Source organism: Aythya marila, assembly GCF_965140915.1.
Source record: "Aythya marila genome assembly, chromosome: 14".
Taxonomy (NCBI): Eukaryota; Metazoa; Chordata; class Aves; order Anseriformes; family Anatidae; genus Aythya; species Aythya marila.
In genome coordinates, this window is record NC_139055.1 from 9,279,102 (window position 1) to 9,350,659 (window position 71,558).

Genomic DNA, 71,558 nt, shown 5'->3' on the forward strand with positions numbered 1-71,558 from the left:
TGGTGCATCACCAACCTGATGTTTGGCCACAGAAGGAGCACCTGGAAGCACACTGCCACATGCAAGGGACTCTCCAGATTCCTTTATCATCATCCTGAGAAACCCTTGGGAGTCTCAGCATCCTCCCTCATCTTTTTGTCTCCTCGGTTTCCTTGACCTCCCATCCTCCTGCCCCACACCACAGCAGCTGCAGGCCCAGCACCACCCCAGACTGCCTTGTGTCACTCAGCTCCCTCCTGCCCGGTCCCACAGCCCCATCCCCAGCAGATGCTGCACCCCGGCTGCCTCAGCAAACTCCCTGGAAGTTCCCTACTCCTGTGCCCTTTGCATTTGCTTTCCTGGCTGCTCTGCCTGCATTTGACCCCTCCCCAGGTGACCCCTGGCACCTCCCCACGAGTTGTCCTGGTGTCCCCAGGAGCGCAGCAACTTCTGCTCCTCCCACCCTGGTGCTGTCCCTTCCTGCAGCACCGCTTGATGAATAGTGTAAAAAAGACGAGTGGGAAGAGGAGGGCTTTTCATTCTTTATTTGTAGGAACAATTTGTTCAGTGAGGAGAGAACAGAGCTCTTACGATCACAATAGTGCTCCGGCTGAGCACGGCACGCGAGGCTGCCCCAGCACGTGCTCCACGTGCGTTGGTGCTCAGCACCCTTCTGCTGAGCAGGATGTGGAGTGCCCTCGGTGCTGAGCTCATGGACCTGATTTCCAGGCAGCACAGCACAGACAGTGGCTATGGTGCCCAGGTGCTCCCTTCCCCATCACTCAGCCTGCGTTTTGCAGAGATGGAGAGGTGGTTGTGCACTCTCCCTAGCAGGCATTTGCTCTCTGTGGGACATGAGCTGCTCACTGCTGACTTGGACACATCTCTGCATCTGCCCTGCTTCTGTACCACGCGTGCTGTGCAAGGAGGTGGAGAGCAGCTCCAAGCAGCTGGGGAGACTGGGCTCTGCTATGGGTCCTGGCTGCTCTGCTCCTGGGTGCAGATCCCTGACAAAAACCCCCAAACTCTGATTTAACAGCAAACAGGCTCGTTCTGTGCCAAACTATGGGAAGGACAGAGCAGCAGAAACCAGGGAGCCAGAGAGGTTCGTGGGGGAGGCAGGAGGAGTGCAGTTCAAGTGGCAGAGCTTGCCCAGGGCATAACGAGCAGCGGGTATTTGAAGGAATAACTGGGAATTAGATTATTCCCATCACTAGGAATAATGGAATGAAATTTTCAGGAGGAAATGCAGGTGCAATGCTAATAGCAGCTCATAACTTGGACTACGGAGCAGCCTCCCAAAGGACAGCACATTAACCCTAGTGTCAGTGCATTTAAAAATAGACTGAGCATACCACCAGTAAATGGAATACATGGAACAAGCCTGAAGGTTCATAGGCAGATGGATTTGTAATACATCTCTTCCATATCCAACTCTTACGACTCTGCAAGGAAGCAATCAGCAATAAGCAGGTCACTGCTTTGGGGCCGCTCTGGTGAATTATTGGAGAAAGTGCGTCCATCTCATGTATTGCAAACTGCCCTCGAGCATGAGAGGATTTGTGAGAAAAAGATCTACAAAGATCCCATGCATGTCTCTAACCTGAACACTAATCCCAAGGGCAGTGTTTCCAGTACATAATACGTGACTGGAGCCAGCCAGGAATCTTCTGAGGGAACAGGTTTTTGGTTGAGAAATATTTCCATTTAGCAGCGACACAGGTTTGGACAAAGCCCCTCGCCCAGAGACACGGCTCCTCCAAGGCAGGGGACGTCTGCTTCGTTGCAGCTGGGAGGGCAGGATCTGCGCATGAAGCAGGAAAAAGTGATTTGTGCATAAGCACTGCACAAACTCAGCTGCACACAGAGCACGAGGCTGGAAGGGCTCCGCAGAGCTTATGCAGCACACATCTGTCCCACTGTCCTTCCCATCCCTCTGTCCTTCCCAACAAGGGTTTGTCCAACCTGTTCTTAATTCTCCAAAGACCAAAATTTGTGCTGCCCAGGCAACACATTCCTGTTTTACAGGCAGCCTTTTCCTCCTGCCTCACACTCAGGTACTCCCACACTCCGTGTGCGTGCCCGGATCCGGCGTGATGGAGGCGTTTACACCTGCTGCACATCACCCCCAGAAGCCTGCTTGTGCCTGCATGTGCATGACCCACTGTGTGCCCTTGTCACCGGCCTGGTAACTCTGTGCTTCATGCAGACAGCACCGAGGGTAGGGCAGGCATCTGTCTGTCCGTCTGTCCACTCTCATCTCACAGACAGACGTACAGCACACGCTTCCTCTCTGCGTCCTCGCCCAGCATGGGAGGTGCTTGGGGAGGGTGCCCTGTTAGCAGCGTTGCATCAAGCAGCAAGGTAATAAATAAATAAATACGATTGCACACAAGGGAAGGGTTTTGCAGCTGGAAGCCCAACAGAGAAGGTCCCAGCACAGGTCAGTACCAGCTCGTTTTGCCCAGGCATCAGGCCCGCTGAGCAGAGACCTGCAGCCTCCCAGCTGGATGTGTCAGTCTGCTGCTGGGACGCCATCTACAATTAAGAAGTGCAAGATTCCCTGTGGTTTTGAACCATTTTTTTTCCTAAAAATTCCTGCCTGAGCCTTTGTCACTCCCTATGTCTCTGTCTCTTTCTCCGCTGAATGAATTTTCAAAAATCCGCGATGCAGGAGCTGAGTGTGCAGCCTGCCAGCATGCTCGTTTCAACAGCTACAGCAGAGAGGTGGATCCTCTGTGTGGTTTTGGGGCTCTGGTATTAAACTTGGCTCCCAAGAGTGGCTCGTTGTGCTAGCATATGACTGCTTGTGAGTAGGATTGCCAGGCTTGAGCCTTTCTCCCAGCTGAAGTCCAGGCATTGCAGCTGCAGATCTGTTGGCATATGGAGCAAATGAAGGCCAGGCTGTGTTTGCACTGTGCAACGTCAGCCCCATCTGGCAACAGCAAACTGCACTGGGCAGGATTTGCCCTGTGCTAATCCCCCTGCTTGTTTGCGTGGGTCTGTGCCCCATATGCAGTACATTTAGGGCTAAAGAGAAAAAGAGGTAGACAGAGAAGATACCAGAAGGAGAAACAAGCACAGAATAAACCAAAGCAATCTTCCATGCTCCTTCTCTCTCAGTCTTGGTCAGATTCCTGTTTGTCTGGAGCCCCAGTCAACATGTGGACGGGGGCTGTGGGCACATCCTGCCACTCTTCTGACCTGGCCGTAAGGCAGGGACCTTGCTGTGGCTCTTCTGAACCAGCCACTGGAGACAGCCACGTGGTCCTGCTCCCCCCTGCCCTTTTGAAAGTGCTTTCCAAGGATGCTGTGCCAGGAAAACCCTGAAGCACCTTTTGTGCTGACTCGGACCTTCACCTCCATCAGTTCACAGGGCTCTTGTAGCTTCTTTCCAGAGCTGGTTTCTCTGCAGTGACTCCTGCAAAGTGCCTCTCTTAGTGCTGGTTCCCCATCTGCGTCCTCTGATGCTTGAAGTGCTGCTGGTAGAGCCTTTCCTGGTCCTCTGGTAATCCTTCATCAGCTTCTCCTTCAGGCAATGCGTGATGGGCTAGGGGTTGAGATGAAGACATTTGCCAAGGCGATCACTTCCCGCAGCATCCCCAGGCTCAGAGAAGCAAGGCTGTGCTCCCACTCGATCCCTTCAGAGCCCTCAGGAGCTCAGGGTGGTGAGGAAAAGAGGTCGGCCCATTCAGCTCTCAACCATTCCTGGACACCCAGGGATCTCTGTGTGAGAAAGAAAAGGAAAAAAATGCATCAGATTTGCATAGTAGGGGTTGGAATAGAGGAGGGATTCAGATGCTGAAGCCAGGGGAGAGGTTACACTTCCCTGGGACTCTGCTGCCTGCTGTACCCCGTGCCCACTGGCTCTACCTTAGCCTACAGACACTCATTTGATACATCCCCCGAGGTAGCCAGTGGATGCATGGGCACCAGGAGCAGCCTCTCTTCATACCCCCTGCCCACACACAGCACCACATACCCGTGCTGCTCCTCCTCGAGGCAGGTGAGCCTCAGCCCCATGGGCTGCAGCGCTGTTTCTACAGTGCCCTTGTAATCCTGGGCTGTGCGAGCCATTCTGCAAGGACAGCTGGGTGCGTTAGCACCCGGGCAATAGTTTTCCTGCAGTGCCTACCAAAAAGCACTTCTTTTCATGAAATAATTGGAATAAACAGATGCGGCTCTACGCATGCGCTCAGGTCTGCTGACCAGAAGATGAGAACATATTTCCTTCTGGTTTTAATATCTGTGAATCTACAAAAGGGAAGGAACAGGGCTTTCTCTTGATTGTGGAGATACCTGAATGACTGACATGTTAGATGGAAAAATGGGAAATTAATCTTGAGAGAGAGAAAGGAACAAGTACTAGATATGCCTGTGCTTTTGTTTATTTGAAAGCAACATTTTAATAAGTATGTGGCAAAGATTACAGTTGGGGGGGGCAGCATTTGTGAATAGAATAAATCTGAAGAAATGAAGAAAAAAAAAATCTTGTTCTTTGGGAATACAACACCTCTCTTTGAAGAATTCTGGGTACAAAAGATGAAGCTGCATTTCTTGCGCAAATGGAAGCTGAAGTTTCAATATGAGAGGGCTGATATGAAACACTATCAGTTGCCAGCACCACTTCTAAAAAACATTTCACTCTCCATCTGCCCTGCAATTTGTCCATCCCTCCACCCTTCCTTCCTTCCTACCTTCCATTTCAGAGTAACCCTGGCTCCTGTGATGTCAAACCACTGATCTCGCCTGCAAAACCTGGGTTTTATTCTGTACTCTGATTTAAGCAAATATGAGGAAGGACTGTGAGTTCTCCAGGGTGAGCAGAGGACTTTGCAGGGTGCTGTTGGAGAAGGTGGCAGAGCAGGAATGCAGAGAAAGGGGTTCCCAGTGGGAACGACAGCCCCATGGAAAAAGCCCAGCCATGGCCAAGCTCTGCACCTCAGAGCAGCTCCGGCCATGGCTGGGGTGTGCAGGTGGCACTGGGGGGGAGATGTGTGCATGGGGCTGGTTGGGGATGCACAACCAGAAATGTTGGGGTGGAGTACTTAAGAAAGTACAATTACACCCTGAGCATAAAATCAAGCATGCTGTGGAGAATTTTATATTGCCAAGAAGGCTTCTACTTTGCACAAAAGAAGGAAAAAAGAGTTTTTCACCTCTTACGTTTCTTACTCTAAAAAACCTCTGTGATCTGCAATTACTTCTGCTGGTGCAGCTGGTGCAGTGAAGTGTGGGCTGGGGCTGGCAATGATTAAAAACCAAGGTGAGGAAAACTGATTCGCTAAATCAACTGGATTTAGATGATTTGTATATGTTAATTGTTACCATTTAGTTTTATATATGGGACACTGCAGTCTATCAGAACTGTCGCATGGAAATCTTACAAATCAGGAGCTCTTTAGAAAATCCCTGAGATTTCCCATGTGGAGTGATAACATCGCCACAACTCCAAGTGATTTCCGCAGGCAACAGCCCCACAGTCATGCAGTATGAGAGCAAGGGCTGACAGTTTAACTAGGGAAGAAAACTATACCCAAATATGAAGTAACAACGAGGAAATCGGTGACATTCCGCAACACGGTATGCAGAGCATGCTGGAATTTCTCCAGAAGAAAACTGGAATTTCTGAACGATGCTTCTCTGCCCTTTTTCATCAGCTTGAAGCCAAAGGGCTCTTCTTCTACTATCCTATAGATGGAGCCTGTAAGCTTACAAGGACACTTGAACCATGCTGCAGCTCCAAGGGCAAAGCCACTGCTTTAGAGTTCATCCGGAAAGGAGGAGGGAATTTCAGGAAAGACACCCATGAGGCAGAGCAAGGTTAAGTTTCCTACATTCCTCCGCCGCTGTGATTTAATTGCCCCTGCTCTTCACGGGAAGAGCTCTGGGACTGGTGATGGTGCTACTGACTGCCCTCACAGGCCAGCCCCAAGGTCCTGACTTCACTCTTGCCAAGAATGCCAAAGAAGTCTGTGTTTTTTGATATCCAGATATTTTATGACATTATTATTATAATAGTGACTGTCTGGTATTCCGAATCCCAGCCGTGCAGATTAGCTTTGATAGGACACAGAAGTCCAATGTCCTCTCTTGCTCCCGCATTGGATGAGCTTCACTTTCAAGCCCAGATCCCTATGGCAACAATCAGTTTTGTTTCATGACTGGCAAAGTCCACAGCTTGCTGCTGGTGAACACATCGGCTAAGTTATTCACTGCTGGTGAGAACAGAAAGGGTGGGAAGACCTGGGCCGTGCTCCCCTGGCTCTGGTTTCATCTTCACCTTGCAGCAGGGGGGGACACGTTGGGGGCAGCGGGCTCCAGGTGTCTCCGAGCAGCACCAGGCGATGGCTGGGCCTCCTTGGGGCCAGGAGCATGGAGAATAGTGTTTGTTCTCCTGCCTGCAGCCAGCCTTGTGGATAGCAAGTGGAGAGGGAATGACTGCAGTTCCTGGCAGGTTTCTGGGGTTCTCCTGGGCCTCTCACCTCTGGCAGCACAGGGGAGGCTCTTTGGGAAGAGCACTGAGGAAAGTGCAACCTCAGTTGAAGTAAAACAGGAAGAAAATGGAGGGCTTTCCACTTTCCAGCAAGAGTAGGAGCTACCTGGCACACTCACAGCCATGTCCTGCTCTGTGGCACCTCCAGGCTACCCGGTGGGTCAAGCAAGCCTCACATCGATGTGTTGCCATTGCAGCAGTCACACCATGCAGGGTTGCATTTCACCCCGTGCCACTCACAGCACACCCGTGCCATTACAGGTCACTTAAGAACAATTAAGGGACTGGCCACATGCCAACAGAAGATCGCAGGCCAGCGGGTGTAAATCTGTTTGTCTCCACTGGCTTTAATGGAGCAAGGCTGACAGACACCGAGGTAACCACTGAGCTCTCTGACTTCCCAGAGGAAAACCAGCAGAAATCCAGAGCCAAAGTCTCTTTCATACAGCAAGACGGTGTGGAAAACCCTGCAGTTTCAAGAGGAAATTTCCATTTCTTGTCTCCTGCTTAAATCTGCAGTCCGCCGGCTGAAGCCACTGGAGATCAGAGGAGGGGCCAGCACCCCTTTTACAGCCAGGCTTTCACCTCTAGCCCTTTACAGACAAGGTGGGAAAATCCAGAGAAACAAGTGTATAAGGATTAACACCCTGACCGCTGCCAGCACAGAATGCCTGCAACAACTGCGGGTGCCCTCTCAGAGGAGAAAAGTGCAGCCAGCTCTCCCACCCTCCCTCCTGGCCCTCAGCAGTTTGAGCTACTGCTAATGCAGCATGCCTGCAGTTTGCAGCCCCTGATCCTTCCTGACACCCACCTGGGAGCAGTCTGTCAAGACAAATGGACAGATTTACCCCTAGGTAACTCTCCTGGGGTAGTGACCAGCGATAGGAGAAATCACTTTGCATGGGAGTGTTGGCTTATTTTTTTTTTCACTCACCACCTGCTAGATGAAGCTCACCTAGCCCCAATCTGTAGTGAAGCTACTAGTAATTTTCATCAGCATAATGCCTGTGAAATCAGCGGAGTTGTTCTCCATCGTCACCACTGTATCCCACATGTCCCGCTGTTCAGTTACGTAGTGCTAGGACATGCTGAGCCCCGCTACTTTTGCTCTTGTTCTGGCGTAAATCAGCAGCAATGCTGTGAAGCCAAGACGGCCCAGTGTTCCTTTACACTGCTATTACAGTGCTGACGTCAGTGGAGTGACTTCAGATTTATGCTAGTGTCACTGAGGAAGGAATTAGACCTAGATGATTTACACCACTGTAACACTGATGCACAAGGGGAACTGGGTTTGCAGCACACAGACCTGTCCGAGCACTGACAGAAGACAGTGCTATCTACCCAAATAACGGCATAACCTGAACAATCCTTATTTATGGTCTCCAAATGTGTGTGCGAACACAGAAAAGAGGTTTAGAAGATGGCAATTAAAATAAACAGCAGATCACTTCTCCTAAACATATGCCTCGTAAAAGCAGAAAATTAGATGTTGTTCTGGAACGCTCGCTATTTGCTGCTCTGGGTAACGCAGAGCTCGCCTGACCTCTTCCAACATTTCCTCTGCCCTGAATTCCTCCGGGTTCACAAGTCAAAACATAATTTTCAAAACAGAAGTCGTCTGAAGAAGCCTTGTGGTCTCTGTTATTGACTGGTGCCTGTTGGGAAGCCTGGTTTCGTGCACAGGCCAGCCAAGATGAGAGGATGGACCACGTGCATCCCACAAAGCAACGGATGTGTGTAGAACAGGCCAGGTGAGTGCATCTTGCTAACTACGTAGCCAGCTCGATATCAGTAATGTGCATGCCCTTATGTAGTACCAGTACAGTCCTAGAAGAGATGGAAGACTAATGATGAAACCACTTCTGTCCATTACTTGTAATACATGTCAGGCTTCAGAGCAATCATTCTGTAGAGTAAAACTCTGATGAGAAAATAAATATTACCTTTTAAATCAAAGGGAATTGACTATTACCTACACTGTTACAGTGGGACTTCAAAGTGCCCCTGAGGGACATTTTCCAAGGGCTCAAGGGAAGGATGAAGAGAGGAAAAATCCTTCACTGGCCCCAGGTTGTAGAGTTATCTCATGTGGTCTCTCCTGTTTCCTGGAGATCATGGAAAGCCCCAACACACTCACCTTTTTGGGGTCCAATGTGATGGATTACTCCCACAGGGACGCTTTCAGCCCTTCTTGCTCAGCTTGCCCCAACTCCCAGTCCACACTGAGAACTCCTACAGAGTCAAAATCCAGATATCCCCAGGGCAGATACTGCACAGGTAGGCTCTCTGACAGCCTGGAGAACTCAAAAAGCCCATGTTTTTTCTTGCTGTGGAGCTCCCCACCTGAGCTAGTCATCCAGGCTGTCTTCACAGCCAGAGGAGAGAAATGGGCTCCTCTAGGACTCAGTCCTCAGCTCAGTGTCGCTATCTGAAAGGCAGCCAAACAACTTTTCCAAGCATCAGCTGGATTTAGGGTGAAGTGAGGGTACAGCAAAAGCCTTCGGGCATCCCAGGCAAACAAGATAGTCTGTCAACCTTGTACTGCACAGCCTGTGCATCTGAACAGAGGTCTTCCAACTGAATAAAGTCTGGTGCAGACTGTCTACAGATTGTCCCCTCCTTCCCTTCATGCTTTTTCAATGTCTCACTGGAAACTTTTTCTATTTTATGTTTCAGCAGACTGTCACCTACCATTTGTCAACAATTCTTCCTATAATCTTTAAATAGCATACGTTAAAAGTGCAGGGTGTAAGAAGGATCCTAGGGTGCAACAACATGAAACAAACCATCAGCTGCTTCTTCACAGATCAAAGTAAAAGAGGAACTAGTTAATACATGATAAGAAGCTGAGGTGTAACATAGGTCAGAAGGAACCACAGAGCGCATCAGTCCCAGAGTTAGGCTACTTTATGACCAGACTTATTTGAACGGAAACAAAACAAAACAAAACAAAACAAAACTTTCCATTTGCTGTAACCCAAACCTGTGCTTCAGGGCCTGTCTGTACTTGCCTGTACAGGGTGACACATGGTGATACTACTTGTTTTCATTTTGTTGCAGGGCTCTGATAGAGGATCAGAGAATCATCCCTCCACAGAGCCCATCCATGACTCCAGATACAACTTGCAGCTTTGGGAATGTCTGGCAGTGCCTCTGAACATTTTATAATGAATCTGTCAGCTCAGGATTCATTATTACTCAGTAGTATTTTTCCTCTGTCACTCTCATCAGTTTGTGCTCATTTTGTACTCCTTCCCTGTGAGCTCTCCGAGGGAAGAGGCATCCAGCAGCCAGTGCAACCAAGACAAACCTTGACACAACTTCCCAGTTAGTGTCAGTCCTTAGCACATCTCCAGTGTGCTTGCTACTAGCCAAGCACTGACTCAACTTCACATTTCCACTTTTTGGTTGTTATCAAACTTCTCTGAGTCCTCGTTGTCCTTTATTACCAGTTGGAGAACACAGATCTCTCACCACAAGGATACACTCAGATCTGCCAGGGGCTCTGTGAAAATTACTGGTTCTTCAATTGATGCAGGTGACACCACTAAAACCCCTACCTGGATCCTCATTTACTTTAGTGAGAAACTTTAGAAAATGTCCTGATCAAATTCTACATTTGAAGGACTTCTTTTTCCTGGCAGTCAATCATCAGAGTAACTCTGGAAAGTAGCCAGAATGTGGAACAGCTGCAAAGCAACAAGATTTTAAAAGCAATGTTATCTTATTTCTCTCTCTTGTTTGCTTGCCCCGGATTTTCTGAGGGGGTTGTTTGCTTCCTTTTTGATTTTTGGGGAAGTCGGAAGGAGATTGTTTACTTTGCTTTTTTTTTATTTTTATTTTTTTAAATCATTTAATAGATTGAAGGTGGTTCCCAGCAGAATAGCAATTTTCTTTGAAACTATTAAGTCAAACTGCAAAATCTTGTAGTCCCCCAGCAGAAACTCTTGACTGTCAGAGAGCTGGGAGCCCTGTGCAAAGTTTTTTCTGGGGATTTATGTGTGTGGTTTTTTTTGGCAAATAATTATTTTCCTCCCTGTGTTTTCCTGACAATACTGCAAAGTGCTGCTCTTGTGCATTCAGTCTGTGCAGCTGATAGACTTCACTTAAATGTTGCAATTGTGATGTTAACTGTATCATCAGGGCAAGAAGAAGGACTACAGAAAGAGAAGACACTTTCTGAAGCCTTAATGGGAGAGGTTGACTGTGAAACATGAGCTACTGCATACACACATGATGTAAGGCAAATGACTTTCTCCACTGTTGGAAACACTGGGACAGGGCTCCGTGGAAAAGCTGCAACGCAGCCAGTGGCAGCAGGCACTCAGCCCACACTGATCTGATAACGCTCACACCAGGCACCTCGCTGCTGGCTAGAGCTGCGTGCATTCCCCCAGGGCTGCATGCATTCCCATGGAGCTGCATGCATTCCTGCAGAGCTGGATGCATTCCTATAGGTCTGCACATTCCCATATAGCTGCATACATTCCCACAGAGCTGCACGCATCCCCGTTCTAGCCGCGTGTGAATACCACGTATATGGGATCTCCCTATGCTCTCAAGGTGCAGAAACATGATTTCACAACCATATAAAAAACACATCCTTTTGATGCTCCACAAGCCTGCAATCATGACAGAGATAAATGTGCTGTTATAACCAAAGCCCTGAATGCCAGATAATGCAGGCAGTGCTTTTGTCTTGGGTTGTGGCAAGACACAAGCTTCCTCTCCTTGGTGTGATGCCAATATACACTTCTCCTTAAGCCAGGCTTACACCCAGTTTCCTCTGATCTTGTTTCAACTAATACAGACTTAAAAACAAATCAAACAAGTTACAATGAACAGAAAGTCCTTCTTCCCGTAGGAACAACAGACGACTCAAACATCATGCACACTCCTCCGCCTGCTCTGCGTTCAGTGCCCTAGTGAAGGAAGGTGCTGGGACGGGACCTCAGCTCCTCTCCTGCCCCAGTCGAAGGCACAGCAGTGAGCAGCCTGCTCTCACTGACCCTGCTTTGGGCAGGGGGCTCGGACTGGGTGATCTCCAGAGGTCCCTGCCAGCCCCAGCCATTCTGTGAAGCTGTGAAACACAGCAGGTAGCACTGCTGAGGGCCAGGCTCAGATTATGTAGCATGAAAAAGGGTATACATGGAGACACTGACATCTCTTCTTTCCTGCCAGCCAGCTGTGAAGTTGCAAAGACCTAATGTTCCTCTGAAATGCCTAGATGCTGCCCTCTGGGCAGCACACTGAGCTTGCAAGGCTGTCAAACACATTAGGTGCTATGCTGGCACCAAGGGGCACTCCAGTGGCAGTTTCCCTAAGGACTCTTGAGGCTCCCAGTGAATTACAGCAGCAAGAACCCTTCACTTAAGTGCCATTCTGTTATTTAAGTAACAAGATGGTCACAACCAGCTGAAATAGAACCTCCCGATGACTTTACAGCAGTGTTTTTTCCCACTAACTCAGAAGTTCTCCATTTTCCTGCTACGCTGGGATTTGTTGCTAGGTAGGCTACATCCAGCCCCAGGACACAGAGGTGGACCACCATCAAGACAACCAAACCTAAGGGCTGTTAAGGCAGAGATTAAGCCCAGGTGCCTTCCCTGCCATGCTTTTAGATGCAAATTTATAAGTATGAATAACAAACAAGGGCCCTCTGGGTGAGAAAGGGCCTGGAATGGGAACAGAGGTGACAGAGGCACATCAGCACGTGCTTGCCTGTGAGTGCCTGGCAGAGCTTTCACACTAGAACAAGTTCGAAGTATTAAGAAAGAAGCATTTGTGAGCAGCTGTCCCGTGGTCACTCAGAGCACAGAATCTCTCCTTCTGCAGGAATCTGACCATCACTGCTAGATTGTTGTAACCTACATTCTGCCTCATTGAACCAAACATTTCCAGGATGGTTTCCAGCCCTGGACAAGGGACTGGGACACTGGTGGAACTCAGGGCAGGTGACATTGGGCATTGCCATGTCCCCCTTCAGAAACACAGAGACTGAACATCCCCACTAGTGCTTCGCAGTGAGCTTTTGTGATGCTGTTGCAGTTCCCTGGGCCTCCTCCTCGGTGAAGAGGCAGGAGGAGAGTGCGAGACAGGAGGACATCCTCCCCTTCCTCTCACACACAGCTTTGCGGCCGTCCCTTTCGCGGGCGCCGTTCCTATGCGAGGCTCAGGTGGAATGGCCTCAGATGTGGGAAATGGTTTGCAACCTCAAAGCCAAGTCCTTTATCCTCAGGCAGCCTGTGAACCCTGCGCTCACCCCAGGGCTAGGCAGAGGCACGGGGCGGCTGGACGTGACACTTCCATCACTTGTTGCTGGGCCCTGCTGAGCCGCAGAGGTTTGTTTGGTGTGCTGGGAGCTTGTGGCCACTGGGGTTTCCTCTCCTGCTGGGAGAAGCTGAGAAGGAGACAGCTGGCTTGTCTGCATCCAGCTCTGACACTCCTGCCCGCCCCATGCTGCTCACCTCCTTCCTCAGCAAAGCCCAGCCTGAGACGTGCATGGAGCACTGACCCCGTGTGATGCCAGAAATGATCCGGAGCGGGGCCGGATGGAGGAAATGGCCCCCGGGGCCGTCCCCCAGAAGGAAGGAGCTGCTGCTGCCTGTAGCTGCAGGCGCCGTGCTGCGTGGCTGGCGGTGCTGCCGCGGCGTGGTCCCACCACTGGGAGCGAGGAGGAAGGCGTCTGCCTGCTTGCATCATCTCACAAGTATTTCCCTTGCTTTCAGAATGCTGTGTGTCACCTGCCTTTAGTCAGAAAGACGTGCTCTCTCCCACCCAGCAAGGAGGGGCTGGGACCTGACCGAGGGCACTCAGCGAGCCAGGGCTACTCGCGATAGAAGCCTGGTTGCCAAATCCCTGATCTTCAGCCAGCTCTCTGCACAGCTTTGGCATCTCCTGGTGCTCCCTGATCTAACACAAGCGCTAGTTTATGACTAACATGACTAATGAGGTAATGCGAAAGCTAGTTTAGACTCAGAGATGTAGCAAATGCCGTTTCACTTACAAATAAAATTCTTTATTCAAAGAAATCCCCTCCTTCTCCTTAGAAGATCACATTCTCCAAAGCTGGGCATTATCAACCTGTTAATTTCTTGGCGTTGGGATACGGCGGAGAGGACAAGGGACCAGGCAGGGGCTACCCATGAGAGGTGACTATGGGGGAAATCCAGTTCCTGGGGTTTAAATTAGTCAATCGCTTACACAAAAGTGAATTTGGTGAGAGTATCCAGGCACAGATCGAAAGCAGCAGTTCCTAGATATGATTTTAGTGATCTAATTTCAATCAGCCCCGCTCAGGAAGGAAGGAGGGAGTCACCAGGTTCTGTTCCGTTCCTGTTCTGCAGCCACGTGGCTGCACTGACCGCAGAGGGACGTGGCCGCCTTGCAAAGACAACTGGGGCATTTCAGGGGTTTCCCGGGGTTGTTCAAGGGCTCAGGTTTTTTGGTCAGGCTAAAGGTGTGGAAGGCAACTTACCCTAATGAATGGAAATCAAAATGGAAAGAGAAAGTGGTGAAACCTTAATGCTACAGCGGGGCAGGAGGTGCCCTCTGTTCTCAGGTGTGACTACAGGGCTCAGAAATGTCAGGGCTTCTTTTTCAGAGCTGTAAGAGTTGACATGGCAAGGTGTTGGTGCTGCCACTGTACGTAAGGGACGTGCTGCTGCCCCTTGGGACAGCCCCAGCAGCTGGAAAGCTCGGCGCTGCCACAGCTGGGGGGGTTCTGCAGGGAGCAGGCGGTGGCAACAGGGGAAAGCAAAGAAAGGGGAAGAAAAAAGAGTCATAAGGTTTTGAGGTTTTCTTAAGGCAGATACTGGAGGACTTACATGGTTTCCTAATGCTTGGGGAGAAGGCGTTTACGTAACTGTACATGATTCAGCACAAAGAAACCATCTGGAGACAGCAAGTCCTTCTCCTCTGTGTCAGTGGCGGCACTAAGGGAGCAAGTAGATAACACAACGGGAATGCAAACAGCGTCACCATCCCCGTCACAGCTTTCCTGCACGGCCACGCTGCGCAGCAACCCTCCTGCAGGACACACAGGGCTCCAGGGAGCGTGGAGGTGGCATTAACCCCCTGGGAGCTGGCATCCTCCCCGCACACATCCCCATACTGCATGGAGCAGCACGGAGCAGCTCTCCCCCGAGCTGGGGCTCGCAGGGTGCTTCCTCTGCAGCAGTAGTTTCTCACTTCTGTTTCTTAAGACCTAAGCAAGCCTGGAGGCTCCTGAATAGCAATGGAAGCAGCCTGCTCTCATCCAGCCAAAGAGGCAGCAGGAGAGAAGGCTGGGCAGAGCAGAGCCTGCAGAGCCCAGGAACTGCAGCCATACCTGAGGCTGTTGGGTCTCCTCGTGGTGCCGTCTCCCACACAGAGCACATGGGAAGCTTTATTTTGAAGATCAAATGACATGTTAGGTCTCTGGGAGATCCTCTCAGTAAACTATTCCTGAGAGGCTTCAGTATGGCATTAGTGTACCACATCTAATGGCACTATTCCCCTTCCCATGATATGTGACCTAATAAAAAAGAACCTATTTTTCACCTCATACAAGAGTAACCTAAGAGCAAACACGTGCATTTCATTCTGTGTGTGCTGAGGTCACAGGAACAACTTGCAATGGCAGTTTTCTGCAGTCATGGTTATATACTGGTGCTTGGAGGATATCACTCCCAGGAAGCCCAGTGGCTCCATCATCCCGTTAAATCGGGGAGGAACACATGAGAATTACCTAAGTGTGTGGGCAGGCAGAGAGATGGAGCGCTGCCTGTCCTTTATTCCTCTCTTGTGCAGTAACTTTTTCAAAAGTAGCTCTGGAGCTTAAGCCCCATTTTCAAAATTACCTTGGGAATCACTCACATTTACTCCCCACATGAGTAACTTCATGAGAAGAAGCCGAATTCCTTTTCCCTTATCCTGCTCATCCACATCAAAGGGTGGAGCACAGAGGCCTGTGCCAGGGCTGATAAACACTCCCAGGTTTTCCAGAGCTAAACCTGTGCAGAAAATGCCAGGCTTCACCACAGCAGAGCTCCCTCTGCACATTTTTTTCCTTCAAAGCAAAGCTGCAGCCGCCCAAGCAGGGGCTGGTGCTCCGAGGTGCTGGACACAGCTGATGGTATCGCAGGCAGACAAAACACCACCCTGCAGCAAGCTGCTGTTTGCAGCACAAACAGCACAAAGGCGACTGCCAGGAATCCATGGGTGGAGCGGGCATCACACCTGGGCAAATACAGCCCCAGCAAGAAGGCCTTTTTTTCCCAGAGCCCGGCTTCGAGCTGGTGATTGCACCACATCAGCCCTCGGGGGCTTTTCTGCATTACTCTCTGGCAAGCAGCTTTGTGAGTGAGTGAGCAAATGGTTGGCATCTGCCACGGAGCTATAAGGAGACTTCCCTGTGAGGTGGAGCTTGGCTTGCAGATGATCTCATGGTTTCAGTCACGGTGACCTGCTGCACTTGATGGATGCACCCCTTCCTCCAGTGCCCCCGCTCCTGCCCTCCTGTCATTCCTGTCTACAGATGGGTTTCCAGCCAGTGAGGCTGCAGGCTCAAACCTGTGGCTTTCCATTGCAAATGGAAAAAAAAAAAAACCCTGAAGAAGTTAACGAAAGGAGAGGAAGAGCCCAGCAACCCCCTTCCATAAACATGCAGAAATGGCAGGGGCAGAATGCGAAAGGGACACCAGGTTCTAATTTCAGCAGTTTATTTATTGCAATTTCCCTGCTCTTTAGGAAGGGCCAAATCTTACCTCACGGCATCATGACCCTGAAGCAAGTGCAGGCTGCGAAGCCCAGCTGTAACCCAAAACCCCATTTAAAGCATGGATGGTCCCAAGGCTTCTGCAGGATGACTGTCCTGCTATTTATTTACGAGGTATTCAGGCAGCTCAGCTACAGCCCTCTGATGGTCTGGTTTGGAAGGGATTTCAGGTTTATTGTATTTTCAATCAGTTGCACAGTTATGACTACGCTGACATCTGAAGCCCTCTGGCTTGCCTACTGGAGACTCACCAGCAGGTGAATATCAATAATCAGCTGTCTGATCCCTCCACACCTGAGCCTGAGATACAAGAGCTCACTGTGATGGTGAGAGGAAAGAGTGGTCTTCAGGACCACTGGAGTTTCCAGCTGTGTGCTAAAATGGCCAATATAGAACCAGTGGCATGCAAAGGAACAGTGTTTCCTGTGGCACGGGAATCTACCCAGAGGGAGTCCTCATGGAAATCATTCAACTTTTCATAAATTACTGGAAGTCGGACGTTAACAACCTCCTTGTAAGGAGATACAAGGTGGAGCAGGTGAGACGCGTACATAGATTCAGCTTTATTCACCTCACCTCACAAACCAGTCCAGCCAGCCCTTTAATCGCTCAGCAGCTCATCCCCAACTTGTCTCTATTTTTAACAGTCCTGTGCTCGTGGGAGCTGCGGGTGGGGATGAGGACACCTGCGGTGACAGGCACCCCGCTGGCACAGGGCAGAGCCCCAGTATCCCTCTGCTGCCCTCCTCGAACAGCCAGAGGGACTGAAACACGGCGATGTGAGCAAGGGCATGAAGTTCAAGGGACACAGGAATAGGAAAACGTGTGCTTCTGGGGAATCCCAGACTTCTGTCTGAGGGAGAGGTGGGCACCCTGTTGTCCTGTGTAGGACAAACAGCATGAAGAGCTTATGGGTGACTTCTGAGCACAACATGCTCACACATGTCTACGTTACAGCAGAGGAATCCTCCAGAAATGCACCAGATGAGCTAATAGGTCTAGTTTCTGTTAGTCATCTGCTTGTAACAAACAGTAATTGGAACTTCTGGCTAAAATCACCAGGGGTTTCCTCAGGCAAAGCCATAGCTTGGACCTGGCTTTGCTGATGCTATAATTAGCAGGAGTACAGAGAGGTACCCATTAGCATCCGCCGACTCCTTTGGCCCTATTTGCACTGATGGCTGTGATGCGCTGGCTTCTTGTATCACCCACGGAGGAACGCGGCATCCCTGGATGAATCATGCAAGAAGCAGCGGGGAAGGAAGAAAGCTCTCTGCAAACACAGCTTTTTTCTTAGGCAGCTGAAGGAAGGAAATGGGGGGAGAAAAATGTAGCCACTGTTTGGGGTTAATTAAAATGAAACGCTTTTGCAGGACGCTGATGTTGCTTTTAGATTAGGTGGAATCGCTCAAAACTCTCTGCAAAATCTAACAGTTAATGACTTTCTACTGCAACTCGGAAGTTTCCTTCTTGGTGCAAAGGGTTTATCTTATCCACTGGGGATCTCGCCCCGGTCTCTCAGCCTGCTTGTGGTGAGACGTAATGCTGTAACAGCTCTTGTCTCACAGACAACCTCGCAGCACTCTAGGTAAGCTCTGGCAAAGTCACAAACAGTTTAATCATCAAATGAAACCGGACCGGGCTGAGGTTGAGATTCCTGCCGTGGCAGCCAAGAGATGACAATACCTGGCAGCTGTGAAGCATCTCTCCTCTCCAAACTCCCTGACACCGCTTGCAGAGGCACTGCCCTCCGTGGCTCCGCGCGCCCAGCAGGCTCCATCTCGCATCACGCGCGGCACCGCGATGTGCAGTGAGTCACGGCACCGGAGCGCAGCCCTCGGCGCTCTCAGCTTCTAATCTGGTGCCTGCATCGCAGATGTTTGTCACCACGGAACATGCTGATATTTTTGTGCTGTATTTCTTCCTGTAACTCAACAAGAACCTCACATAAAAGTCTTTGTGCTTTAGAGAGGGTTGAGGTCTAGAGGAATTACGAATATTTCGGCACTACTGACTCGCCTCTGTTTCTGTAACACCACAACAGAATATCATGTAACAAAATGCTTTTCAGGGATGGCAAGGGACACTGAAGGCTGAGAGCATCTCAATGTTACTCCAAGAGCACCTTGCACATCAGGACATCTCCAGTCCAGATGCAGATAGGTTTACACCCCTCATATGGCCAGGGTCATGCCCAGGTTCCAGTCCGGCTGGGCTCCCTGCATGAGGCCCGATGTCCCTTCAGGCGTGGGGCAGCTGCAGGACCCTCTGTACATCCTCCTGAGCTAACAGCAAAACCATCTCAGCAAGCCGGGTCTGACGCTAGCCACGCAGTATGCACCCATGTTACCACAAATAGTGTGGCTGGAGCAGTGCAAGGGAGCAGTGGGGGCACACCAGGAGAGATGAGCTATGGTGACCTGTCCATTCCCAGCTACAGCTGCCGGCTGGCACATCTTGTTTCACGGCAACACCCCCAGCCGACACATAAAATGCAACCAACGAGCAGCAAAACTTCGGGGAGCGATGCTGGTGCCAGTGCCCAAGCAGCATCCCTGCTCCCACCCCGCTGCCCATCCCCTTCCTGCGCCTCTCCTGCAGGGAAATCCCGGCTGTCCCCACCTGCACCTCGCAGCTGCATCTCCCACTTATCACCAGGGCCATCGCCGGGCCAGGCAGGAGACGGCTGTCCCCATTTGTCTCCGTACCTGGCAGGCACGCTGGCTGCAGAGGCTCGCAGGCTTGCAGAACACCAGGACCGCCTGCTCCACGCCCTCCCTAATCGCGCCTTGGCAGGCGGCAGAGCAGCTCCGAGGAGGAAGCAAGCTCACGTTAGAGGAAATTGCTGCTCCACACAAAGCTTCAGCAATGCGGGAAGGAACCTGGTTACTGAGAGGAAGTCAGGAATGCGTTGCTTTAAATACTCCTGCCTTGCGCCAAGGATTAGGAGGGGGCTTTCCAAAGGCACGGCCTTGTCCTTGTGTCTTCTAGAAGACACGAGAGGAGGAAAAAGATGCTTTAGGAAACAACTAGGTTGCAGAACTCAAGGGACCCAGCTCCAGAAGGAGAGGGGTGGAAAATAAAGGACACACAGATGGTTTATTAGGGCAGACAACTTATTTTTGGAAATGGATAACAGGTTGCCTTCATCTGCTGGCCATCACTGGTTTTCTCTGGGCATCTTTATCAACAGGTGGTATCAAAAGCATTTAAAAAATGCTTTTTTAAAGGCACCTTCTAATTCTTTCAGCACTCACAGACATCAGAAGTTAAAAACCCCAGCTAATGCCAGCCAGAGCACAAGCAGGTACTACACAAGCATTTGTCTACCCCCATTTTAAACCAAAACAGTGCTGTCCCCAGCTGAGGCTGTCCCCCCCCCCCCCCCCAAAAAAAAAAATGCTTTCAGCAGGAACTCCTTCCTTGGCCGTTTGACCTGTGGTCCTAGGATTCAACCCACCCCTTCCACAGGGTCACTTTCTTAAAAAAAAAACCTGCTGTGCAGGACACATTTTTCACATGACTCCAGCAGAAGTGTGCTGGAACACTCCTAGTTGCTGGGACACCCGTAGTTGTGAAACCCTTCTTCCCTCAGCCACCCTTCCTTTGGGCTGAGAGCTGCAGCAGGCTGCAGGAGATGGCTCTGTGCCCTGGCTGCGTGGCTGTACCTGGGTCTGTCCCCTTTGCACTGTCTGAGCATGTGCTTGGATCCAAGAAAAGCCTCCCTGACACATCGGGAAAGTTAGGAGAGCATTTCACCAGCAGCAAAGAGCATTTCGACGTTCGGAGATTTTACTCTTCGGTTTACTCATTGCTAGCACAGCACAGGTAATGTATTCTGGTCCATCAGCCAGGCAGGCTCCTACGTAAGCATCGTGTTGGCAAAGCACGGCATCTATGCCAATATTTCCCCCTGCAGTGTGGACCAGCAGCTGCTGGCTCCTGGCTTCCACTGACGGCTCTGTGCGAGCTCTGGTGCTGGTCCCAGAAGACAGAGGCAGTGCAGGATGGAGGAGAGGAAGGGGTGAATGGTTTTCATCCCCTCTCAGCCAGGTTCCCCAGCATTTCTCTTCCACCCAGAAGCTGTCCCCTCTCCCTGCCTCCTGCCTTCCTCCTCCTTCCTCCTCCTGCCAGCTCCAGCCAGCACCAGCAGAAAAAAGATGAGAATGAAACACTAACGCAGGAGGGAAGAGGCACCAGTCAGGCTGCCTACAATGAAATGCAGATCCTGCTCTCGTGGCATTTTCCAGCCCTGTCTCTTCTCCTTCTGCAATCCCTTTCCAGCTTCTCTCTCCGTTTCCACAAGGGACTCAGCCTCTTGCTTTCCACCCCAAGTTTCCTGCTGGTGTTTGAGTCATTTTCTCCCCTAGGGCCCATTTCTCATCTCTGTTTGTTTCTTTGTCACCATTTTATGCTCTCTTTGGGCAATATTTCATTTTGCCTTTGTTCTTTGGTTGCCTCCATCTGTCTCTTCAGCCATTCTCCTAAATGTCCTTCTGTTTCCCTCCAGTTTTCTTCAGTAGTCTATATTGTATTTATGAATCTGTTGGGAGATGAAAGCTTCCTTACAGACACAGGCCCTCAGTAAGCTGCAGTTGTCCAAATCTATGCTAAAAGGTTGGCTTTTCCAAACAGATTTATCATTATTTTTCATCTCCGGAGACTTGCAGTGTAAAGGGAACCTTTAGGCAGAAAATGTCTCCAAAAATCACTCTGATTTCGATACAAGCCTTTGGCTTTGTATATCAAATCACACAGGAAAATCCCCAAAGCTTTGCCACCTGGCTTTAGCCCTCTGAAATCCAACAGTGGCTTGTCTCCGGCACAGGTTGAAAGGAGCCTGTCCAGCCTGAGACCAAACACGAGTAGATGCAATATCTGCACCCCTCTGGTCCCTGGGGTTCAGGGGGGGCACTGCAGACTGGATGGGGATGCACGTGAGCTTGTTGTGCCTCTCAGCAGCACTTTGTAGGAGCCCCACGCTTCACTGGGATGGCAGGAGGACCAGCCTGCACATCACTGGGATGGGGAGATGTGCATTCAGGGCTGTGTGGCTCTCCTGCAAGGGTTTCCATGCTATAAATAGGTCCTGCGAGGATCCCCTTTTAACAAGGGTCTTCCTCTGCAGCAGGAAGCCCGGAAGGGATCGGGAACTAACTGCACAGCCAGGCTCTAAGTGGGCTGAACAAATCATACCATGCAGTTACAAGGAACTTCTCCCCGTGAGTCACAAAATATCTTTCAGGGGTTCTGCTCTCTCTTTTTCTTGCCGTGCTTCTCCTCCCTGCAGCTCTGCTTTGTCTCAGCTGCTGTGCTGAAGGGATATGAATTAACTCCTGCAGCTGTGCATTGTGCCCCAGCTCAGTGCCTTCCTCTCTGCCACATCTGCATCCGTGTGCATTTCAGCCTTGTCTCTGGATTTGTTTCTCAGCAGGACACAGCAGGACCTCCAGGTCTGGGTGGGACTTGCCCTCACTGCTCCCCCCTGTGAACTGCTCCCCGGGCAGGGAGGCTGCTAACAGCTCCGTTGTGCAAAAGCCTGGCTAGCTCACAAGTGACTCCACTTTCCAGAAGCAGCGAAGAAGAGGACAGCCTGTGCCTGCGAGGAGAAGACGAGGGGAGGGGAGAGCTGAGCCACAGCACGTCACAGAGAAACGCAGGTCCCTACCAGCGCTTGCTGCAACCCAAACCAGGCTGTGATGCAATGTAAGACACTGCTCTGACGTCTGTGCTAGAAAACCAGTCCTGCTGCGTCACACCGACCCCTCCAGCCCATCCGTGCCAGCATCTCCCTTCCCCTCCCACCTACCACAGCAAAGATCTCTACAGGCATGCCCTCCAGACCATGCAGAGCATCGACCGAGTCCCTCTCACAACCGGTTGCACCGATTCTGGTAACACAGTCCAGCTCAACAAGGGCACAGAGCATTACACGTCTGCTTGGAAAATCTGTGACCTAATGGCTTACAGCACAGTTGTCTTTCATGTATAGAAAGCTGGCTACAAAGAGGTCCTGCTCGAATCAGGCTGGTTTACATAGAACCATGCAAGGGAAGGCACCGGGTAAGAAGGGTCCAGCACTGCAAACCACTGGGGAGAGCATCCTACAACCATCCCACATCAACACCTCTCTGTATCGAACTGCTGGGGTGCTACCAGGGTTTTTCCCATCCCAGCACGAGGGAGCTATTGCTCTTTCTCATCTTTAGCTACAAAGCAGTTTGTCCAGCCCTTCCTGCTCAGCAGCTCTGCGCTCCAGCTGTTGAGCCCGACTTGTCTCTACGAAGAAGAGCCCAGACTCGCGTGGAGGCATGATATCACTGTAGGATCTGGGTTACCGGGACATGTCACCACAGCCTACAGCCAAGACTGATAGGGATATATCTCAGCATCACTCTGGTGCAGGGCTGCCCGCAGTGCTGGCATGCATCCTACCACAGCCCAGCGGCTGGCAGCAATGCCCTCATCTGGGTGAGACACTGACCTCGAGCGAGGTCCTAGGCTGGAGGGGAGTGGTGACAGCCTATGCCCAGGCCCACCTGAGCAGGACAGCCAGATAAAACAAATGGAGAGTGAGAAAACATCTGAACAGCAATGACACATTTCCCAGGGCATAGATTTCTACACAGCTCCTCCATCCCCCTCTGCACAGACGCGTTGGGTGCCCCCATCTCTGCTGCATACACAAATACTTCCTTTCTCACCCAGCTTCTATCAGAAAGCGGGGAGTATTTCTCCCTGGGCAGTTTGCTTTCAGGGTGCTGCCATCACTGACCCACTGCTGTCCACACCATGGGACCTCCACCCAGGTGACACCGAGCAGTGTCACATCCCGGTCCTGCTGCGCACCCAGTGGGGCTGGCACCATTCACTCCAGCACCAGCATGCTTCAGAGGCAGGATGAGCAATAGGGATTTGGGGGCGATAAGAAATGCTGTTGGCAGCATGGATTTTGCTTGGTTACAAAACACGAAATATCAAAACGCGGGCTGTCCCTGCCCAGGGATGAACAAACATTTCTTTCCGCCAGAAAGAGAAAAGATTAAGGAGGGATATTTCACACTCGCATACACTTAAGAGGAAAAAATATTTATATGAAGGAGAAAGGACTTGGCAGGGTTTTCCCAGAGGCCCCGTTTGCTGTTTATGCGTTTCTCAGGACGGGGTTGATGTTGCAGAGCCCAGCGGAGGAGCCCGAGCTCCCCCCTGCTGCCGAGGCGGGGGCGCAAACGGGGGCTGCACACAGGCTGCCTGCAGGGCTGCTGAGAGATCTCGCCGAGGCTGCTGTTGCCCACGCCTGCAATGAAGTGATGTCTGCGAGGCTGCAGGTAGCTCTGGCAGCAGCTGCCGTGGTTTCCTGATGGCACTCGTTTGGCACGGCTGGGGACCAGAGCCAGGAGGGGGTGAGCACCAACAGTGCTGGGAAATGGGCACTGGGCTCTAAGCTCTTAGGACCAAGCCCAAGGTGGGACGTGGTGAGAAATGTTCTCCACTCTGAACGTCTTGTTTTAAAAGGGTGCATGGCAGCTCAGGCTCCCACCGAGATACTGAAGGGCTGAGCCCCTTTTCCAAAGCCCTGCAGTTGGCACTGGCTCCTGTTCCTAGCTGGAGCTCTCTATCCCTTGAAAGCACAAAGTTACAAAACCATAAACAATTATAATTTGGGCACCTGCCGTGCTTTGGAAGTGCCTGGTGCAATCCCTCCCTGTCCAAGCTGCACTACGACTCCTGTTCTTGTTTCTGGAAAGGAGAAGCCTTGAAACGTGCAGGGCTTGCACTGGCCTTTGCTGCCAACGCTTTCATCATGGTCTTAAGTGGCATAAAGAACGCAAATACTTGTCATTGCAACACGCGGGGCTGGGATCTTGCTTAACATAAAGCATGCTTTCCTCACCCCACCTGAGGCAGTGAGAGCAGCAGCACGATAGGGCTGGGCAGCAGGTACCAGAGGAACAGGCTGGGGCTAGGATGTTTTTCCAAAGACCTCTCCAGAAGGATTTTCTGATCCTAATTAGGAGATAAAGCAACCTGAGACAGGCAGGAGACAGCCACCACACTGTGCTACTGTCCCCCCACTCCTGCAGGTCAGAGCATCATTGCTGCTTCACCCCAAGCTCCAAACCAGCACAGCTGGAGGTGCTGCAGGGAAGCTTGCTGAGCCAGGACAAAGAAGCCCCAAGAGGTGTGCAGCTCCCATCGTGGGCACAGTGAGACCTCACCCAGGCAGCTCAGAGGGAGTTTTACGGTCGATCCCTGTATGCACTGCCCATATTTCACATTTCCCATCCCTGGGCTCTGTGCTGGACATCCATGTGCTCCTCCCGGCACTGGGGAAGGCTGGCACCAGAGACCAGCAACAAAGGATTAAAGGCCCAGCTGTCCTCAACCCTGCTTCTTTAGCAGCCCCACTCTGCCACCACATGACTGTGGCTGTTTGAAGTCCAAACAGGCAGCAGAGCAGGTGGATTTTCAAAAAACACTTTACCTACAAGCCCTGGCAGAGGAGATGGAAGCCAGAGAAGCCTTTTCACAGGGCAACGCTGCACCCCCAGCTTTCTCAGTGTTTCCAGGTAAGGAGAGCTCACAGCACTGCACAAACGAATGAAATTCTCTGCCACTTGAGGCTCTGTGTGCCTCCCGGACCACACCAGGCAGCTGGGCTTTGTTTTGTGTTTCACAGGAGCCCTGAAGATTCACTGGAAGAGTCTTGGAGAGTATGTGGTAGATACAGCCAGAACAGCTTTAAGCAAGGACACTTGACTACAAGCATACCATAAATACTCTTTATTTAAACACATTTTCAATCAAGAGAACCTGGAATAAATACTCAAACTTCTGAACATACATGTCCTCACCTATGTATCTAGCCAGCACAAAACACCTTTACATTTCCTTGTTTATATACAGATCTATATATCACTGTATATAGATAGATATATACACACATATACATACGTATATCAAAATATATATGCACTTGTGCAAAAGTGACCTTACCAAGGACAGTAAACAAGTAAATATTTCCCAATCCACTCTCACTGGCAATATTGCACTGAAGTTCAGTTGTATGCTCCTGCCATCGGGAGAGCGAGAAAACAGGAGAAAAACTGAAATTGCATGCATGGAGAAGCAGCAAATCCACTTTTATCACGATCAACGATGTTTGTAAGGGCTTGATGCCCCCTGAAATACCAGGCTTGATTCAGCACCCTTACAGACAGCAATCCCAGCAGATACCCACTGCCAAATCCAGGGGGAATCAGGGTTGTGTCCAGCTCTTACAAATAGATCCCATGACACTTACCAGGAGAGATAACCGCCTCCCAAGCTCTGTGTAAACTTGTTTCCAGCGTGCACAGCTCTGTCTAGACCTGGGCTGTGTTACCATGACCCCAGCCGAGCTGGCTGTACTTTGTTCTGTGGCAGGCAAACAGCCTCAGCACTGCAGCTGAGGGTGCAACGGGCAGCAGTTGTGTGCCCCAGGGTCTGCCTGAACCACCAGCTGCAGCTTAGACCCCAAGGAACAGCTGTAGAGCATCTCTCAAGAGGCAGAAATGGGCAAAACATTCACTGCCCTGCTCTGCAATATCATGAAAAGCACCTACAGGTTAGCTTGGGTGCCCCTGCAGCTGGAGACAGGGGAGGAATGTCAGTGATAGGAGGGTGTAGCTACCCCAGCTGCCAAACGGGGATGTGTGTTCACTGCAAAATGTTCTCTTTGCCTCCAAAAAAGAAAGGTTAGGGCTAATGCTCGCTTTCAAGCAGCTCCAATAAAAGGCTAACCGGGGGAAGATGTGCTCAGCTCTCAGAAAGAGCCAAGCTCTCACACTGAAAGAGACTTTGTTGACAGGGAGATGCCCAACAGTGGCTGTAGTCCTATTCCTGGTCCTGTGAAGCCAAGCACAAGTGCAAAAACAGTGATGAAAGGAACCTTAATCCTTGCAAAACACTGGTCTCGGGGAGCCAGGGGTCACAGCACCTCTCTGCCGAGCACAACATCCAAGGCCAGGGTGGTTTTTCAAAACAGCCCTTGCTGATCTAAACCTGAAACACCGCCCCTGGATACTATGCACACTGCAAACACCAAGCGCAGGCACACAGCTTGGACAAGTTCGCAAATTCACAAAAGACGTGGGTCAGATGAAGTACAAAGTGCTTCCCCCGGGCTGGATGCTCCTACAAATGGCTGGGGAAGGGGCAGCCCCCCTAGCTCCCCATTCCCACTCTCCCTGTCCTGGGAGACAGCCAAGCTGCTGTGGAAACCTTTGCCTCCCTGCCGCTTTTGAAGGGGTGGCACTTTGTATCTGCTGACAGAGAGCAGAGAAGGGAACGTGGAAGGCAGGACGTCCTCCCCCCTGCCAGAGGAATGAACATGCTCATAAACTCATCTCCTTGGGAAATGGATTCATCATACCAGTTAACACAAACACGCAGAGGCAGGGGACTGGCAAAGGGAGGGGAGGAAAGCCTTTCCCTGAGCCAGTGCGGGTGATTTGGGCTCCTGGCAGCTGAGCATTGTAATATCAGAAGGGCAAGAGATGCTGGGAGCGAGACTGCACTGCTGTTTACTCCTAGCCAGCCCTGTCAATGCCCTCCCCCCCTACAGCAAAAACATGTCCCTTATAGTAAATAAATACATAAATAAGCCCTTTGAAAAGCACAGTGGCCGTGACGTGGCAGGGCTGAAGAGCACGGCGTGTGCCTGCTCGCACACCCACTCCGCAGGAGCGGGGCTCTCCTTTCTGCACTACTAAGCCCTGGCCTATTTTCAAACATTTGGGAGGATTTGGTAACTTAAGTCTCTTCTCTCCCTCCCTGCCGTACCCAGCGCCTGGGCAGTGCCCTCAGGCAGGGCTCCCACGCTGTCCTCAACCAGAGGAGAAGCCCACACGGTCCGGACCTGACTCCACAGGCTCCATGAGCCACCCAGCACCCCACAGATTTGCAGACCCACCAGGCAGAGATCTGTGCCCAGCCTGCTCCCCCTGTGCTGCTCCCCTTGCACAGCAGATTGTATTTCAAGACCTAGGCTTCCCTGAAAGTGAAAGGTATCCAGGAATGCTCCCAAGAGGCAAAGGACCGACAGAACTCACGACACTCTGCCCGCTGTGCTGGATGAAGCCAAGACAACTCCTGATGTGGAAGCTGCAGCTGCCAGAGCAGGGCCACTCGCAGCAAGGACAGGATTTTTAACACAAAAGCTGCATTTGTGACACTCATCTTGAGCAAGACGTTAAAAGCAGTAACAACCTGTCTGACTGCGGCTGAAAGGGTGAACGTACCGCAGTGCAAAGCTCCAGTCTGTGGAGCCTGCCCATGTCCTGCACCATGTGTAAGGTACAAACCAGCAGCACTGAAGGCAGCCTGGTCAGTTTGCAGTTAGAATCGGGTATTTCAGCACAGTGACTGTCCTCTAATGAAGTCACTGCTGTGTTTTCTCAGATGTACTTAACCTGAGTCAACCCTCTGCTTGTGTAAATCCCAAGTACCCTAAAATCACTGTAAGCGGTTCATGTCTGGACTTAAATGTTCTATTTTTGAATGCCTAGCATACATCTATAAAATTCTTTTTATTACAAAATATTTTAATAGGCAAAAGGATTCCTTTATACAGCTTATCTTTGCAACCCTGGAACAGGAAAGGTTTGTCATGTTTGGCTTTGCTCGTGCCACAATATTTTGTCCTCAATTATTTCTCTTTTGGTTCCCGCTGCCTCCAGAACTGAGCAGTTTATATTGTACCTGTTTCCCTAGTGCTGCCTTAGAGGAACGAAATCAGTTCTTTAACACTCAGACCGCGTTGCAAGCCTGAGGTTTCCTAACACTGCAACTGAGCACTGCAATACAGAGATCAGACAGACGTCCCCTGTCCCTTCCACCTCTGTGTGCTGGGCACTGCATGGGTTCTGCAGCTAGCCATCGCTTGTCTCTCAGCTCTGGCCACGTACAGCACCATCTGATCTGTGAATATAACCAGCCGGGCAAGCAGAGTAATTATTTGGACAATAAAATCCTGGTCCACAACACATGCTATTGAAATGCAAACAGTAATTAATAATGGTAAAAATACGCAGAGCCACTGAGACGTGGGCACCGGGTTTCTCCCGGCCCTGCCTTGGCACGGGACCTCCTCCCGCTGCGCTCCTGCTACAGCCTGCATTCCCCCAGATTTACGACGGGGGAAATTGATCATGACAATCAAGAGGTTAATTTTCACTTCCCCCGGAGCGCTACATGACAATCATGAGCTGCACTGAACTGAGTGTGCCTCTAACCCACGCGGGGCACCTACACCGACCCCGCAGCACAGGGCCCTTCCTTTCAGCCCTGGTACAGTAGGAAACCAGAAGCACCTGACCCCGCACAGCCCGTTAATGTGTCCTGTTAATGTGTATCTGAGGAGCAAATGTTTTTGCAGAACGGGGGCCTCTTCCTCCCAGCAGTCACACACCGTACTGTGCCATCACGCCCCTCGTTTGCTCAGGTGGCTCACAGTGTGATTTCAAAGCTGAACTTGGTTTAAAAGCTGAACGCAAGGGAGTTGGGGTGTGCTGGGGCACTGCTGATGGCCTCACCAAGGAGGGCACGGGCAGGCACGGCGTAAGTGCTGGCAGCGAGAGGCTGGAGGGATGAGCGCTCTTGGGCACATGCCCTGCCTCTGTGTACTGAGAGCTGGAAGGGCTGCAACGGAGCTGAGCCAGCACCCATCACAGCACCAGAAAAGGATTGGGCTGTTACAGCTCTTCGCCCTTCCCAGCACCCTTTCCAAGCAGGATCGGGACCGCTTTGGGAAAGATAGAAGGGAGCACCGGGAGATCCCGTACTGCTTCCCCACAAAAGCCAGGTGGGGCATTATCACGAGGAGTGCCGAGAGCTCACAGATGAGCCTGCTGCTGCCCTGCACCTTGCAGCACCTCTCCTGCCCCACACTGTCCCTACAGGGGTGATTCCCCCTCCAGTGCTCCCTGGGGCTGCCTGTTTGAGTGCCAGTGCTCTGGGCAAGTCCTTCCCAGGGCTGCAAAGGGAGCCGTGGTCACAGAGGGACTGCAGAGGTGGGCAGGCAGAAATCCCGCTCCCTAGCCAACCCAGGACAGCGCAAGCTGCTTCCATGCAGCACTGCCCCCCCCACAGCAGCTCAACCAAAACCCCCGGAGCTCAGGGCAGGTGCCTGGAACTGCGTGGGGAGGAGAAGAGCCCCCCACATGCAGTGCCCGAGCATCCCTCCCACAGGATACCACAGAGTGCCAATCCATTTCTCCTCCATCTCCCCCAAGTTTTTTTTTGGAAGACACCACACTTTCACTCCCTCCTCGGGTCCCCCCTTTCAAACAGCAGCTGAGGGTGAAGGCAAGGGGGGGGGGGGGGCATTTTCCCAGCCCTGTTGCTGCTCTCCTCCAGTCCGGGGCTGTCTAAGAAGCCCTCAGCAGCACAGCCCCTGCCCTGTCCCATCCCACAGCCTGCACCTGCCCGCTCCTGTCTGCGTGCCCCTGACAGCTCCGTGCACCCGCCGCCAAGTTTTGCAACCCGGGAACAAAATGCAAAGCCTGCTGCAAGGGGAAAAAAAACCCTTAACAAACAAACAAACCTAAAGCCATCCCATGGCCAGAGCTGTGCTTCCAGTCTGTCAGCCCTCTGCGACAAAGTAAGGAAGCCCTCCTCCCTGCCCACCTCCTCGGGCTCTGTATCATTTGAGACCTGAAGTTAAACAAACCGGGCAGTTAAAAGCTTTGGCTGCAGTCTACAAAAGGTCGGTCTGTGACTGTGACAGCATCTCACCCAGCTTCCCAGTACCACATTCTTGAGCCCCACAGTCACAGTCCCACATTCTGGGCAAAGAGTCTGTTTATTTCTATCATTATTTCAGCAAAAACTCCTACAGCACTTGGCAGAAGATGCATTCGTTGTTTCTGGGAGTTGTTTAAACTGTCCCACGGACAGCAGTAGCTGCGGGTCAGACACAGCTGACCGGGTTACACACAGCCCTGGTCCTAAGTACCCCTTCCGTGGGGAATTAGGCACAGGGTGCCCTCTCTGCTGGGCTGGGCAGCGCTGGGAGCACAGGGCTCCTCTAGCAGCCACCCGGCCGCTCACACTCTGGCCATGAGGTAGTTCAACATCAGACACCGTCAGGAAGTTCAATTCCTCCTGGGACGAGCTTTCTGCACAGCCTTAAAATACCACACACCCCCCTCCGCTCCCCCCGGCTCAAGGGACCTAAATAGGTTTCTTCTGCGAGCAGCCAGCCTGCCCGAGCCTCCCCGGGGCAGCCTCCCACCTGCCTGCAGAAGGTTTGCTGAGTTTTAGGTTTCTTGCAGCCTCTGGGTTTTAGGGGTGCTTTAGATGAGGATCGATATTATTCTTGGGGGTTTTGTTTCTCCTTACAGAGGGAAAGGCTCATCTTTATAACCAGCGTGCCACACCAGAGCCCATCGCGTCTCGAAGCTACCCGCTAGGCACAGTACCTTTGCAGTGCAAAAAGCCCTCGGGGTTAGGGAAGGAGCCCTCTTCGCAGAGCAGCTCGCAGGTTTTATCTGGTGCCAGGGGGTAGCCATTGTCCTCCTCGTTGTAGTCGCTCCTGCCGTTGCTGTTTGAGTAGCCGTTGGCATACATCTTCAGGGCAGACCTGCGGAGGCACAGGAGCTCCTGGAAGGCATACCTGAAGTCCGGGCTGCGGCAGTAGATCAAAGGGTTGAAGGCAGAGTTGACGTAGCCCAGCCAGTTCAAGAGGATGTACACGTACTTGGGTATGATGTCGTCCTGGATGACATGCACGATGTTGACGATGAAGAAGGGCAGCCAGCACAGCGTGAAGGTGCCCATGATGATGCCCAGGGTCTTCAGGGCTTTGTGCTCCTTCAGGAAGAACTTGGAGGAACGGCGGTGCCCAGCTCGCCCATTCTGGTCCTGCTCCTTGTTCTGGGTGTGAAACCTCCCCTCACTCTTGTCTATCTTCTGCAGCTGCTTCTTGGCCACCTGGAAGACCCTGGCGTACACAAATACCATGACCACGAGTGGCAGGTAGAAGGAGATGATGGAGGAAGCAATAGCGTAGGCTTGGTTGGTGAAGAAGTCACAGCATGTGTCCTTCTCATAGCAGAGGATGGCCTCGACACGGTCTGCCCGGTACCAGTGCATCTGGATGGGCAGGAAGGAGGTGAGGGCTGACACCACCCACACCACCAAGATGACCACGCGTGCCTTGCTCTTGGTCAGCAGGCTCTGATACTTGAATGGGGAGGTGATGGCGAAGTACCGGTCCACAGCAATGACGCAGAGGGTCTCGATGCTGGCCGTGACGCAGAGCACGTCCAGGGATGTCCAGAACTCGCACCAGAAGTTCCCAAACTTCCACATCTCCATGATGATGTGGCTGGCACCGAAGGGCACCACGGCCAGCCCCATCACCAGGTCAGCGCAGGCCAGCGAGGTGATGAAGTAGTTGGTGACAGTCTGCAGGCGCTGAAACCGGGCGATGGCTGTGATCACCAGCACGTTACCGAAGACGATGGCCAGCACGATGAGCGACATGAGGATCCCCATGCCCACCATCCACACGTCCCGCGACACCGTGGGGTCTGCGGTGCTCTGGTTGGCGCTGCCGTTGCCACCGGGCAGCTCGGTGCCCGCCACCCCCATGACACCCCCCCCAACGACCCACCCCTCTCCCCGGGCAGGCGGCGGGGGCTTTTCCCTAGGGCTGTGCCGCCGCGGGGCTGCTCATAGGGGACAGCAGGTGCGGGACGGGCTGGGTGCCGGGGTGCGCTGCGGTGCGGTGCGCTCCGCTCCCTCCCCGCCGCTCCGCGCCGCGCCCGCCCGACTGCCCCGCGCCCCTCCGGCGCCGCCGAATTTATAGCGGCCCCCGCCGTGACATCAGCCCCGCCGCAGCCAATAGCAGCCCGCGCCGCGCCTCCTCGCGCGCACCTCGCGCCCCCCCAGGTCCCCACTCCGGTCCGCCCCCGGCCCCACGCGTGTCCCCGCCCCGCGCGCGCACCCGGGGGTCCCCCGCGTGGGGCGGCCCCGAGGTGCCCCCTGTTTATCCCGCGGCTGCTCGCGGCCCCGTGGTGGCCCCGCGCTGCCCCGTAGTGGCCCCGCGCCGCCCCGTGGGGGCCCCACGCCCACGCGTGCTCCTTGCCGCCGGGTGGCCCTGTGCTTCCCGCCCCTACGCGCTCCCAGCCCTGTCCCCGTGCCTGACACCCACGGGTGCCACGCACCACGGGCGCTCCCTGCCTCGGGGTGTCCTCACACCCCCTGCCCCACTCGTGTTCCACGCCACCCGGGGGTCCCCACAGTCCACCCGTGTGCCCCGTGTGCTCCCCAATCTGGGCTGTTCCCAGGCCAAGTGACACCAGGAGGGTCCCCACGGTGCTCTCAAAAACTGTGTCCTCAGCTGGGCACGGGGGTCTGGCCCCCCTGAGAGCCCCCACCCGCCCGGTGATGCTCTGTGCCAGGGTGGCACCAGGTCCTTCAGCCCTCCCAGCACCCAGCCCAGCACCGCAGCCCTACAACCGAGGTATTTGGGGTCACATCTGAGCGCTGGAGCTGCAGCCTGGCCCCAAAAACCCAGGGCTGGCTAAGGGCACAGGGGCTGTGCGACTGCTGCGCGCTGTGCTCTGCCACGCCGCAGCCAGGCATGTGTTTAACCCCGGCCACCATCACAAGTATTTCCCTCCAAAGCAAACAAATTTGCTAAATAAGGACTAAGGAATCCTGCAAACTTCCTTTCAACCCAACAAGAGATAATGTTGCCACTGGAGTTTCATTTCTGCCCATCGCTCAGCACTGAAATCTCCCCCCCTGGTGCTGCTCTCCCGCAGACTCTTCCTGCTGCCTGCAGGCCCTGGGGGCTTGCAGAGGTGCCAGCGGGGCCCGAGGGCTGTGCTTGGCACTGCTGCCAGCCCTGTGCCACAGAAAAGGAGAAGAGAAAGCATCGCCTCCACATTTACCCCCAGCTACCAGCTGCACCAGCAGCGGCTGCAGCTCAGCGCCCTGGCTGCTGCACTGGGCTAGCAGCAAGGCAGGGAGGGTGGCTGCTGCCTCTGTTAGCAATTAAGTAGTTACTGCTGCTGAATCTTGATCAAAACGTGTCAGCCGCCAGGGTCTGAAGGGGTTCTGTGAGGCTCCCTCACTTTTTTCCAGAGGAGCGCAGCGCTGCGGTGCCGAGCAGCCCTCCCTCAGCCCCGCTAGGTGTCCGTGGCTTCGCGCCGCCTCAGCCCGGGCTATTTATAGAGGAGAACCGGGTGGAGGAGAGGAAGTTTTGTGGTTTAAGACAGAGGGGTAAACGAGGTGTTGGAATCAGGAAATAAGATGAGAGGCAGTTTCAGCAGTGTGAGCGCTCTGTCTCGGCGGGGATCTGCCTTAACTAGTGGCTTCCCACGCGCCGCTTCTGCGTCTGCACGCTCCTGAGGTTTTAAAAGTGAAGAGAGGAGAGCAGAGCATCACAGGCACCTCTTCCCACGGCAGGCAGGTGCAGGCTTCAGGAAATGGGTGTTCGGGGGAGCCAAGTGTTCAGGGGAACACTGATGACCGCAGCTAATTACCACGAGTTTCCACTGCCTGCTACTGAGATAAACAGGCTGTACGTTCACGCAGGAGGTACAACTGTAACCAGCTGCTGTACGCCCATAGCTCTCCTTTGGCTTTCACGGACTTTGCAGCAGCTGAGGGTGAGGTCTGCACACAAATGCAGGCTGGTTCAGCACCTGCTGGGTGCCCTGCCTGCACCCTGCTCCCTGCATGCAGGTCCCCGCGCACCCTCAGGGGCCAGCAGCACGCACCTTGCAGGGGATGCAAAACAAGAAACTGCTGGGAAAATGAAGGTATGGATCAGGTGTGGTATTAGGGGAGCAGAGCAGGGAAGGAGAAGTGGGAGGTGTGGGAGCTACATGTCATACTCAGCTCACTGTTCAACCCTCTTTTTAAAGACCTGATCAGAAAACGCTAGCAAAAGATCCAGGCAAGCTGCTGGTAAGAATCTGGCAGGTGTGCTGGGCTCTTTCTTGTGGGTTATGCTAACTTCTGGGGATGCTCTAATGCTAAATCAAAGCTTTCAGAAAGCATTGGCTTTCTATCCTAACAGATGTGCCAATGCTCATCCTCTCAAGAAGCACTGAGTTTTGAAAGGAGGAGAAGCAAGTCTGGGAACTTAGTACAAAATACACTAACTCTGGGGCAGTCAAAGCTCAGTTCTGTCCTGCACGTCCCTGGTAACAGTCCCACATCCTCTCCCAGAGCCTGCCTCAGCTCTCAGAAAATTTCTGTGGCCCAGGATGCAGAAATCAGCAAGCCCAGCTTATATGTCAGTATTTTGTCTTTGTTGTGCTATACTCAGAGAGGCCTGAACCTCTTGTGGTTAGTGGGGTGTGGTGGAGGAAGCACAGAAAAGCCGAATTTTCTTCCTCGATTCCACAGCTCTCTGCTTGCTTTGGGTCTTTGCTCACCTATGTGAGGTGTGTTGGGGTGCCCCCATGGCATGAGCTGATTCCAACCCCTGGCTAAGCAGCCGTGACCCACAGCAAGTGCAGTAGTGAGCACGGGTTCAAAACAGAGGCAGGAATTCACCCCACATAAAAAAAATATATAATCATCATCATGACCCAAAGCGTGGGTTGCTTTTGTGGCTTGCCTGCCTTTATTTGTGCTTTTGAGTAGTTGTTACCTTCTAGCATGTTCAAGGCTTCCTATTCAAACAGAAATAACACCAAACCTCAGAACAAAGGTCAAGAGGAGAAGAAAGTTTGCATTTCTCACACTGCCCAAAGTGCTGGGGCTCTGCCCGCTACCAAATGTCTCCTTCTGGGCATCCTGGGCTTGCAGGGTGGCAAAGCCAGGCACGCCTCATTTATTTTGTGCAGCACAGCTCCACCACGGACCCCGCTGCTCTGCCATCGGGCCAATCTTTTCTCTTCTTATAATTGGATGTGTGCTCCCTCCTTGCTGGGTGACATTTGAAGAACGGCCCGTGGGATCAATGAGAAAGGCAGGATTGGTAGGAAGAGGTAATCACTTTTATTAGCCCAACTGACATAAATTGGGAAAAAACAGCCAGGCGTTGGGGTGTGAGAGACCTTCCTCGGGACTACGACTAGCTGGGATGCTGCCCTCACCCCTCATTCCCAGATGCTTATCACAGGCAGGAATGCAGGAAGCACCCTGACAGAAAGCAGCTGTTCAGAGCAGGCCCTGGGCTTGCAAAACCACCAAAAACAGCATGCAAATAGCCCCGAGGTGTTCCTCCTCGTGTGGCTGCTGCTTACCACCAGCTCTGCCACCGGTGACCTGGTGCCAGCAGCATGGAGCAGCCAGGGGACAACCGCTGGAGAGGCTCTGCTCTGCCCAATTTTCTGCTGCATTTGTTCACACGTGTCTGGCTTTGGGTCTCCAGGGGGTTTTGGCTTCCTAATTCTGCTTTGGACACAGCAGCTTGGCAGGAGTCAGGGAGCTTTCAGCAGGTTGGCCGTGGCGGCATCCGTGTGCTCCCGAGTTCCTTTCCTCTCCCGCTCTTCAGTCCATGAGGGGGAGCCACCTCTGATTCCCAGCTCCTGGTTACTCTCCTCTCTGTTAGTTTGGAGCAGCAGTGCGATTAGAAACAAGGATTTAAGCAATAAAGTGATTTTTTGGTTGCTGGTTTCTCTCTCAGGGCTCCCTGCAGGGGCTGGTGGAGGCCGGGTGCAGCTCCTTGCTCAGTGAGCAATGAGCAGAATCACAGAGCTGCCTTTTGGGAAAAATTCCTGCTTCTTTTCCCTGGAGAAGATGCTGCCACCCCCACGGCACCCAGACACCCAGCCCTGGCACCCACCAAGGGCCGTGTCCACCTCGAATTGTGGAAGGAGGCAGCGGAGAGGCTGTTGTCCACACTGGGGTCTGCAGGACAGCACGGGTCACCCGAGGGCTCTGCCCTCCTGCTCTGACCCAGGAGCATCCCTCACGCTGCCACAGGTGCCATTTCTGTCACAGAGTGCCAGTCCCCACATCCTCCTTGTGAAGGTGCTGTGGGGCTGGGGAGGGGCACTGCAGGACCCCCTGTGCTGCTCTGCGCATCTCCCAGGGCGTCTGGATGTCACGGCTGCCAACCTCTGCAGCCCTGGCATTTGCAGGGAGATAGTAATTGCCCTTTTTTTAGACTAGACTAAATAAAAAAGAAACTGCTGCATATGAGCAATGACCCCAGTGAAAACGGAGGTGCTTAATTTGGAACGTGACACTGCTGGAGCAGCTGAGCACAAACGATTCATCGTCTCTGGGCCAAACACCAAACTGTTTGTACAGCAGTACCGGTGGTGGATACAGGCTACGGAATGGCAGCAGGAGAAACAGAAGAGACCACTGGAATAACAGTTAGAGATAAAAGATTGTTATCAAGACTTTTTTTTTCTTCTCGTCACTGCTCCCCATCGATGAGGGTCTACAGTGATCCTCAAGTGAGTCCTGGTCCTGGGGATAATGGTCCCTGCTTGAAATAGGGCCAGGACTTCACCTCTTATTCCTAATTTTAGAAGCCTACTTCATGAGCTTTTAGGAAAGGGAACTCTGTGTGCCGGAATATGTGCCCAATTCGACTGAGTCCAAGAGGAAATCTGTTTTTCCTGAGAGCTTTCTTATCAAATCTGCTGCAAATCAAAACCAAAACAGCCCGTGTGGCTGCTGGTCAGAGCAAGCTTTCCCTCAGCTTTCAGGGATGGTTCAGAGGTGGCTTTGGGATTCCAGCACCAATGTGCTGCTGCAGGTGGCACAGCCTCTGTGACTGCTGTGTGCAAGCTCTGGAGCTGAAACATCAGCAAGGAGGAGAAGGAAAAGCTGCAGTGCTTGGCATTTGGTTCCTACATCACATAGACCTTTTCAGTAAATGGACCTTTAACTTAATATTTCCATGCAGTGAGGCAAAACTAATTCATCCTTATTCCTCCATGCATCTGAAGAGGACATCCACTAATGTCTGTGCCAGGTCTTTTGGAGCAAACTTTACAAAGTAAGGACAAAAAAATTGTTTTATTCTGTGGCTACACCATCTATGGTCCCAATGTTTCCCTAAGCACCTTGCTGGAAGAAGAAAATCACAGTTGAGAAGTGGTTTAGGATAAGCCTAGGCTGTCTCTTCTCTTTGTTATGGCTCAGTTTTACTATAGCCATCAGTCTTCCTTCTTTATAGAAGGTCATGACATTTGCAGTGGGAATTGTCATGAAGTTCTTGCTTTTGATGTGGAAGATAATCCATGTCCTAAAAGAAAGGCAATTGATGTGTTAAGAGAGATGTGGGGATGGGAAGGTCCTTTGGAAATGAACGTGTTTTATTGTAAACATCTCCAGAACACACCAAGGTACTTGTTTTGCTAATCACCAACAAATTGCCTAACTGGAGACCATGTCTAGCAGCAAAAAGGATGGTAGGCAGTAAGGTACAAAGATGCTGGGTACAGCGGAGGAGCCTAGGCAGAATCCAAGTCTCCACATGCAGCATCGCTTGCCCCTTCTCCTCAGCCTGCTCATGATGTGTGATGTGAACCATGTTTAATTTATCCCCTGGCTCTGGGAGGAATTTGCAACACATTCCCAGCTCATATTGCATACCCCACCTAGTATCCATCAACCAGTCCTCATGTTTTTCTGCCTATTAATGATCTCAGGCTAAATTCAGAGCAGCACATGAAAGCGAAAGGCACCACATCTCATGACCACCCTGTCGCTTTACCCACCCCAGCCCATGCTGGAATGTCAGAACAAACACCATGTCTAACTCCTCAAACAATGCAAGCAATCGCTTTTAGATGGGCCATTGTGTGTGGCATTCATCTAGGAGATGGTATCTGTGAATGGTGTTTTGTGTCGTTAGTGTATTTTAATAGTACGTGAGATTACATCTTTGGCTAGTGTTTTTATTTGCTATAGTATGGTAATTGCATGATTTTAATCTGTGGTTGATTTTTTTTATTTTTTTCTTAATGTAGCTAGCCCTGAGGGAAATGGTGTAAATCTGTCTCTTACTAAAATTAGTCCTGGCAAACTCAAATTTGCCCCTTCCGCCAGCTCTGAGCGGAACAGTCAAGAAAAAAAGGGTTGTGAGTCTGGCCAGCTAAACAAGCGAGCCTGGGCTTTCTCTCCTGCTCAGGCTGTTAACTCAGGCTCCTCTTTGACAGAGGCACACAAGGTTTTGAGAACTGTGCATCCTCCAGAATTCCCCCCCTGCTTCCCAAAGAACAGGCACGTGCTTCCTCCATCCACCAGGAATGTCATCAAATTCTCAGCTTTTTGCACCAAAAAAAAGGTTGTGCCTGATGCCTGAGGGCTTTTCTAGTCACAGCCCTGGGGGTGCTGCTGCAGTGCTGGCCCAGCCCTGGCAGTCAGCACTGAAAGCACCCTAAGTCTCCTGTCCCTCTCCAAATTCCACCTCTCCAAATTCCACCTCGCAGCTGAGCTGCTCCCCAGGGCACGGCAGAAGGCCAGGGCAGGTAAATTGTGAGTTGTGATGAAGATCTCAATGCATGAATCAAGCTTAACACAGGCTGGCTCCTTGCCTTCTCCCAGAATAACAGAAGTTAAGGCAGTGTTCCTGATGTGCCTGTAAATATTTCTGCAGTGAATCGGGCCCAGCCCAGCCATTGATTCCCCGCTTCAAAGGTCAAAGTCATTTGGTTTCATAATCCCTTGTGTAAGCCTCTGATGGGAGTGGAAAGCAGGGAGAGGAGTCCCAGAGACCTTGAGGGGCAGGTGGCACGATGCGGGAGATGCTGCGGTCCCAAAATGCAGGGCTAGATGTCCACATAGATCTGGTGTGAGGACTAGGGAGAGGAGAAGGCAGAAATGCTATTGAGGGAGCTCTTGGTGGGCAGAGGTCCTCCCTCCAGGCCACCACAGTTTCATCCCAGGAGCTTCTAGCAGCTCAGCTCCTCTGCTGAGGTGCTCACCACCCTGAAGTCCACCCTGAGCTCTTCTCCCTGCTGCTGCCAGGTCCGACTGGGTTGGGGTTTGGGAGGTTACCCATGATAGGTGATGGAGGTGAAGGCTTTCTTTCAACAGTAAGTCATTCCTTTCAACAGTTTCCTTAACAACTTTCCAAAAAGACCCTCTGAAAATTAAAAGACTGGGCAATTTTACAGGCAAAGCAGAGGTACGGAGGAGACCTGGAGCTTCCACGTCTGATGTCAGCTGCACCAGCTACAGCTGTCCTCAGCAGCATATCCCAGACACAGAGGCTTTTCATCCAGAAAAAAAAAACACAAAACTTGTCCCTTTCCAGATTTAGAGCTTTAGGGTGACTATGGTTGATAGATACTGATAAGAGGGAAACATTTTCCAGGAAGGTATGCGTTCCCTTCCCTTGTAAATCTGAGTTCATTCCTCTAGCATTAGTTAAGGCAGCTGCCGAGTTTGAGTGGGTGCAGTTTTGAAAGGGAAAATCCTGCTTGAAGTCCAAAATAAATAACAGTGAATATAGCCATGCGAAAAGTAATTATGAGGATTTAAATAAAATAAAATAAACCAGCACCCTTACCTTTTACCTGCTAGCAACTCACCTCAGCAGATGCGTTTCCCAGCCGGGTGGGTGAGGATGGAGAACTGAAGCAGGTAAAGCAGCCTGAAGCATCCAGAGCGGCTGCTTTTTGCTGGTCCCTGCCAAGTACAACAGCCTTCCCCCCAGACCAAGCATGGGACCAGGAGGTCGTGGCTCCTGGCTCCATCCCTCACTTCGCCAGCCAAGTCCCCAAACCTTTCTTTTCGCCCAAGAATTTGAGGCTCATTAACTAAACAACCCACACAGTCTGTGTTATTATTATCATTGCGACTGAGGTCAGCAGCTTTTGTGGGAGATGAAGGAGACCCTGGTTCACAGGAGCTTCGCTGTGGGCAGAGGAAAGGGGGCGTCTGGAGCTGCTCTGTGAGACCCAGCGCCCGGCCAGCTGGGGAGAGGCTCCAGGCAGGGCTTTGGGCAGCTCCGGTACCTTGCAGGGCTGAACCTGCTTTGTAAATTGGTTTGCATCTTCTCTGACAGCCTCTGTAGCTTTTATTACTATTATTTTATTATTATTATTTTTAATTAAAACTTTCTTGTCTTTTTCATGCTTCTCTGAAGCTAAAGTCTTTCACGTAGGAGCCCATGTCAGGAAGCAGGTGCCTTGTACTGAACCACAAAGGTGCAAACAGGAGGCAGACCTGCAGCTGAGCACGGGTTCCCAAGCCCCTCTGCCATGTCCTTCACTCGTCAGTGCCATCTCATCCATGTCCATTTCTCAGGCCACTGTCCTGTTCTTTATCAGGACTATGGCAGAGTCCTGCTGAGATCTGGATTTCTTTAAATGTGGGCATTTTCCTGGAGTATGCCTTCAAATTGTACTTTCCATTGATGTCCTTAAATTAGACCTACAAATATAAGGCTACCTTGTGACCTCCAACCACCTTCAGACAATTTTCACTCCACGGGCAGAGCCTTCGGTACCCTGTAAAAGCAAAATCTTTATTTTACTCACCTGCCTTATGCTGACGTATTTATTGAGCAAAACCCAAAAGTACATAGTGGCTGTTTAGCATCGGCCTTATTCCTATGTGAAAAACAAGCTCATTGCTTGGCTACTCGTTATGTAAATACCAATTAAAATTAAATAGCCCAACCCTTTAAGAAAAGAGGCAGCTGAGCAGTGAAGCTGGGCCATGTGGTGTGTATGGGGGAGGCTGGGGCAGGTTGGTGTGGATGAGCCTCGAGAAGCCCCGTGGGGCTCAGGGACTCAACACAGCTCCTGTGCCCAGCACAAAGAAGGGCAACCACAAGGACAAGGAGCAGAATATTTCAGACAGAAGGTTCCTGTCTGACAGCCGTCATACCCAGCTCCGGGAAAGGGAATAGGACAGGAACTTCATTACCAGCCCTTCACCAGCAGCAGGGGAAACACCTCATTAGTAGCTCTGGCTGGCGGGAGGGCTATCCGATCTGTGCCATGTGCCCGTGATTATCCCCTTGACAAGCAATGTTCCCGCTAATCCCCAGCTTCCTGCTCCGGATGGTGACTTCAGAGCTGGTGTCAGCGCTCAGGCTGGCAGCCAGGGCAGTGTGAGCCCCGCGGCGGGGGCACAGGACGGGCTGGGTGGCCCCGGTGCCATCCGCAGGGCAGCAGGTGAAAGCCTGGCAGGGTTGAAAGCTGCCTTTTGGGCAGGGGCTCCCTGCCTGTTCTGGTCCTCCCCGACCTCCTGCTGATCTTCAGCAAGGCTGGAGGAGGGAGAGCATCTTCACCTTCTCCCAGGAAAGCCCCCTAGACTGGGCAGTGGTCCTGTTTAGAAACCCACCCGCCCTGGAAATGCTGCACAATTAAATGAAAAATCCCTTCCCTCAATAGCAAGGTCTAACACGGCCAATTGTTTCCTGCCTTTCAGCTCTGCTCCAGCTGCTGCTGGTCTCCAGGCTCCAGGGGCCAGTAAAAACACTCAGGGATTAGCAATGATTTAAAAATCACAGCGGGTCTCGTCAAATCTGTTCAAGCCCTCTGGAGGGGAGACAACTCCCCAAACCCAGGAGCCTCTCTACTGACACCCCAGCCTGTAACTGCCCCACAGCAAAGCCAGTGCAGTGGCACTGGGGGGAACAAACCCTCAGAAATGTCCCCCATGTGCCACTGCCCTGACATCCCAGGGCCCTGCACAGCTCTCAAGTCGCACTGCCAGCCCAGCAGCCAAATTTCTGGGACCTGACCACAGTGCCAGGACCCCAAGGGACAGCCCTGGAACTCCACCAGGGTTAAGTCCACTTGGGGATTTCTCTGTCTGAGTTTTGGAAGGGATTTCAGCACAGCTTTAAATAAAAGCTCTGCCAAGGAACAGGTTTAGCATCGCAAAAAAAAATTACACAGAGCTCTGCCAGTGCATCTCAGCTGGGACCCACAGCACCATCTCCTCAGCCTGAAAACCAGCTCATACAGCCTCCCTTAGTCCTGGCTTCATCTTCATATCCCCCAAAATTAGCTTCTGCTCATCTTTGCTAGCAGAACTCCATCCAGAGTTACAGTAACACCTATTCATCTAGATCTGAAGGCAAAGACAAAGTTGTTTCTTGATTTTGTGGTGTGCAAAAGTGAGGGAAGTGCCTCTTTGGGATGCAAATAGCAACCTCCAGCAATTGAAAGAAATGACATATTTAATGGGTCCTTCCATCCTACTGGTGGAAACACTACTGAATTTGTTATCTGGGCTGTCAGTGGAGCCAGATCAGCTCTTCTTCATCTATAACATCTGTTCATCTCGAGCCACCTCTCTCTGCTGTTAGTAGATGTGCTATATGGTTATCAGAGTTAAAACCACAGCTCAGATATGGCTAGCCATCTGCCACAGAATGTACTGATTTGGAATAAGGAACACAGGGGCATTTACCACTTATTTACCACTGTGTCCAACACTGTTTTCTTACTCACATCTCTATATGTACTCACTGATAAATCTCAAAGGATTTAACTGGATGCAAACCTTCATCTGGGAACAGGACAAAGCACTTCAGAGAACCTAGCCCTGCCTCAGTCACTTTTGGACCACTCCCCAGCAAATGTTTCTGCAGATAAGGACTCAGCATTGTTAGCTTTGGGTCCTTCACCCCAGGGGGAAGAAATGAGCACGTAGCTACTGTGGCAAATCATAAATCATGGGTTTCCTAAAGGCCCATTGGCAGCCAGGCTTCCTCAATGGTTCCAACGTTGCTGCCAGCTCCCCTTTGTGCCGTGGTTCAACAACAGGGTGACTGCCTCTACAGGGTGTGACACCTTCGTGCATGGGAACTGGGGAGCAGAAACCATCCCCAGGCTCCTGGATGGCCATGGCAAAGCAGTCCCAGGTCTCTGAGCTCCTCACACACAGTGAGCACAGTGCCAGCAGACAGGTTCCGAGTCATCATGCTGGTGGCTAGGAGAAAAGTAGGATGCCTGGAGATGTCTAAGCACTTACTCATGCATTAAAGCATGTTTCCAAGCTCTGCCAAAACAGAAGGATGAGGGAGGGATTTATTTATTTATTTAGTTTATCTGCTTTTCAAAGATTGCTTTTATTTGTGGTTTGGCATAGCAGCGCTGTAGGTCTTTCAAGGATTGAATCGAGTAGGTCAGTGTCCTTCATAAATATGCGGTCATGAGCTGGGGCTAAGGTCTGGTACAGCAAGGAAAGGACAGAGACAAAAGGGCAGAGAGATGTGAATGTGATGGCTGTTTTGTTCTTTTGCTGAGGCTTCTTCAGCATGGGGCTTGCCTAGACCAGGAGGAGATAAAGATGGATATTGCTGGTGGAGGCTTCTGTGATTTTGTAGTAGTGCTGGAGGGATGGGTGATTTCCTGAATTGCTGTTCCTCAGCCTTTTTCCCCAGGAAGAAATGCTCTTTTTTTTCTGTGGACCCCATATCTGTTGCTCTTCCACCTTCCCACAAGGGACATGTGGTGGGGTGTTGCTCACCCAGTTGCACAGATAGGTTTCGTTATCAGACTGTGCAGGAGAAACCCTGATAAAAATGTAGTGACAGCAGGAGGGGAGAGAGCCACAGGCCAAAAGCTGGTTTCACTTATCCACATCTTCCTGTCTCAGGGACAGAATGCAAGCAAGTGTCTGCCTGCACCAAAATTAGCAAGCACCACCCTAGTGGTGCTTAGTGTAGCATAGCTGGGAGATACTGATTAAAAGCCCTTCTGCTTTTGTGGAGGTTTAGGGTGACAGCAGAGAAAAAAACGGAGGAGCTAGTTACTTTAAAGGATCTTTATTGGAAGTAATGGGTTTTAGAGTAGCCGGGATCTGCACTATAAAGACAAGATTAGGGAAAATGAGGAATCCGTTGAAGGGTGAGCACGAGTTTTGCTAATGTAGAGCCCCAGTAATTTGATTTGAAAAGGGAAATCAAATGATTGAGGGCATTAGGCTTTGCAGTTGGGGTGGCTGGGCTGGAGTAGCTGCCATGCACACTAATGTACCTGCAGTGCTCAGCGAGGAAAGGCTCTGTGTATGGGGATGGCTCACACCTGCTGAGGTGAACTGAAATTGCAAAGCTCTGTCTCTGCTAGCAGTGTAGGGAAGAATCTTTTATTGCCCCTGCAGTGCCTCAGCAGGCAGGGGAAACACTTGTCAAATGGACCAAAGCAGAGGCCATTCCACTGAGTCCCTACAAAGTCCCTAAAACAATAGGCTTTAGAAAATAGGATATTAAATAATACAACTAACTTTAAATAAATACTGCAACTAACTTCAAAACTTTTGTAGTAGATTATACAAAGGGGGAGAAAAGCAACTAAATATATGTGGAAGAAATGTTTTCACCTGATTCCAAACTTGTAGCATCTTTTTCTTTAATTTCTGGGGGAGTATCTTCCTCTCCGACTGAAGAACCATTTTCCTCCATACTGTCACAGGCCCCATCATTTGTCTCTGTGAATGTACACAAGCCAGACCAGGAGCACTGTATACTGAAGATGTCACACATACAGCAGAGCACAGACACAAGCCAAGACTTTGGGAGCTCACGGATGACACACTGGGGTTTACCAGGCGTGTTTGGATGGGCTGGAGGGATGTGCATGTGCCCGAGTGTAATCAGGATGCCACTCTGTGAAAATACATTTGTGCTTGACTTGTTTTATGAATGATGCTTATTTCTTTCTCCCTAATGCTCTGTGACTGACATGAAATTAAAATTCTCTGAAAGCAGGCAGCCGGTGCAGAGCCATCCCAGCACCAATGTGCCCAAACTGCTGTCCCACGAGTCTGGGCATGTGGAAGCACACGGGGCGGTTACGGTGATAGCAGGCACAGCTCCTCCACGCCAGGAACAAGCAGGTCCTCTGCTGTGCCCTCCTCTCCCTTGGTCTGATCCTTCTCCAGGGCTCGATGCCAAGGCAAATGCCAGCAGGGGAAACAGTGGTAGGAGAGGAAAGGAATAATATGTAACATGAGGCAATTCTCGCAATGTTGACAAGCCAGGATTATCTAATAATTGGGTTAATTTGTTAGTGCCCAGTCAACACCTGGCATTATAAGCCAGTCAGGTTTCTGTTTGCCTGTTCCACAGCTCGTGTTCTCGGTATGAACTTTGCATCCTCTCCGCTTCAGTAAAGGTTATCCATGTTGGATACAGCTTCTACAGCTTCTTCTCACACAGCTTCAAAAGATGTCTTTCTAGTTAGGTTCTTAGGAGTATCCATAAAATCTTGCATCACAGTGGAGCTCGACCTGGCTCTGCAGTCTTTATAATCCAGAGTTGTATTTGAAAACTCTGAAAATTCTCAGGATGGAGGAATTGAAAATCAGCTCATCCTTTTGAATTTCCATACTGTAACTCCATCTTCAAGGGATGGAGTGTGCTACAACAGAGGAATGATTAAGACATTAGCTGGCAGCACTCCTAGTAATGAATTGTCTTCATATCTGACCATATAGGGTATTAAACTTCATGGTCTCAAACTGTTTTAATAAGAAAACAACATGAAATCTATATTTTGCATCCAGTGAAACTTTGTATTTGCAAGCACTGAAATGAACTTGTGGCTGTATACTGTACTGACAAATCTTGCCTTGCATTTTAACTTGTTCTGAAAACATTTCAAAATTATAACTTGGAGTAACACCTGGAAACATGACCTGGATTCTCTGGTTATGGGTAATGAGGACAGCTGTGCATTGCAGAATGCAAGGAAAGCACCTTTCAAATACTTCCCTACTGTTTCCAAAGAGGACAAAACACGTAACATGAAAGAAAAAAGTGACCTGGAGTGGGGATGATATCACTTCCCGTACGCAGCAAGAAAAGCAAAACTGAATGGGCTTCTAAGTACCAGGAGCAATATTTCATTTTCTGAAAGGTAAGTGCATAAAAATTGGGTACTTCCTACTTCAGACAAACCATAGAAAAGTTAAAACAGGAGCAGTAAGATAAGGTCTGTTTTATATGGGAATTATAGGTTTATTTTTCATGTAAAAACAAGATTGAGAAGTGCTGTATTACAGATGCCTGGCTATGATAAGAGCTGATCTCCTCTGTCCAAAGCCCATAATAAAGGAGATGGAAACAGAAATAAGATTGTTTTCTCCTGTTTCAGTCATACAGTGCACATAAAACAAATTTACATAGTATCTATGGAGTTGGAAGTTTGTTCAGCTACATGAATACTTCCTTGATATCCTTCCTCAAGTGTCCTCAGAGAATATTCTTTCTACAGAGAGGTGATTTCTTGATTTTTCTTTTTCTTCAGCTGAAGGCTAATTAGAAGAATAACAAAATAAGGAAGGACCTTCTTACATCATATTTGTGCTTTTCCTGACCCAGACTGAGGAGAGGTAAGAGCAGGGGCCAGTGGTTAGTACAGCAGCTGCAACAGGGTTATTAAGACTGAAATCATAGAGGCAAAGAAGGAGCTTCAGCAGGACTTCTCCTGTGTTATCTGGTGGTGACACCTGGGAATACATGACAAATTCCTCCTTGTGCTGAATGGACGTTAGAGGAGGCCATCCTTAGTATAATGCCTGTTATGTCTCCTAGATTTCAAACATTTTAAATTGGTCTCGACACGGTTTGAACGTGCAGAAAACCTCAGGGTTTGTACAGTACATTTGGCCAGGACATTGGGCAGCATTAGCCTCATCCCAGAATTTTGTTACAAGCTTCCCATCCTTGTGCAGAAAGTCTGAAGATTCTTTCAAGTTTATACATGTTGACGTAAACAGAGCCCCTCGCTGTGGAAATAAAACTAAAGAGAATTTCTGGCACAATGCAGAATTATGCATAGTTTTGCGATGACCTCTCCATAGCAAGCCCAAAGTTCTATCTCCCTGCTTGGCACCAAGTGAAATGCTTGGCATGACTTAAAAAGCCCTGAGGACCAAAGCAAGAGCCACCTCTTAAGGTCCTTACCCCCACTGCTCCCTGCAGAAGTATAGGATAAGTATCATTGCTCTTTTTTTTTAAATCCAGGAGGAGTTGAATTTTGGAAAGGTTAAGTGAGTTGCTCAGGGACACACAGGAAATCAGTCACAGAGCCACCAAGCTGTGTTTCCTAAATATTCTGTGCGTGTTCTTAAGGAAACCGAAGGTTTTATCCTACTGGGGAGCAGGTGGTGGGCTGCCCCAGACAGATGGCCCCAAGCACCCGCTCCAGCCCCTTCCACCCCACATCAAATCTGCACCTCTTCCAGCTGCAGGGTGCCCTCTTGTCTCAATTTGTACCCTGGCGTGGAGAAGAAAGAAACCCCTGTCATTTAGCAGCAGGCTGGCAGCAGCTGACCTTTCCATGACAAGCAGTATTCCTCAGCAGTGTGCATCAGTTTGCATCGGTTTACATTTATTTTGTTCATCTCCTGTAGGCATCCCAAGTGAAACCAATTGGATTAGACAGGCAGGATCTCTGGGCATCTTGAAGCAATCTGTAAGGAACCAGCAGCACGATAGTCATTAGGCAGCAGTTACTGCAAACAGCTTCAGGGAATTTGTCTCTGCTAAAGAGCATTCTCGTGTCAGAGGGAGGATTGGGAAAGCCTCGGCAAACAGGGTTGTGTTTGTCTTGGAAGAACTTTGGGGAATCACGGGGAGAATTGGAAGTCACTGGTGGAAATGACCCCATCCAGCTTTTTACACAAGCCCCTTGGAAGCTGTCACTCTTTCAGCTTCCCTGCATCTCTTCTAACACTGTGGAAAAACGAAATCATAGCTCCATCTCCACTGCATTTATCACAGTACACAGCAGTTTTCTTGCTGTAAAAATGATGAAATGCCACCAAAATCAGAGCATGATTTAGGGACAGGGATGCAACTGGAAAGCTTCAGCAAAGTGTTCTGCAGATGTACATGTATATTGGCTTGTTGAGACAGGTGACACTAAATTGCCTTTAAAAACTCCCTAAAGGTGAATTAGCTGGGTAGCAGACCTTCATATGCTGCTCAGCACACTTCAGACACTGCAGCACACCTGTACCAGGGCAGTGCCTGTGCTCCTGGAACACCTACACCTGTGGCACTCAGGATTGTTCTGATGGGACTCCCAAAGGCTTGCTCAGAGCAAGTTCAGCCTCCCCCAGCTTAAGGGGTCAGAAACGTGTGTCAGACCTGGTCTTGAGGGATGAAACACTGAGGAAGTTTGGAAACCTTTGACAATGGAGGCCTGGAATGTCCTTACCCCATCCCCTATACAAGGTCTGTTCCTTCAACCAGTTCCTGGTGGCATGACCTTTCCCATGCAGCTTTTCCCAAAAGGAGCCAAGGGACACAGAAACACATTTATACTCAGGAAGAAGGAGAGATGAGGCTCCAGCCTTGACTCACTCCCAAATGGGCTCCAAGTGACGCAGCACTGGAGAGATCTGCACTCCCAGAGGCAGTGAGGCACTAATGCTGCACTGAGTCTTGGCGCAGCTTCATCAGCTCCTTCACCAGGGTGACTCTAAGGGGCCACCAGCAGCCCTCGTAGCTGCTGGACCCAGCAATGAAGCTCTGCATCTCGGCACTGTTCCACTTCCAACAGGAAAAGAGCAAAAGTGCCCCACTGAACCTAGGGCAGCATGCTCTTCAGTGACATTAGCCATTGCATTCATTTCCATTTGCTGCTGTCAGAGCAGGACAGTAGGATTTGTCCTTTTGGCAGAGATGTTGCCCACGTTCTATGAGATTGCAGCCTCCTGACCTCAGGAATCTGTCATGCAGCGATTCGGGTCCATGGGGGAACCTCAGATGAGAGTCAATTCATCATCAAGCCCCCTGGCTTATCAACACACTGTCCAGGTGGGGGAACTGGAGCAGGAGAACAGTTCTGAGAGGATTGCTTAAGAGTAGTGTCACCGCCGGGAATAGGACCAGAACACTTTGTTGCCACATTACCACTCACATGTCTGAAGCAACAGCGAATAATGTACTCTGGAAATGTCAGTAGGACATTCTTTCACGTCTTATAACTGGATACGTGTGTAGATCCTGAAGACCCAATAATGCAGTGATGAAGCGGATTTTTTTCTTAATAGGTTGTGCAGTATCCAGTGGGTTTTGGCATTAAAAGGAGAATGAGCAGAAAGACCATAAAAAAAAAAAAAAGGGTGGGGAAGGGGGAGTTGTTTAGCTATGAAGTAGAACTCAATAATTCAAATCAGAACATGACGTGTATGTGTGTTGGCATTAAATGATACCAATGCCATGTCAGCATGGGTATGCCATCAGCAGCAGTAGGTAAGCACCAACTCGGGTTTGTACTCATGACCATATCACCTGGGTATGTACCCAGAAATGTGACTATTCACACTCCAGTCCAGCCCAAGCCTGAAAATTCTGCTAATATGCTGTGTGTTTTCCTGTGTCAGCCACTATCGGCAATATCAGCATCACCAGTATTGCAACACAGCTGTAAACTGGAGCTCAGACATACAAGTCATCCCACCCTTCTCTGTAACACCACTTGCCCAGCTCATGAGCCTTCCAGTCTCTCCATCCATCCACCTATCTCCTTCCACTTGACATTTGTTCCCTCCTTGTGGTTTTGGCCATGCTGCCAGCAGTTCATATTGATCTCTGACTGTCTGCCATCCCATTGAATTTCTGTGCATTCCCACTACGAAATAATTTTGCATGTAAGCACTCAGCCACCTTTGGCCCGATGAGGCTGAACTGCTGTGAACCCAAAAGCGTAAGCAGCAGCTCTGGGAAGGGGCAAACCAGTTTTTACTACACGAAGCAGGATGCAGCACTTCTCGGAGTTGCAAGCCATAAAGCCGTCATCTCCCCTGCCCTGCTCCCACTGCAAGGTGCTTGCTTTCCAGGAAGAAGAGGAACAGCGTGCCGTGGTGGGGCGGTCACGGAGGACAGGGCCGGGCAGGCCATTTCAGGCTGTGCAGTATGCAAGCATCCACCAAACTGCCCCTCGGGATGGGCCATTCAGCTACGACCCTGCATCCTTCCCACAGCAGAAGATACCACGGGCTGACCACCAACTTTCCGCAGGCATGAGGAGCAGGATAGAGGTCATGCCCGGATCTTGGTCATTGCAGTACCGGGTTGGTTTTTTGCTTCCCTTTGAACTCATTTGGCTTCTCTTTATCTGGAGGCCTCCCATGGGATTTGCACAGGGGGCTCTCAGTGTGCTTCCCAGCTCATTCCTAACCAGACGCTTCCCAGTGAAGGGCTCAGGAGAGCACAATGAGAGGTCTCACAGCATTTCTGTTATGATGGAAGCCACCATAACATGGGGACTTAATTCCCACTGAGCTGGTTTGGCACCAGCAGAAGTAAATCCTCGCCTGTTGACACACCTGATGGTAAATCCCAGGGTTTTTGTCCTCCCTGCCCTGGGGGCTGTCAGCAAACAAGAAAGCTGTTTCTTCTGTCTGCTTTTCCTGATCCTTCCCCATCTCTCTGGTGAAACCTGCCAGTTCTCAGGGCAGGAATTCAAGAGGGCTGGACAAGTGTGTGGTGGGGAAAACTCTCCTTAATCTCAGCAAGAGTTGATAAAATAGCTATAGCAGTTCCTCACACCCTTCAGGAACAGACCTTATCCCTTGAAATTCCCTCTGCTTCCCAGCCTCCCAGCTGCATGGTCTCCTATTGTCCTCAGCACATTGCCCAGCCCAAAAGAAAAACCCAGGTTCTGCCTTGTTGAGCAGGCTCCCCACGATCTCCCTAAGAGACGTCCTGTGGGAAATTAAACATCTCTTAGGAAACACCAGAAAAAGCTGAACTGCTGAGAACAAAGGTCCAGCTTGACCAGTGTCCTGCCCCCAGTTGTGACCTGAAAGGCACTCCCTGTTCTGGCAGGCAGCTGCCGAAGGACTTCCCAAGCTAAAGGTTGCATCCAAATCTCAAACATGAGCAGAGGTGACACACCAGAAATAATACAGTCTTCAAACTTCACTTGCAATGCAGGATCGCTGTGGAGAAGAACTAGCTGATGATGTTTTCAAAGGAAACAGATAAATACCTCTCCGGACAGCCCAGCAAAGAGGGGGCAGCCAGACTTTCTTGATGACCTCTGTCTAGAAGGAGGAGACACGTTTGCACGTCCTACGTGCTATTGTGCACTTTTTTCTGTGTTTCAGCTTACTTTGGTTTTACTTCATTCCTGCTGGCAGGTAAATCTGACACGTCACATGTTTTGTGTGTACAGATTTAAAGAAGATTCCTTTTTGTCGGACTGGTTATTACTGTTTGTGTGATTACAAAATATTGGGAAGCAATGGCAGAGAACTTTCTCGGAACATAAATAACTAACACGTGCTGTATTCTTCATCAGCCATAAAAAACAGTACAGCCAATGCATTGCCTTGGCATAAGTAACCCTCTCTTGATCCAGGGGCGCAAAAGAAAATATAAGTGTCATTGCCAAGACCATAACAGAGTAGAAGTTGTATCGTGCAACTGTGCAAGCAATTATTTATTGCAGTACAGTGAGGGTCAGTACACACAACAAACCCACCACTTCCCTATTATTGACTGACCTGCTGCCCCTGCTACATATTTCATCAGGCAGTTTCAGAGTCCATCCGTACCAAAGTTCAACCCCATGTGAAGCCTCCATCCCCGAAGACATTGGGAGGTTCGTGCAGCCCTGTAGCTGTAATGTGAAAGGCATGAGGAATGTCAGCACCTCCACGAGTTTGTAAGCAGCACCATCTTGTTTGCAGCTCCTCAGTGCTGAGTGAGCTGGAAAAAACCTATCACATGCTCTTTGTTCCCAGGGCAGGCTCTTGTTTTTATTAGAACATCTTGGACAGAATCTTGTCTCAGTTACATTGATAAAAATCCGGTTATGCTACTACAGACAACTGAAGTATTTCAGACATATCCTGGTGTGGCTCGGAGCAGAGTGTGTCCCTGTGCTCACAAGGGACTCCTCGGGGAAGTTGATAAACAGCATCTGGAAGCAGAGGAATCCACACTTTGGATAAAATATGGCACACAAGTATCATATGTCAAGCCATTCACATCGCACAGTTAGCAGATGATGACAAGATTAGGTAGACCTATTCCAGTTCATGTTTGCATTTATCTTGCTGTTGAAAAGCAGTGTTTTGGCTGGGGAACCATGATAGAAAGTGATAGGGGATTCCAAGCTGAAAATAACTGAGGAGCAACATATTCAAGATCTGGCCAGAGTCCAAACCTGGTAAAGTAGGTTCATCGTTGTGACTTTAATTCATTTTTAGAGTGAGAAACAGAGGCAAAGCAGCTGAAGGTTCATATAGTTCCCAGGCTGGATCACTGAAGCTCAAAAACTACAGGATGAATACTGCTACCACCATTTTTATCTCTTCTTGAGAGAAAATATATTAAAAAAAAAAATAAAATAAAAAAGACAAAAAAAATAAAAAAAGACCACAGCTCAACATAGGCTGCAGTCCTCACCCAAACTTCAGTGCATGGTCAGGGAGGATAAAACATCCAGGAATTAGGGGCCGCCTGCAGCCCATCCTCATCCTGGACAGGAGATTCCTTTTCAAAGTCCTAAGGCACCCTCTCTGTGCTTTATGGGGGATCATGCACAAACTGTACTGAGTTTCAGCTGGTGCAAGTGAAGAACTGTCATCTTGCTGAGGACATGATACGCAAAGATTGAAATAAAATGTAAAAACACTTGAAGACAAAAATAGTAGACTGCAAATTTTGCATTATTATTTTTTTTTTTTCATGACTGAGTGCCAGCAGATAAGGCCATGTGATTGTGAACAGTTACACACAATTATGGTAACAGAGCATCTGGACATACAGTCCAGCCAGCAGTTTCTCTAGTACTGGTGCCCACATGAGACCAGAAAATCAGTCCCTCGATGACTTCAGCAAGGCCTTTCCAGGAACAGTGCTTCCAGTTACAATACTAGGAAGCTTGTGGATGGGAGAAAAATGAGGGGATAAGGAATTTGAAATAACTCAGAAGCTTGATAAGTGGGAAATGAGGATTTCTCAGGAAAGGCCAAGGCTGGGTCCTTGCAGAGGACAGCTCTGCTCATGGAGAAATGCGTGTGGCACAAGAAATTAGGTTGCCCCATATTTGAACAGCTTCTGCTGCTGCAAATGAAGCACTGATTGATGCCAGGCTCTGGTTAAGGTGGTCACTGAACCATCAGCCTCACAATAGTCCTGTGTCAATGATATACAACATCCAGAGAAGGACAAGCTGGCACAGCCCTACAGGGAGGTCTTCTCCCTCCGGGGAAACACAGCCCTCACTTCCAGAGTGCCTCATGCTACCGAAGCAGTCGTACCTCTATGCCAGTTGGATTTAGGACAAGAGGGAGGAGCAGGCCACAACCGGTGGTGTAAGAGCCCTGGTTGGAAGGGCTTGTTTTGTGACGTGAGGGGACAGAGGCAGACTGTCCTGTGCCAAATCACCAGGGCAGCTCCCGGGGGGAAGCCGGAAGAGTTGGCTGGGTTAGGAGAAGAACCTGTTGAAAGATCTGCTGGGCAGATAACCTACTTCCTGATGAAGTGTTGTTTTCTCTGCTCTGCAAGAGTGTTTGTGAAGGGCTTTAGGTTTATTCTTGTCTATCAAGATGGGATGCGCTACAGATTTCAAGAGGACGGAGAGTTCATGGCCACCTAAGCATAACAACCTGTTATTTATTAAGGGCTCAGCTCTTTGGTGAGCTCAGTGTAGCTCTCAGCCACTGTAGTAGAAACAATGCCCAGACAGGAGGTGACATGGCACAGAGACATGGGCAGAAGCACCGAGGTAGGTCAAGTGCTGAGCACTGGTGTTGAGTACCAAGAATATTTTTAGTGTCCAGAGCACAAGACATTGAACAGACATCCATCATGTGCCAGTCACTAGCAATTCACCACAGCCACCAACTCATTTTCGAGTGGACAATCCAAGAAACATGGAAATGTTCCTCAGCAAAGCAGGTGGCAATGTGCACTGTTGTGTGGTTGCTGTGGCTGAGTGAGTAGCTGTAACCTCATACTTGTGTGCAGCCTCCTGATGGTCTCTAAACCAATATTCTTAAATAGCTTGGGATTTAGAAATACAAAAGGATCTGTACAAAGTCCAGAGCTTTTTCTCTCTTTTAGATGCTCTGCTTTCTACAAACATAAATTGCTCTCACCTGAAGTCTTTGTTGCTGTCTTACCTGTGCTATTGAGTTAGTAGAATGCAAAAGGGAATGTCATTGTCACATCCTCACAAGCTCCATCAGGGTTTCTTGCTCCACCAGTTTAACATTTCTCATGTGTAACTCATTATGAGATCTGTGACTCATTCATACCCCAAAGGTACGCCTTTCCTATTCAAAACTTGTTTAAATTTTACATCATGCCATAAATCAGTGACATCAGTAATGATCAGCTTAAACTCTGAGGTTATAAAAAAATACTCTGCATTATTATTATTCTGAATTAAAAATGTGACTTATAAAAGAAAAGGATTTTGCAGGACCTGACAGGAACAACGCTGGAAGGTCACAAGAAAGTCCATGTTCACCACTGGGATAGTGATATTTTTCTTTTTCTGTCCTAACTGATTAGAAACCTTTAACCTTTCCAAAGAAGTTATGCAGCTACCAAATGAGTCAACAATATCTAATCTGGGAAAAACAGCCAAATGTTAAGTAACATTAATTGCTGCTTTCTATGACATGTGGTGAACAGAGCAAAGTTCACCAGAGCGTGGTGGGAATTATCCCCATATAATTGTCAAAGCACCCTGTATGTGCCTGCACACACACATCTTCCCAAGAGTGACTCTCTTGTCACTGATGATTTATTTCTCCACTTTGGCAACATTGGGAAATTCATGGTTCTTTGTAAATCAGCCCTATGAACAGTGATAGCTCACTGTCTGCTTCTTGAGACAGTTCTCAGTCAACCTTTAACACTCCTCCAAAGCCACCATAGGAATTCAAACATCCCTAAAACAGCTTTATTTGGCAGACTGGGAGAGAATTTCCATGCAGGGAAACAGTTCGTTTTCTCCTTCCCACACCCATACTTCAAAGCCGTACAAGAAATCCTTCAGAAATTGCTCTCAGGTAGGTATAGGTCATAAGAAGACTCTTCTCTCTCCCTGTCGATAGATGGTCAGCGGAGCTGTTAAGGGCTAACATTTTATGTTTGGAAAAAAAAAGGCAAACACCAAACAGCACAAGAAGGTGTCATTCCTGGGGACTGTCTCCTGTGGATGCACTCGGAATAGCCATCCTCTGAGTGATATCAACAGCAGCTGGAAATCACAGGGCAGAAATGTGTGAACAGTTTCCTTTAGTCTCCTTTAACAGCCGTCTCCCAGTGCATCTCCCCACCGTCCCCTCACCCAGCAGTGGCACTGCACGGGGTCAGTCCAGTCTCCTTGAACTGTTTTCCTGAGGGCTGAGCTTTTTCTCTCTTTTCTGCGAAAGTTCAGTCCATCTCAAGAGGCTGGAGAGAATTCAAGATCAACAAAAACTCCATATTCTGTGAGTTTTAAACATACCCTTTGTTTGTTACCAGTTCTGTTACTATTTTCCCCCTGGAGCTGAAAATTTCACAATACCAAGATTTTCAGGACCCGTTTCTTTTCCTGTTCCTATGGCACAGTTTGCTCATTGGGACCGCCAGAACTGCCAGGGACATTGAGAAAGGAACAGCAGAAGGAGGTCAGCTCCAAAGGGCACTACCAGGGCTAGAAAACACCAAACCACCCCTCCCACGCAGGCAGTAGCCTTCCAGAGAGGCAATGTAAGATCTCAGGATGGCACCGGTAACAGGAGTAAATGAATCAGAGAGTGAATGATCCTTCTGGTGTGAGTAAGCAAGATAAAACAATGATTTGAAGGTGTTTTTTTTTTTTTCTTTTTACTTTTTTTTTTTTTTTCCCCAAGAGAAGGGTTCTGTACATAGGATGGGTTCAAGGCAGAGGCTCGCAGTCAGCATTTGACATCTTGAGGCTGGCGTTTCAAGGCACCAAAGGTTTGTATCTGGCTAGGAGTTTCAAGAAATTAAGGATTCCTATGGTGAGTGGAAATTTAACTGGTATTTATAGACATTAACATCACGTTACTTTAAAAACAGCCAGGACAAGACCAAAGGCTCAGGTGGGACCAGCTCCGGAGCTGGTGCAATGCCAGGTCAATGGTGGGGTTGAGCCTCGAGCGTTTGATCCAGCTTTGAATAGCTCAGGAAACTGTGTTTCCATTCTTCTCCTGAGCTTGTTCCACAGCCCTGCACAGCAGCTTACAGTTAGGAATTATTTCCTGACACACAGCTTACACTTTCCTTCAATTAGTCACTCTATTTCTCTTAACTATACCCCTAATGCTCTGCTAATTGCTTCCCTTTTCTTGTTGGTGTGTACACCCTTCTTGTGCCTGCAGATGGTTACAGTGCCCTATTAGTCACTGGTTAATTTGTACTGCTTCCATTTTCCTTCACATGTCAACAGCTTGAGGCCTTCCATTTATCGTGTTTTTCTGGCTTTCTTCTCACCAGAGAAAGCAGGCACGCTGTCTGGCGCGGAACAGTTACACCACCTCAAAAGACAGCTGAGCAAAAAGCACCAGCATCTCTGGTCTGAGTTTAAGGGCATTATGCATCTCATGTCAGCTGATTTTATTAATATTATTATTGATTTTTTTCACTTGGGATGCTGCTCTTCATGCTGGCAAAAGACGTGAGAGACTTTGCCATCTCCCTTTCAGCAAAGGAAGCTGGGGGATGTTATTTGCTTGTGAACTGCCTGAGGATAAAGGGAAGAGAGCTCCAAAGCTTTAGCACACTCAGACGACTTGGGTGTGCCAACAGCTTTTCCTTGGGCTCTCTGGCCCCAGGACAGGATGCTGCACAGCCAAACAGCACCCCCAGCCACCAAGGGATGGGCTGCAAAGGTGCTGGGGGCTGCACCATGACAGAAGAGAGGGGTTTGTGTTTACAATGCAAAAACTCAGGCTTGCTTGTCCTCAGGATAAGGTCTGGTGGTGCCCTCATCTCTTGCTGTCCATTCTGCTGCACACAGACAGCTTTACCACGGGTGATGACAGGGCGTGGAGGTGGTGAGGGCTCTGGTGATCTCAAACAAATCCCTATTGTCTGCAACACATGTGGAGATGCAGCAGTGAAGGATGTCCATGGTTTGGCATCCTCCAGCACTTGGTACATGTGCAGGAAGCCTTGTAGTCCTGGCTGAAAGCGCTCTGTCCACAGGGGCCTAAAAGGTTTCCCTCCTGCATGGCATTACACCCAGTGCTCTGCACTTCAAAGGGAGGCTGGAAGGACAGAGCATGCTACATTGAAGTCCCCAGGTCACAGCCTGTAAATGACCCATTAGCTGCAGAACCTTCATCTGTTTGATTATGACCATGGGGGTGTTAAAATTGAGGCTGTCAGGAAGAGCAAACCTGCTGCTGCCTATGACACACCTCTTACTCTGTGCAGTTTTTCCTGAGTAGTGACAGATGAGGGTCACAGCCTGAGACAGAGAAAACCCCTACTGGACAGGTGAGACACACATCTAGCTAGGCTGAAAATGACCCAAAGCTCAGGGAGCCTGACACGACCAGGAGCAGACAAATGGGAACAGAGAGGCCACATAGGTACAGGAAGAAGTAAAGCGTAGAATTAAATCACCGTTGCAACCTCAGCTCTTCAGTGTAAGAAAAACAGACTGCAGACGTCTCACCTCTCCAGTCTTTCTTTAAATAGCCCAGCTGAAAAAAGCCATTCTCCTCTTAATGCTGGTTCTTTGGACAGCCAGCAAGGAGATGTCGGGCATGCCCCTCCGAAAGGCTTGAAAGAAGGCTTCCAGGGCAGCGGGATAAATGATAGCTTTGGCACGCTCAGCTCTGGTCTGTCTTTTCTCCCCCTGTCAGCACAGGCCTGGTGACACCCAGAAGTGGCACTTGCCAGCCTGCAGTGCTCTCCACAGGCTTGGATACGGACAGCATAGGTGTTCCCAAGACCATCTGCATGCCCTACTTTGGGAAAAAAATGGAGAGCAATCGATCTAGTTGCTGCAAAACCAGGGATGGCCCCAAGCGGTGGGGGGCTGGCAGCACAGCAGCAATGATTCACATCACTTCACATCACCGGGCCAGTTCTGCTTCCAGTGACTGGAGAATGGATGGGCAGGGAAATGAGGTGTGAAAGCTCCGAAGAAGCAGGGAGCTGGCTGCCTGAGTCACTCCCAGTGCTTCTCACAGGTACCGCTCACAGCAGCAGCTCCCCGGCGCCCTGGAGCCAGCCACTGGAGCTGATCTCAGCTAATCCCCGAGCCAGCTACACCCAGATACCGAGGTGCTGAATTGTGCCATGTGCTCGCACCGTTTGCTGGTTTCTGCAAGGCTGGGCTAAGCTTCTAGAGCCCACGGTCTTGCTTTTGAAAAGGTTTGTGAATGAAATACAGTGTTTTTCCTTTGATCCCATAATACTCTGCCTCTAAAGTCCAGTACCACTGGAAGACACATGTCCTTGTCCCATTTTCCCAGGGCGCAGGTAAATTCTTGCCCAAACAGAACCAATGGGGGCCATGAAATGGGGCCATTGCCACTCATGGGCTACTTGCAGGGACATCTCTCTGTCTCAGTGGCAGGTGGTCTTCCTTCTCCATAGGAGAGCTAAGAACTGGAGGAGAGGGAAACATGTGGGCACAAAAGCTCTAAAGAGTCAGGTGAAGATCTACATAGCCTTTTAACTGTAGAAGATGGTGCCATTATTATTTTGGAGCTGATCACCTGCCTCTGCCTCTTGCAAATCCTCCCAAAGCTCTTCCTTTGTCTCTTGCTTGCTGAAATGTCTGTAAGTGCAGCCACAACATGCAAAAAAGCACATATTTTCTTTAAAAATATTATCTGTATTCACTCCACCCAGATGAGTACTGGGGTGAAGCTGCAGAAGAATAGAGGTGTGAAAGGGAGGTAGCAAGCACATGGGCAAATAAATTCCTTGGCTATTGTTCATACCATACTTTAGTCATTTAGATTTTATTAAAGAAAAAAAAAATCATCTCCTAAGTGTGAGAAAGAGGGAGTGTTTCCATTAGAGAAGTTCTGCTAGCGGAGTACTTTTGTATTTACTCACACCTCTGACTCATGAGCGACCGAAGTGTGAGCTGTGTGGATTTCAGCGGTTACCACCTCCCCTGGAGGAACTGCGAGCACGAACACCTCCTGGTAATGTTCAGAGCCCCTCAGCTGACACCTGCAGAGCTGAGTCACAGCCCCTGGCCCTGCCTCCCCCAAACCCTGCTGGGCATCCCTCTGCCCTGGGGTGATACTGCCCGGGGCTGATCCGAGGTGTCTGCCAGCCCTGGCTGCATCTGAGGCTGTTCCTTTGGGCTTTCCAAGCTCAGCTTTCTCAGGGGATGTCGAGTGGTAATGGCTGGAAAGATGACGGATGGGGCATGGAGTGGAACAAGCATGCTGGCCCTGGTGGCCCCTCTGCAGGACTGTGCCAGTCTCATGCTGCTGTTTGAGGAGCTGAGGCATTGAAGAATATTTTGGTTCTGGTGCTTAACCTTTTCTTTTTTTTTGTGTGTGCCTATTTAAATTGCCACACACACAATCTGCAGACGAAACTTTTTTTTTTTTTTTTTGATTTACAGAAGGAGAGAACAGTGCCCAGAAATAAATTATTAGGAATAGCTGGCATGCAATTCCCATGTAAGGCTCTTGTGATGAGGGATAGTATTTCAGAAACAACAAGTGTAGCATCTCCTTGACTGTCAGAGGAGTGAAAACAGGAAGAAAAACCTATCCAGAGCTGTCATTTTAATACAGCTTGTACCAGTCTGCAGCCAGAGTTAGATCACAGCAGGTCCTGCTTCCAGGGGCCAAACGAGGATGAAGCCAACAGCAGCCAGCACCAGACTGTGCAACCTGTGTTTATCCTGGAGTAATTTTCTCCTGCAGTTTGCCCCAGTAAGACCAACGGGGGGCTCACCCCACTCCACAAACCCACTGGGAGCTTTTCGAGCTGTAAGTGTGCACGGGCTCAGCACAGACACCCCTGTGCACCACCCTTTCTGCAGCCCCAAAGCAAGCAGGAGTGGACATAGAGCTGGGAAGTTATATCATTCATTGCTCCTGTGTGCACAGCCCCAGCGGGTGACTGGAAATCCCTCTGGCACATGGGCAAGTCCCTGCAGCTCCACACGCTGCAGAGCAGCAGCTGGGCTGCAGCAACCCCTTGTGCAAGCACACGTAGCAAATGGCACGGCCAAGGCAAAGAGCATGGGCTTCAGCGCCTGGGAAAGCCGTGCTTTGCTTCTCTGCTGCTTGATTTAAGCTGTGTGGACAGCAATTCCTCAGGCACGCTCAGCAGGCACACGTTTTGAGAAAATTCATAATTAATGCTATCATTAATAGACGAGATCCACACGCGTTTCCATGGGGCTACCATTGAGACTCTTGGGAACAGCATCAGCCTAAGAATGGCAGCAGCTTAATTCTTTTCATTTGTGAACATGACAATGAAGCAGTTTTCTTTTATATATTCAAACAATTCTGGTCTCCCAACTTCTCTGCCAGCAACCCCATTCTCTAAGTGCACTTTTCAACTGCTATCCTCCAAACTATCTGTCTCCATGTTCAGCTCCAGTGAAACTGCGGAATGGCTTTAAGGTACCGTTTTCTGAAATGTGTCAGCAGTCTGGGAGCTCGCAGCCCAGCATGTTAATGCATTTGGGGGTTGCTGAGCTAAATGCTCACATCTAGGTGACTCCATTACTTTCCAAAAAGTGATGTGGAAAACAAAGTTTCATGTAGGTCAGCCTTCTAAGTGGGCTCACACCCTTAGGAGACATTGATGCATTTGGAAACATCTTTTAGAGTCTCCCCCCTCTCCACAGACTCCAGTTTTGCAGGTGCTTTCTGCAGCACTGCCACGGGTTTTCAGCAGAACAAGACAAGGCAGCTTTTCCCCTCTCAATTCTCAGGCCTGGCTCCCAGCCACCGCAAGCACTGCAGCAAGCGGCACAGGGCGTAGCACGGAGCTTTGAAGTCCACAATCCCACCGACAGAGGCGTCGCAAGGGGAGCCCTCCCTCTTTGTTTTTCCAAATCCGTGTTTCCTTTCATGCCTTCAGTGGGCTGCTTGGCGTCTTCCTGCGAGGGAGCGCAGTGTCCCTCTCCCGCAGATCTGCACAGTTGTCTGCAGACCCTTCCTTTGCTCCCTGCGATCACAACCCATCCCAGTGCTGCTCTCTACCACGGCCAGCTCAAAGCCTGTCTGCTGGCATTATCCGTCCCTTGGATACTGCTGTTCCCAGGCCCATCCTTAGCAGTGTCTAAGGGAACTCAGGGTTAAGTGCCTCATTTCTCCTCTTTCCCAAGGCTATCCCTGCCTTGGTTCATGCTTTTCCACTCTTGAATTGAGCGGTTTTCATCTGGTCACAGATTTACTCTTCCCTTTCTCCTTACTGTTCTTTACAGCCCCTTTTCCAGACTGATCCTTTCTCCTTCTCATCACCATGTTCTTCCCAAGCCCTCCCCATCCTCTTGTAATGAGCCCATGCCAAGCATCTCCTCTCTGCTCTTTTAAATCCTCCCCATGCAGCATCCCACCCAGCCCATCCCCTGATCAGTTCACTGCTACTGATAACAATTTGAGGCTCCTGTTTTCACCCCCTGGGCTCACATCAGTCTGAGTTACTTTGTGGGCTCCTTGGGATGCATTTACAGTTCTGGGGCACCACATCAGATGGAAAAGCACCATGGGCTTTGCAGTGCTGGGTATTAGAATTAAATGCCAAGGCAGAGTTAGGCAGCACAGCCTATATAAGCACTTAATGTCTGGCTGGCAGCAAGGGAAGTCTCCTAAACTGGGAGTTACCTCTCTTATTAGGAGGGTTTCTAACAGCCCCACTTTCACACTGTCAGTCATACAAATTGGGCCTTTCATTCCCACATGAAGTAGGGTGCTAAAGAGTGTCATCTATCCTCATGCCAGAAGCCAAAATGCTCCTCTTTGCATCTCCCTAATAGTTTATAGCCAGGCAGCTGTACACGCTCTGGGAACATTAGGCTCCAGGGAGAAGTTTATGTGAATCTAAGATACTTTGCAAGCAAATTATCAGGATGTATTTTCCCCTGCTTCACACACACCTCGTGCTCGTATGAATCTTTCGGATACATACACGATGGAGTTCTTAAAAATAAGTCCTCCTCTTTGAAAAACACCTTCTTAGTTCTCCTATGAAAAGAAAACTTGATGGTCTTTGTTTGAATTTTCAGGGAACAGAACTGTCCCCAGATATTTCTGATTGCCCCTCTTTGTTTTCCTTTAAATCGAGCCTCTTGCCCTCTCCTCTCCCTGGGCAAGGTCTATAAATAGCCTTGAATGTCTGGCTCCTAGAGTGACGTCCATGTCTTGGGGAAGGTGTATACGGTTACTGTGTTCAACTTAACCTCTTAAATTAGCAAAGCCATGAGAAGGCACAAAAGAACAACAGAAATTCTGTTGGTGTTTATTCCTGGGGAAATAGGAAGGAGGGAAGTTTCTTAATGTTCTTCATGTTCTTTAATGCTTGTGGAAATGATGCTTTGGCACTAGAAAGTGGCAGTAGACTGAATCATAGCTGCAGCAACCCAACCCAACCCAGGCAGCCACAACCCAGCCCAGTGCACGCACAGGGCAGCCTTTGTTGGTGAACTGGCCCCGACAGCAGCTTGTTGCTGTCCTACACAGCCCTGACACTGCACCTCCAGCCCTGCATGGAGAGCCACCAGCTCCATCCAGTCCTAACCCTTTCCCAAATGCACATCAGCCTGGCATAAAATGCTGACTTATCTTTGCACAGCTGATGGATTTCATCAAAATAAAGTAGCAGTGCTAATTAGAAAGACATGGGCAGCTTCCTTCCAGCAGAACAAGGTAAAACAGCTTTTTCCCTCTGCTATTTTCCTCCTATGTGGCATTAGCCCATCATCACAACCCTAGCCCAGCCTGCACATCAGTCCTTCCCAAGCACAACCTGCCTGCTCCGCCAGCAGAGTAGGAAACAGTGAGCACCATGAACTAAGGGCCACTAAGGGCCACCCAAATTGCTCACATATCTAATCTCCAAGAAAGAGCACGCTGTTTGCTTTAGGAGAGCATATTTTGGTGGATTAAGGCTCCTTGCTGTGTTACAGGGCGTTTTACAAAGTCCATTCGAGTAAATGGAAAAGCTGCTGCTGGTTTGAACAGACTTGATAGGAGGCCTTATTATATGGGATTTTGAAGTGAATCCTGAAAGTTTTGTATGTGTGTTGGACTTTCCAGGCAAGTTCAAGTCCTTTCAAGTACTCTGTGCCCCACACTCTCAAACCAAAGATTTTTATTTTTATTTATTTATTTATTTATCTTTCCTGGGACAAGCAAAAATTGAAAACTGAGGATTAGATTATATGATTTAATATGTTTAAAAATGAACACAGGAAGGAGCAGTAAGTAAATAAGACTGCAGAAATGGGTTTTACACCAAGGCTCCGAATGTCTGCACAGTACTTCTGATCTGAAATCCCTTATCTGATCTTCCACTGGCTACTGAGGAGGCATCCATTAACTGTGAGATCTAGGTAAATTACTCACTCGTGCACTTTATAGCCTCAAGAGTCTCTCCTGAACTTTTTTTGTTTGTTTTTGTTGCTTGTTTCCCACGATAATTAATTAGCTTCCTTCAAAACTGTCAAGAATTTAGCAAAAACCTTGGAAGCTGACTGCTGGTTCCAGAAACATCCATCCATGCAATGAAGCCAGGGGCTGAAAGGCTGCTAAGAGAAGCCACGCATTAAAGAGGGTCTTGGAAGAACAAACTCTGGAGGTTGTCCCTCTGGGCATGTGAGGCTCAGCTTATGCTGGCCTCGTTAGGTGAAAAAGAAACACAGCCCTGAGGCTGGCATGTTGGGTATTTTCATCAAGACTTTATTTTAAGCACAAATGGTTGAAAAACACATCTAACATCAATAATAATAATAATAATAATAATATAAAATAAAATGGCAACTTTAAGGTCAAATGCTTTTCTTTTTGATGGTTATTGAGCTAGCACCAAAGACAGGTGGAAAGATTTTCATCCTTTATAAGACTCACTGCAGGTGTCTGCTAGAAAGCTGGCATGGGTCTGTGGACCATACATGTAAACCCCAGCACCTCTGTGCAGTTCTCAGCTGTAGGGTGGCTCATAAGACTTCTCCTCTCTTCACTGAGAGCTATTGTTAGTATTATTTTTTATTTGCACAACAATAATGCCCAGGGGCCCCAGACAGGACCAGGATCTTGCTTGCGCTAGGTGTTACACATCTCCAGAGACAACCTTTGTCCAAAGATTTCGCAATTGAAATAGATGAGAAAACAAACAGTGGGAGAAAAACAGGGGTGATAGGATGGCTGAGACCTGAAGGAGAAGATCAGCGCTCCTGGGGATGGAAGTCTGGGAGGAGAGGATGATTCAGGATTACCTGTGGACAGGGGAGCTGATGGAAGTGGACCAGGGGCAAGCTTAAAGGCAGCTCAGTTTTCAGCTACTTTTAACCACATTTTGGGAATGGTTCATCAAAGATCATTCACATCAGAAAGCTGAGGAAATTACAGAGTTGTAGCAATAACCATGTGGGCAAACCTTGCTGAGACATGCGCAGAATGAATTTTTGGCTGTGGGCAACAGTCCTGCATCCAAATAAAATTGTTCTCAGCCCAACTCCTGACTTGGCTTAGGAGTGAAAATAAGCACAGTGGGTCCATCTATTTACCCACCTCATGAAACTCATATATTCACTGTATCTGTTGCTTCAGAAATACACAACTTTTACTAATGGGGATACCCATTTCATTGGCATAGCACTGTGAGGCCCTGGGGCCACCTGAGCTACTTCTGGAGCATCTTTACTCTCTCCACGATGCTCCTCAGGCTGCTCGGACACTGCAGTCAAGAGAACATTTCAGAGGATGAAGGGGCAAAATAAAAGGCTGACCATTTTGCTCAATAAGAGGGATATAAACCAAGAACAGAGGTGTCGGGGGACCACAGGTCAGCTGCTCCCCAGCTATTGCATGTGCCGAATTCTGCGGCAGGAAAGGGTCTGTGCACCGGCATGGCCAGCACCAAGCTGTTGGTGGCAGGGGGCTGGTGCTGCTCTCCCCCAGCTCCCCGGGGAGCAGCTGAGCCCTGTCCAAAGCAGGCAGAAGGCATTGTTGGCATCGGGCTCTTTGCAGAGTTTCCCAAGCAAAGAAAGTTCAGGATACCAGGAAGGGAAGCAAAGGTCCCATAAAATGAGAAGTGTTTCTGGCAGGGGCTCCCAGGAAGCACACAGCAAAGCTCAGTTGCTCGGCAGCGAGCTTCCTTTCCAGTTGCAGGCGGGCAGCTCTGTGCCAGGGCACTTCTGTTTCCCTATTCAGCAAGTGGTTGACTTGGAGCCATCCACACTTGCTCAAAAGACACGAACGAGGGCATGTCCTTAGCTGCTGATTGCATAAGCAGCCCTTTGCCATGGGACACCTCCTGCAGCCGGGTGCTGTCTCCTTGCTGTGTGCTCCAGAACATCCTCCAAAAGCTTTGGGTTGGTGTAAGCAGGGAGGTGGAGGATGGAAAAGGACAAATAACCTCAGTGTATGGAAATATGTTTCCCCTGTAATCTGGCCATGAGTCAAAGGCTGATGTGGTCTCTTGAAATGAGCGGAGATTGGTGACACCCTGTTCCCTTGAGCCCTATGGCACCGTCTGCCTGTCCAGGTTCACTTCATTTTTAAGGTTTTGTTGCAGCACAGCATCCCCTCTCTCTCCCTGGCTGGAGGAGAGGATTTGTCCCTCAGCACAAATCCTCCACCTTTGGGGTCCCCTCTTGGCCGCAGCCGCTGGGACCTGCATCATCCCTCCATGCAGCCAGGTCCTCCAGTGCTCACCCTCCTTTCTTTTTCCCTGACAGCTCCACACTCTGCCCGATGGAGAGGCAGGTCCTGGGCACGTCCATCCCAGGACACCTTGAGAACAATTCCTGTTTTGCAGAGGCTGGAAGACAAAGCTGTTTCTGAGGACGTCCTGGACGTCAGTGGGGCCACTCAGCCGCCGGTGGCACTGCCACTTGGCTGCGGGAGGAAGCAGAATGGATGTGGTGAATCACTGCACAAAGGACAAAAAGCCGCTTTTGTCAAAAAAGGACGTAATGGAAAATTCATTTTAAAAGATATTTACCTTGTCGTTAGAACATTTAGGCCAAACAGCATTGGTGTTAATTAAGGGATACAGAGACAAATCGGATGCCTTAAAGTTGAGTCAATTAGCACTCACTAAAATGCAATGTTATCTTAAAGAGCCTTGGGAAATGACTCTGTTTATTCAATATAAAATAATAACACATGGTCTATCTGGACTCTGCCAGCTCAGGATCCTGCGCTTTCTGCCAGCTGACTTTCACAATACCCGCAAGGAGAAGCTAATGTCACCATTTCCCCTTTTCCAGATGAGGAAAGTGAAGCAAAGCAGGGGGATATGACTGGCTCGGTGTTATCAAAGAGCCCTGGCCTCCTTGTGTCCACCCCGTGTCCATGGAAGAGCCACAGACAAGTCCCCTGAAATGCCACAGGTATCAAAGGAGAACCACATAGCCAAACCTGCTACTTTGCATTGCTGTAGGATAATTTACACACAACCAGACCTCTTATTTGATATGCACATTTGTACTCGCTGCACCTGCAGTGGGTGAATGCCTACTCCGCAGTGTGGTCTGGGGGTCAGATAACACCTGGACAGCAGGAGGACACCTGTGATTGATGGCTGCCACGCACCCAGGGGACACAACCTCCTGCCTCTGCTCTCCCCTGCTGTGAGGTGGCCCCAGCCCTCTGCTCCCCAGCAGGCAGCAGCTTGGGGAGTCGCTTTGTGCTGAGAATTAGGGTATGCCAAAATGCCCCCAGGCTGCAACACAGCTAGTATATTGTCATAACAAAAATGAGGGGAAAAAGAACACATTTTCATTGAAATCATTTTGAGGGGACATTTAAGGTGCTCGGTGTTTTTAGTCAAAACTGACTTGAAATTGTTGGCAAGGAATACTTTGCAGCAGGTTACATAAATACATAACATTTTACAATATAAATAAAACTGAATATGATTAAATGGATCCAACTGTGGCACTTTCAGAGAATGTAGTGGCAGAGGTAACATTCTCAAAGTCTTGCATGGTGGTGGGCTCAACAGATGGACAAAGCTCAACACTTGCAACCTGGATAGCCTAAGTCACATTTTTACCATAAAAACCGTATTTCTAAAAAAAAAACCCTCAACATTAAACAAGCCAGACCACACATGCCAAGATCTACTGAGGAGAAACAATGGGTTCAGAGCAGTAACATGCTGTGCCTGAGTACAGCTGCCTGCACAGCCTTACTGATATTTTGAGGAGGGTTTTTCCCTGCAGATCCCTCGTCATGGGATCCTCCATCAGCCTGGGATGGTGGAGCTGCGCCAGGCACAGAGCTCTGCCTGAAACTCTGCCTCCTGCCCCTGTGATCTCTGCAATTTGGGGAGGGGAGAGGGAGCCAGGTGTTCCCACACTTCTCAGAGAAGGTGGGTAGGTTACAGGACAATGATTTCCAGCTCCCTGAAATCCTCACGACACTTCCATCTCCAAAACATGGATAGTGGCGGGGAAGGTTGATTCTTCCTGTTTACAAGCCAAGCAAACCCCTTCCTGGCCAGCTCATGTCCCATTTCTTGGTCAATGCAATTAACATCCATAATTGTTTTTCCAGGGAGAGATGTAAAGAAAACGTTTTTCCTACCGCTGAAGACTTGAAAGGCAGGATACAGAATATGAAAAAATATTTGGATCTGCTCCACTGCTTCAGGCATAAATTGTCAGTCCCTTTACGTATATCACTGTGTACAGGGTCAGATTGTGCCACTGCTTCCAGGCTTTTCCCTGTCCTGGTCTTATTCATGGTGCAGAAACAAATAAATTAGCAGCTGTCCTTTTTTTTTCTAGCAACAGAGCTGGGAAAACAGAGATGTTGCTGCATCTTGTTCTGGCAGCCCAATACACCAATACAGACAACACACCTGGCAGCCCAGCTCCTGCTTTCCATGCTGAGCCTGGGAAAAAAAGATCCTTATGAAGGCATTTTGTGTGCTGTTGCTTTTCCTTGGCCCCTCAGCGACCACAGTAGCCACCGTGTGCTTGACATCTATTTCTTTGCTCTTGCAAATAGCCGAGGTGTTGGAGAGGGATGGACAAGCTTAAGTCTGGCTGGGGTGGGGGATATGCACGTCCTGTGCAAAATCCTCCTGCAGGGCCCTGTCAGAACATCCCAGCCCTGGCCTCCTGCCTCGGACTCCAGTAGTATTGGGTCACTGTGGCTTCTGGCTATGCTGGAAACCAGCTGGAACGGCGTGCTCCTAGCTTCACCTCCCTGCTTTCTCTCTGCACATCTTGTGCTCGGGGCCTTTGGGCTGGCCAGAGGTAAGGCAGCCACTCCTGAATGGGTCTTGGGATATTTATTGTGTTCTCTTCACAGCATGCAGTTTCAAGCAAAGCCTGTGAAAGGGACAATGAAGAACCGGCACAAACATCAATTTGGCAACAGCTTGTTGAATTTCCAGAGGTCCCAGACACCAGCAGCCTCTCCAGGGTCTGGGTGGCCAGCGATGCCAACAAGAGGCTCTCCACGCCCAGTCCCAGGCCGCCTCCAGGGCTACTTGAAAGACAAACACAATCCCAGGCCCCAGTGGGGCAGAAGCCACAGCAGGCTGTGCTTGCAAATCTTGGTGTACAAGGGGAGCCTCATCTGGAGCACAGACAGAGCCACTGCTCCCAATGCACCTGAGAGCTGGGGCTGGACTCCTTCCCTCCAGCACTTGCACTCAAAAAGATGTCCCTGAGTCCTCCTGAGTTTCATTATCACGCACTACAAAAGCGAATTAATAGGTGGATGCGTTAAGTGTCAGCGATGTAACAGGCTGGGTGAAGTGAGAGTGGTTCTGTACCAGCTAAACCCTGACAGAGAGCCTGGATCTCTGAGGTTCGCTGCAGTGTAGCTTATCATCTGAAATGCTTCCAAAAGAAATGAGATCCCATTGTGAAAGCAACTCCATACCTTTATTTATAGCTCCACTTTGGCTATCCTTTGAAGATATCCATCAAGATGATAATCCTCATTTGCTTAAAGGAAACTGAGCAGAATCAGAACTGCATTCCCCCTCTGGGAAGATCTGCCCTGGGGTATTTTCCTTCCATTGCAATTGCTGAATTACTTCCAAGAATTTTGCAGCTGGCTCAGCCCCACATTTTCACTTGTTAACTAGCTCTCTGATGATTAAATAATGCGTAACGGCTCACATGATTTTTATTTATTTTAAAAATAAATAGAATACCGATGGAAGAGTAGAATAGTTTCAACACCAACACGCCCTCCCACACACGTACACTGCAAGAGCCAAGCTCCCAGCTTTGCAGCAATGACTTCCATGGAGGTGGCCGGGCAAACCTGAGTGCAGACAACAAGGAAGGGTCGGGCCCAAGGCATGGAGAGGCACGGATGGGTTTGTAACAGCTCTCAGGGCTTGTGGTCCAGGAGTGAGCTTCAGGAAGGCACCTTAGGGAAAGGAAAGGTGGTTTTAGCTTTGATGTCCTCAGTGAAGAATCTTACAGAAGGTCTATAACATCATGGAGCAGATTCTCTGCTAAGCTTTTCCTTCACATTTTTGGACTTGAAGAGCCCTAAAGTAACATGGGATAAAATGCAGGAGCCTGCTGATATCACCTCTGATCCTTCTCTCAAAGGAAAGGAAAGAAAGAAAAAGCAAACCTGCACAGCTAATGTTTGCCAGAGAAGCACTCAGCAGAGGTACACTCCAGGAGCTCCTGAAGAATTTCAGGTTGAGCCCAAAGAGCTGTGTCTGCTTCTTAGAGGATCACAACCAAAATCTACACAAATCACAAGGAAAAAAAAATATATTGTTTACAAAGGCAGAGTAAGGACTGATTTCCCTAAATTACCAGTGACATGAAGAGCAGAACGTACCGAGTCCCACTGATCAGAGAGATAAGTAACAAACCATTAAGGTGTCATCAGAATATCTGCACAAACAGAGCATTTCATATTGGCAACAGCAATAGCTTTAAAATCTCATTTTTGGCTGGCAATTAATCTCTTGGGACAAATAACTAACTTTTAAAATATTTGCTTTGGTTCTCATGAAAAAAGAGGGACTGTTAGCCCTGGCTCGGGACATTCCTCATTGCATCCAGGCTCTCCAGCCCATCTCCTCAGCACTGCCCAGCCTTGGCAGTGCAATCCTGCCTGTGTGATGCAGGGCTTCTTGGTTGTGCAGGTGAAAGGTCTGGTCCCCAGGGACCAAGGTGCATTTATTTCCCCTTCACCTGTGAACAAAAACGCAACTTCCACATTCAAAATGCACAAAGATGCTACTGTCTCACTGTGAACCCTCGAATCTTCGATATTTATACATTTTTAAATAAAATGATGCTGTATGATTGCCAACTAATTAAAGACATTAATCAGGCTGCCTTCATAAAAGCATAGTCAGTGAAGAAATTCTCAATTACTTGGGAAAATACTGGATGTATGGAAAGTTATCTGTAAATGCTAATGCACAGCTAAATGCTGCCATGTGTAGTTGATTGCTTGGGAAAATGTATGCCCATGGTTGATTGCAGGCATAAAATTAGAGGCTTTTTTTTTTTTTTTTTTTTTTTTTGTTAGTAAGAAGATAAATGTAGTCGGTAAATCGTAAGTTCTAAAGTTTAGAAGATGGATAAATAGACAGAGAGAAACCTCCTCCCAGTGGCAGGAGAACAGGCTGGCAGACTGGTTTCACAGACTGGCATTTTTCTGTGATCGCAGTGATGTCATTTTCCAGGAGGCTGGCCGCTGGCAACCAACGGCACTGAAATGCCAGAAGTAATTAAAAATCCGATTTCCTCCAATGTCCCCGATTATGCTTGCCGGGACGTGTTTCTTGCCATATGAATGTCTCACCAAGTTGAGCTAGAGCCAGAAGTGTATGAGATTTACTGGCTGCCTCTATTTTAAAAAGTGCTTATAGTAAACATTTTACATTTGCTAAAGTATTAAAGTTTTTAAATGTCTCAGCACTGCCCTCACACACAAGAATTAACCAGGGAGGGGGGGTGGGTTTGTTTATCTGTGGTTTCAGGTTGTTGGCTTAAAAAACTGTTATGTGAGTTCTTTAGTGGAAACAAATGTCACATCCTCTGTATCTGACTGGCGCTTAACACACCGGGTCCAATCCTGGCCAGGATCTCCTCAAACATCTGTACCACATGTAAGAGGGCATTAACAGCATTAAACCTTGACTTGCTACTGCAAACTGCTGCCCTTCTTTATGTGATGTCCTGGAAAAGTGTAATGCCTTCTGCCTTTTACTGTGTCCCAGTCTCTGTTTGCCTGCTCATAAAATTCCCTCAACCGTTCTCTGAACATCAGTCACTACCTTAAATAATG

General features: G+C 49.7%; 1 protein-coding gene across 1 annotated transcript; it reads right to left on the minus strand.

Annotated features, from left to right (window-relative positions):
• Positions 1-515: 515 nt before the first annotated feature.
• ADRB2 (adrenoceptor beta 2) lies at positions 516-31,868 on the minus strand (the record flags this gene model as incomplete). Its single annotated transcript, XM_082771892.1, has 2 exons — positions 516-3,705; positions 30,695-31,868. 2 exons carry the CDS (start codon positions 31,866-31,868, stop codon positions 3,671-3,673), a joined length of 1,209 nt encoding a protein of 402 aa, XP_082628018.1. The 3' UTR covers positions 516-3,670.
• Between the last annotated feature and the right edge of the window lie 39,690 nt (positions 31,869-71,558).